At 60.0% G+C, this 69161-nt stretch overlaps 1 protein-coding gene across 2 annotated transcripts; it reads left to right on the top strand.

The window, feature by feature from the left end:
* Positions 1-11321: 11321 nt before the first annotated feature.
* On the top strand, positions 11322-51277 carry FOXO6 (forkhead box O6). 2 transcript variants are annotated; one of them, XM_074850937.1, is made up of 3 exons: positions 11322-11525; positions 11719-12797; positions 46341-51277. In XM_074850937.1, exons 2-3 carry the CDS (start codon positions 12360-12362, stop codon positions 47751-47753), a joined length of 1851 nt encoding a protein of 616 aa, XP_074707038.1. In that variant the 5' UTR covers positions 11322-11525; positions 11719-12359; the 3' UTR covers positions 47754-51277. The 2 variants fall into 2 exon arrangements, with proteins under 2 accessions (XP_074707038.1, XP_074707039.1); XM_074850938.1 differs by lacking the exon at positions 11322-11525 and having other exon boundaries at positions 11561-12797.
* Positions 51278-69161: the final 17884 nt, after the last annotated feature.

Raw genomic sequence — 69161 nt, 5'->3', positions numbered from 1 at the left:
ATAATTCATCCAGATTTTCTGACAAGAACAGACTTTGACACAGACTCCCAAGCTCGTTGCCAAAGCCAGCCGAGCCCCTGATAGGCAAAAGGAGCGTTTTTAGGGAAATGCAGCCTTTGCACTGAGCCTTGGTGAGAGGCAAAGCCCCAGGAACACAGTGTGTAAAGCCCAGCTGTTGAGGATTTCTGTGTTTGCACCATTGATTGGGGAAAAACAGACACAAAATTACACCCTCTAAATTCACTCACCACCCAGGAGAAGTAGTGGAGCTTCTCTGACCCACAACACATCTCCAAAGCGCTAGACCCCAGGCAGGCGTCCACAGTTGGCTGTGGGAGAAATGTGCTCCTGGATCCTAATTTACCTCCTTCACTCTGTCAAATGCCCACGGCAAGTGGAAGAAGCTTCTGTGCTTCCAGTCTGGCCAGAGCTGATGGCAGATGTCCTGGTTCACCACGGTCTGTGCTAAGCACCTCATGATCACCTAACCAGGGAAGTTACTCCACCACTGCCAGGAAGGGTTTCCCCATAGCTGCACCTCCAGCAGAGCCCCAGACCAGGCAGGACATGGTGCCCATGTCACCCACTATTCCTGGTCTTTAGCTGAGGCCCATAACCCCAGAAGTAACCAGCTATCAGTCCTCTGTGTGGGGGAAGGATGGGTGGAGAGCAGAACATGGGCTCAAATCCAACATGAAGGATGCCCATCTGAGGCTGGCTGGAGATGGCACTTCCCAAATGTTGTGTCAGGAATCCTGGACCATCCTGACCCTTCACAGGGCTGTGAGATGCTCGACCCCCCGACACGGCACCTCTCCCAGGCTGCTGCTGTGGTACATCTCCATGTGCCAGGCTGCCCCAGGCATGCTGAGTTTTGCAGGGGGACTGTGTGGGTCAGAGTTATCAAGTTGCTGGTGCATGTGTGGAGAGTGCCTGGTCTGAGGGTGAGGTCTCAGAGGTTCCTTTCTGCCCTTGTCCAGGAGCTTGCCTGTCACCTCTCTGTGCGGCAGCAATGCCCATCTGATGCACAGCACATCTCATGGAAGCTACGCCAGGGTTAGGGGAGACTGAAGCAGGCAGGAAAGGAGGGGGCTGGGGAAGGCAGAAGGTCTGCACTGCTGCAGGCTGGAAGCAAAAATCAAGTGGCACGAATTGACCTGGCTGTCCCCAAGGCAATCAGGGAGCAGGTGACCGCATCCATCGGGCTCCTCTACGTAGGGTGGGATCTCCCGCGCTGGGACCCGAGGGCTAAGGCCGTGCTGTTTATTTGCAAAGCTGCTGGAGAGGAGCTGGCGGGTGAGCACAGCCCCGGGTTTTGGGCCACGTGTCAGCTGGGGCGGGGGGGCCAGGCTTGTTGCTGGACGGGTTTGCCTTTTGGGATGTCTTGGGACGGGTGCCTTGTGTGCGGCTGAGCAACTGAAGCAGGAGACGCGCCTTGCTTTGGGGCGTGCAGGGAGCTGAGCTCTCCTCCATCGCTCTTGGAAAGCCTGGTGTTTCTTCCTCCCCGCGGGCAGCAGCCGGGAACTGCACGTCCTCTCCCGGCTGACCTCTCCTGCCGGGTCAGCAGGTCCCCGCTGGCCCGAGCCACAGGAATGCTGGAGCACAGGCCGTTCGGATGCCGTGCTGGTCAACTTCAGTCCGAGAGCTGCACTCATTTAAAAATATCCTCTGACAAATACCTGCACAAACAGGGGAAAAAAAACCCCACCTAACCCTTTAACAAAAAGTCATCTGTAATTTTCCACAGGATGGAGGCATATTATTTGGCCTCCCTGGCCTGGGGCTGCTCCGAGTCCCTTGCCCAGCGCTGGGGGGGTTGCAACCAGTGGGGGCCCCTCTGCCAGTGCCTGTGCAAGTGGGGCTGAACTGGGAGGCTGGCGTGGGAGGGAGCGTTGCCTACCCAGCGTGGCCCCGCGGGGTGAGGCTCGCAGAGATGCGAGCACCCGCCTAAGGCTTCCCGGCAAGCCTCTGGCAAGGTCCTGCGTTGACCCGCTCGGCCGCACCCTCCTCCCCGCCTTGCACCGGCTGTTTTCTGCTCGGAGTTGCTTCCCGTGCTCCAGCCGGGATGGCAATGCCTGTGCCAGCGCTCGGCATCTCGCCTTGCTCCCACCCAGGTGCCGGTACCGCTCGGCTGGCAGCCGTGCTTCCATGGGAAAGGGCTTCGATGGGGTCCTGGCAGGAGGGGGGTGCCTGACCCCGGTTGGGGCTTTGTCAGGTGAGGGATGTCCCCAGGCACGAGCCTCAAGTCCAGCTGCGTGGCTTGGAGGTGAGAAATGCCTCTCAGCAGCACTAAAGCTCTGACAGGGTTTTGTGGCACTGGGGGCTATGGGTGAGAAACTCCCAAAGCATGAACAGGCTGCTCATCCGACTGGGGAAAGGAGGGGAAGCAAGCGGCTCAGCACAAGGGGAAAGTGTAGCCTCGGGAAAAAGCCCAGCAGGGACCAGGCACAGGGTGCAGGTGCACTGGGATGGGACTGGGGTGCTCAGGCTCTGGGTGCAGGACTCAGCCCTGTTTGGTGAGCTGGAGGCAGCCCTGGGGAAAACCCCGCTTTGTGGACATCCAGCAGGCAGCCAGGGGAAGAGCCGCAGGGAGGGGACCAGGCTGTGCGTGTTCCTACCTTGGAGTGCAGCCCTCCACCTCACCCAGGCACGGCGGAGGGTCCTGAGGCACTGGGAGACATCCAGCCCTCCAGCATCTGGCCCTCCTGTGCCTCCCCAGCTCAAACCCATCTCCTCTGCAGGATCGCCCGGGGCTGTGGCATCACCAGCTGCATCTTTGCCTCTAAATGGGCTCTTCTATGCATGCCCTCTCCTGCTGGGACCTCCCCGCTCTCCCTGCACTCGAAGCAGGGAGGCAGGATCCTCAGCACTGGCTGGAGGTGCTGTGGGAGCGGGCATGGACATAAGCCCAGAGCACGGTCAGGAGTGCAGGGCCTTGGCAAATCTCCCATCTGGCTTCCCAAGATCAGTGCAGTGCTGGTACAGTGATGTTCTCAGCTCCCTGTGACCTGGGGGACGGAGGGCTCTCCTGGGTCTGGTGCTGTGAAGGGGCGCGACTCCAATGGTCACTGTAAGAACCAGTTCGTGCCTTTGGTGGAAGTAACCTCCCTCTCGCAGCGCAGCACTGGCAGCAAAGTCTGACAAAGTGTCGGCTGGCCGTACCACGAAATGCTCCAAGCAGGCCAGACACGGACCCATGTTCATCCCCACACACCTCGTGGCACGTGCTGATGAGAAACATGTTCCCCCACTGTGGTAACCATCAGCGCTGACTCCTCTACCCCCCAGTCGCTGCCTCCCTGGCCCACACGCACAAAGGATGCTTCATCCCTGGCTGGTGACCGAGCCGCCTGCCTGGGCAAAGGGAGATGGTTGGGCTGAGCAGCTGGCATGGTGCGGGCATGAGAACAGCACTGAGGGGCAGTGGGAGCCCAGAGCTCTTCTCTGGGGCTCTCCAGGAAAGCAGCAGAAAGCTTTGGTCCTGTCAGAATGGCACAGGTCTGGCTGTCCCCATGCAGTGCTCAGCATGGCTGGGAGAAGGTCCTGAGCATTGCAGAGGGGTGCTGGGTGCTGGATCCCGGTCTGTGCAATGCAGGACATGGCTGGGTGGCTGTGGAAGGGCATGGGAAGGCATGGAGCAAGGGGTCTTCAAGGGTCTTGGAGGTCCTGGGTCATTCCTGTCCTCCTCCTGGCTCCTGTGAGGACACAAGGGACAATCTGGAGCCCAAGGACACATGGGCTCTGCTTCAAAACCGGGCACAGCTCTGCTGCCAGCGCAGGGTGCCCGGGGCAGCCAGAGCAACCTGGCTTGGGGATGGAGCCTGTCCCAGCTGGAAGATCCCGGGCCTCTGAGCAGGTGCGTGTGTGCGTCCACATGGTGCGTGTGCATGCATGTGTGTGTGTGCATGGACACGTACACGGGTGTGGGCACATGTGTATGAGTGCGTGTACGGATGTGTGCATGGGGCAGGCATGTGTGCGCACATGAGATTACACACAGGGAGGTGTCAGCAAGTGTCTGTATGCACATGTGTGTGCATGTGTGTGTGTGCCACGCTCCTACAGCCCTGTTTCTTTGCTCCTGACCACCTCCCCTTCCAACAGTACATAGCCCCTGAACCCTTCCTCCAGGCACGTGCTCCTGCTCTCTCCCTTGGAAATTCAGGTATTTATATGTGAAAATATGGAAGCGTTTTCAGTCCCTGCTCAGTGACCTTCAAAACCATCCAGCAAATTTGGCTTGGACCACGAGCCCAGCCAGATGGCCCTTCTCAAACATGCTGGCCGTGCAAACTGGGGTTTTACTCTTGATTCCTGCTCCTGCTCCAAGGCAGGCTCATGAAACAGCGTATTCAGTATGTGCTCTGGGAAGGCAGCCATGCAGCCCTGCTCCGAGGAGGAGGCGGTGGGGAGAGCGCCAAGCCGGGCTGGGGAGGGACGATGCAGCCACGAGCCGGTGGCCGAGAGGCTTTGGGGTTTGTAATTGAAATGTGAAGCACAAGGTTAAGTTTGGGGGATCCAAAACTGGAGGGGAGGGGGCTGCATGCGGGTGTCCGGGGCTGCCAGCGCCGTCTCCAGCCAGGGCGGCCACTGGGCCCACGAGCAAGGCGAAGGGTGGTGGGACACATCTCTGATGCCAGTGGAGAGGAGCCCAGCAAGGGCGATGGGACCGGGGGTTGCTGGGCAAGGTCAGCGTGATTCCTGAAGCCCAGGAGAGGAGAGAGCAAACCAAAATAACATCACCTAATGGAAGGGAAGGGTTAAAAGACCTGCCAGAGCTGAGTGTCTCTGGAAACATGGGAGACAGCTGGAAAAGATTTAAATAACTCTTTGCTGTGTGTCTGCAAGCCGTGGGTGCCAGCGAAAGGTAGTCTTATTTCTGATAATATCTGGTCTGACACACTCAATGTGTTTAACAGTTTTCAGTTCACTCAGGCAGATGAGACTAACTAGGAAGCGATCATGCAGGGATTCCTGGATGCTGCATTAGCATGCAACCTTCGAGAGGAATGTTTTCGCCTCTAAATGCAAATAGAGGTTGAAGCTATTGAAGAAGCTGTGACTGATCTCAGTCTGAGGAATCAGTCTTGCAGATTCAGGGGTAACCAAGCCCCCAGTGCAGATGCCATCGTGCAGGGCAAAGCCCAGCAGGGATGTTGGGGACACCCCACTGCGGTGCCTGGAGGGGTGTTGGGGCTGGGGTGCCCTTTTGCTCACCTCCATGCTGGCCACCGACAGCACCCACAAAGAGAGGCACCGGGGGAGGTGGCTGATGCTGGCGATTTCCTCCAGGTTAGCAGGGCAGGGGGAAAAGCAGAGCCTGGGGACATGGGGCACGCTCCCCTGTACGGGCCTGGGAGGCAGAGGGGACTCCCCGAAGGAGCTCAGCTGACAGTAAATGCTCCCTGTTGGGATTGGTGCAGGCCCGCTGTTGACCTTGTGGGTGCTAACGGCATAGTGATGCATCCACACAAAAAATGAGGCTCTGGCAAGGGTTTCACATCCTCACCTGTGGGACACGAGTGCTAGGAGCCAACCACATCCCGCTAAGGTCTCTTGACAAAACAGTCCTCGCTTGGATGATGGGGGACTCTGCCTGCAACCTTTTGGTGTGGAGACAGGGAATAGTGTGATGGGCTGGAGAGATTTTACTGCCTTTGTGCTTGGCCGTGGTAGCTATGCCAGAAGGTGGGATTAGAGGGTTCATGAACTTGTTGCATGACCTACACCATTTTCTATAGAGCAAAGGTATATTTAATCACATGGAATTACTACCAAGAATTAGCACTGGAAACTATTATTAAGCATTACTATAACTAAAGAGCAGATTTTTCCTTAAATGCCATTCTGGAGCAAAATTTAATCCCTATAGTGTACACCAAAGGTTGGTCAGAAATTTTCCACCCCACTCTTAGCGCATAAAAAAATGGACCTATCAGTTACACAAGACCATTTCTAAAGTGTCTGCTTGGTTTTTCAGCAAAACTCCAGCCCTTCAAAACGCAACAATTTTGGTTTTCAACTAAAAACATTCATTCTTGACATTTCCCCAAATAAAAGTATGAAAATTTAGTCCCACTGTGATGCACTTGGTTTAACGTGATGTGAGCATGAACCTGGACCTGGGGGGGACAAACCCTGCTGCTGTGCCCCTTTCGCAGGCTGAGGACTCAGCATCAGCCCTTATGAGACACTGGAGAATCCAACTCCAAGGTGTGCAGGGGAGCTTCCAGCCCTCCCCAGCCCTCCCTTTCCCAGGCAGGATGGAGCAGCTTTCTCTCCCTGCTGCAGCTCTGGGAAATGACTCGGGTGCCTGGCAAGTGAGTGACCCAGGTCTCTCCTGGAAATCTGCTCTCCACACAGGGCTGAAGGAAAACATTGCCTGGAATGGTTTTCCATCAGAAAACAGGGTTTATTGAAATCAAATCTTTCCCTGGGAACTTGTCGATTTTGCTGCCATTTTCTCCAGGAAGAAGTCTAGCAGCATCACTTTGACTTTCTTGTTTCAGCAGTGTCAAAATGTTTATTCCGATCATGTCAAAACACCAAGCTCATTTCAGGGAAGTAAAAATATTTCATTTTGACTTTATCATTTCATTTGCTTAACTTCCACTTTATGTTCCGTGAAAGTACTTTTTAATACGCGCCGCTTGAGATCCTTTTGCGCCACGATATCCAGGCGCTCTGCGAGGAGATGACGCTGGATCGTCACACGCGGTGTTTCAAAGGCCCAAATTAGCATTCGGGTGAATTTTCATTTCATAGGACGTGCTGCATGTGTGGCTTTGCCTCTCAATGCAGAACAGACACTTTGCACGCTGCTGGCATGTTCTTGGTACTTCCACCCCCAGCTCTCTGCAGACACCCATGGGAAAACTTGTTTGATGGTTCCTGTTGGGATCAGGGGGCTGGTGGGGTGGCCTGAGTGGAGGGTGATGGGCTGCAGGTGAAATGGGCACCCGGGATGTGCTTCCCTCTCCCTGGCTGCTGCTAGATCTCCTCTCACCCGGTCAGACTGCAGTGCCAGGGGAGTGCCCTTGCAGCTGGGTACTCTGAGTTGCAATGTCAAAAGCTGGATTTTGCCTTGGTGGCAAGTCAAATCTGTCACAAATGCAGTCCCTGGAGCCTGCTGGTGGTTTTTTGTGTGGGCAGATATCCCCATCTGCCTTCCAGTGGGGCACTGCCCAGTGTGGTCCCTCCTCAGCTCCCGCGCTGGCTCCTGCAGCTCCATCACCACCCACAGGGCTCTGCTCTGGACCCTGGAGCTGCTGAGCACCCCCAGCAGGGATGGTGAAGGAGGTGGGGGCTTCAAAACGGTCTTCAGGTGTAAATCTGGGGGAAAGAGGGCAGAAGGAGTCTGCATGGGATGTTGCGGGAATTATTCAGCTGGAAGGAAGATGGAGACCCTGCTGGCCTGGTAGGACAGGAGGTGACGCCAGCACCAGGCAAGGGCACCAAGTCTTGGCTCCGCCCGGCGCTGCCGGGGAGATGGTGGAGCAGCACCTCAGGCTGCACCGCCCTGGATGGGATCCAGTCCATGAGGAGATAACTGGAGCAGCAGCTCTCCTCCTCCTTCTCCTCTCGCTCCTCCTCCTTATCCCACTACTGGCCCCTCTCTCTTCGTGCCTCTAGTTGGTGGGTACGGCCCCCCAAGCTCTGCCCAAACCCTGATGTCCCAATTCCCTCTTCACAAGGGGAGTTTGCCCTGGGGAGCAGATGCTGTGGGGCTCAGCATGGTGCACGCTGGAGGTCCTCCTGTTCAGATAATTCTGAGACCATTCAGACCAGTTTTGCAGGTGACTTGCAGCAGCTGAGGCACTAGAGCATCCATCCACAGATCTGGGGCTTTCTGCAGGGCAGTGCTGGGACAAGGCAGGTACAGCCGCCCTCACTGCCACCTTCACTTGCAAGGAGCGGCTCACACGTGCATGGCAGGATGTATCAGAGCTGGTGCTGCTCGCTCCATCCCCATTGAGCTCCCATTTTCCCTTTCAGCCTCATTCTTCCCACCTTGGAGTTGCTGGGCACCTTACTGAAGGTGGACACATCCATGTAAGGCACCTCTTCCCTCCCTCTCCTGAAGTGTGACCTTCACATGATAAACCAAAGTGTTGAGTGGCGTCATCATCATCAAGAGCAAACTGGCTTCTGTCCTAGATCCCTGGGGGACAGACGGGCCCTGTTTCCCGCGGGCCCCAGGGACGCTTTGGCCACAGACACTGCTGGAAAAGCAGGGAGTTGCATCGGGCAAGGGCTGTGCTGGCCGTGGGAAGGATGTTGGAGACAGTTGTGTGCCCAGACCCTGAAGCCCCAACCACCCCCATCACGCCCTTCCCTGCTGCTGCTGCCACACAGCTCTGCCTTGCTCTTCCCCCCTAGACCCGCTGCTCCGGGGCTCGCCCCAGCCCCTGGAAAAACAGGGCTGGAGGAGCAGGTGAGAGATGTGGAAGGGTTTTGACTAATAAAAAACTCTGAAATCCCAGTGCTTACCCCGCAGACCCCCCCCATTTCCCTAGGCAGGGCCACGCAGCGTGGCAGGCACTTGGCATGTGGGGTCGGGCAGCCGGGACCAGGGGGCACCCTGGGGTGTGGGGGAGAGACACAGCAGCTCGGTGCCCCCCAGCTCTGCTCCTGAGACTGATTCTTACCATAAAGCGATGGATGAGCAGCAAGGCCTGCTGCTTAACGGGGATGGTGGCAGCATGCAGCTGGCTTAATAGAGATGCTCCTGCCTGGTGCCAGGCGGTTAAGTGATAATTAACCAGGTGCTTGGGAAGGTGATGCTGGAAACCAGCCCCGCGCTGCTGCTGCGGGGCAGAGGGCTGAACACCCCCCTCCCTGCACCCCAGACCTGCAAGTGCCTTGGCTGGGGCCACGTGCCCCCAGAAACATGCTGCTCCTCAGCCTCGGGGCTCAGCGAAGAGGCCAGGGATGAGACCCTGGGCAAGCCAGGGATGGGATTACCAGGCAGCTTCAGTTGCTTTTAGGTGCAAGGAACCACAAAGCCATCCAACACCTGCCTGTCACCTCACTACCAGCGGCCATCCTTGTCTGCAAGGGTAAATATTGCTTTACAGGTGGGGAAACTGAGGCAGCAGGTGAGCAAGGCCATCATGTTTCTGCAGCACTAGGTATTGGTAGAGCACAGGGGTGACCTGGCAGCACGGGCAGGGTGGTCTGAGCGCCGTCACCCGAGGGGATGAGGCGGCTCAGGGTGATCGCATACCCACTGCAGCGGAGAAGGAGACACGCTGCTGGAGAAACCGAGTGGCACCGGGCAGGGAGAGGCACCCACTGGAGCAGCACGGGAGGGGTTGTGCAGGCTGGGACCCTCCTGCTCAGCTCGGCATGGGGAGCTGAGCCTGGGCTGGAAAAAACAAGGCTGAAAGAGCGGGTGAGAAATGTGAGAGGGTTTTGACTAATAAAGGCAAGACTGAGGAAAGAAGCGCTGCTGGGCTCCAAGTGGACAAAAGGCTGCGGAGAGAAGGGAACAATCCTGCCCGCCGGCCCTCGGGTAGGGGAAGGAGACCGTGGGTGTAAAGAATAGCAAGAGAAATTTGGGACAGATCCCAGGAGAAGTGCTCTGGGGAGGAGGGAGGCACAGGGTGATGACTCTACCCTGGGGTCTGTAGGGTCAGGGGGGATTTTGGGGTCAGCTCTGGCCAAGGCTGCTCCAGCACCGCACACCCCGTGCAGCCGTAGCCGGGCAGGCCAAGGCACAGCCCACCTGGACCAGCTGGACCAGTAGATGTGGGGCTTGGCCAGCAGGTCCCCGTCTGCGTGGCAGAGGGTTGGGGAACGCAACACCTCAGTCCCCAGCTAGCTGGGATGTGGCTCCAGGGACGGCCGGGGCATCTGCAGCCACCGCTACCGCTTGCAGGTTATGTGAAACAGAGCACTTGTCGAGTCCCTCCTGCACATTGTATTATTTATATTATATTGTATTAATTATATTATATTATACTTTATTATATTATTAGAGCTGTCAGGCCAAGCACTTCAAGGCTGGAACCTTCAGCTTGGTAGTTGCTTGGGTAACCTTAATCCATCCCCTTGGACACGGAACGGGACTGCAGGAAAAGCATCGCCTGTGCCTGTGGCGTTCAAGACACTCTTACAGGCACAGCTGGTGGCAGCAAGGGTGACAAAGCCCCGCAGCCATCCAGGGTGCTGGGTGACGGTGTCCCCAGGGCCAGCGAGGGGTGGCGGGTGGGGAGGGCTGGGTCTGCAGTGAGGATGGTCACAGCGCGGGGCAGGCGGGGGGGATGCAGGGGGGTCGGCCAGCCTGTGTGGTGGGTAGGGGGGCTAGGGTGGGGGACACACGGCTGCTGCGGACACCCCTGTCCCCAGTGGGTGCAGGGTGAGAGATGCACGGGTGGAGCCGTGGGTGCGAGGGGAGGGGGGCGCGTTGCCCCAGGTGCGGGGGGGTGCGTGCAGACGGGCAGGGCAGCATCCTCAGCGCGGCTGGGACAGGCTGCGGGGCCCGGAGCTGCCCTCCGGCCTCGGCTCCAGCACGGAGCAGGCGGGGCTGCGGGCATCCGCCCCACGGGGGGGCTCCGGGGGTCTGACCTCGCTGCCACCGCGAACCGCTGCGGGGACATCGGCGGGATGGGCCGGGGCGCTGCGGGCGGGCGGGGCAGCGCCGGCCCCACGGTCACGGTCACGGTCACGGCCCCCCCCCCGACCCGGGCGCAGCCACCGCGGGCGGGGGCGGGGCTTGCGCGAAGGGGGCGTGTCCGCGGAGAGGGGCGGGGCTGCGAGCTTGTGGGCGGGGCCGCCCGCGGGGTGTCCCCCCGTCCGCGCCGAGGGGGCGTGTCCCGGCGGGCGGGGGGCGGGACCCGTAGTAAAGGGGCGTGTCCTTCCGCCCGGCCGCGGCGGCGGCGTTGCCCGGGGTGACGCGCGGATGCAGCCGGCACCTCTGACGTCACCCGCGGGGAGGGGCCGCTCCCCCCCCCCCCCCCCCCCCATCCCCCCACTCCGCGGAGCGTCCCGCCGGCGCCGCGCCAATGGGCGGGCGGGGGGGGCGGGTCCGCCGGGCTCCACCCGCCAATGAGGCGGCGGCGGCGGCTCGGAGCGACAATGGGGGGCGCCCGGGGCGCACGTGGGGCCGCCGCCGCTGCCGGGGGTCGGCGGCCCGGGGCGGGGGGTGCGAAGCGGGGGGGGGGGTGGGGGAGCGCGGTCGTCCCGCTCCGCTCCGTCCCGCCCCGCCGCTGCCCCGCGCGGCGCTGGGGCACTCCCCTCCCCCGCCCTCCTCCCGCCCCTCCGGGCCCTCCCCCTGTGTCACGGCGGCGCCCGCAGTCGGGGACGGGCACGGCGGAGGGAGGGAAGGAGCGAGCGAGCGAGCGAACGAACGGCGGCCGCCCCAGCATGTGGCCCGCCCGCGCCGTGGCGGCAGCGCGGCGGCGGCGGCGGCGGCGGGCAGGTGCGCGGCCGCTGAAACGGAGCGGGGGGGCGTAGGGGCGGGGAGCCGCCCGCCCGCCGCCCGCCCGCCCGCCGCCGCCGCCGCCCTCGCCCGGCGCTGTCAGGTGCGTGCCGCCCGCCAGCATGGCTCCGCCGCGCCGCCGGACTTAGCGCCGGGCCGCCCGCCGCGGCCCCGAGCCGCCCCGGGGGGGGAGGCTGCGCGCCCGCCGTGCCAAAAGCTTCCCCCCACCCCCCACCCCCTTCCTCCTCCTCCTCCTCCTCCTCCCCGCCACCTCCATCCCGCTTCTCCCCGCCCAGGTGCCCCCCGCCGCCCGGCTCCGGAGTACGCCGGTCCCCGGCCGAGGATGCCGCCCGCCGCCGGTCGCTCCGGTTCATCTGTTGCTGCCTGACCGCGCCGCCAGCCCGGTGCAGCCTCCGCCGATGGATGCGGCAGCCCCCGCGCCCAGCCCGCCCGCAGCCGCCCCGCTGGCCGTCGTGCCGGGAACGACTCCGGAGCTCCGCGGCTGGTAAAAAAAAAAAAAAAAACAACAAAAAAACCAACAAAAACCAAAACAAAACCAAAACCAAACCAAAAACCAACCCCCGCGTCTCGCCCGGGGCTGGAGAGGCGACCGATGAATATGCAGCGTCCCCCCCGGCTCGTCTCTCCCGTTAGCGCGGAGCCGGGCAGAGCCGCCTCCTAGAGCTCCGCCGGACTTCGGGCTGCGCCCCGCCAGGACCCGGGCGCACGGAGCGGCTCCTCCTCCCCTTCTCCCCTTCCATCCGAGCTTGGAGCCCTTCTTCGCACTCCTCTCCCTCTCGTGTTTTTGGGGTTTTTTGTGGTTGTTTTTTTTTTTTTGTCTGTGGTTCTTTTTTTTTTTTTGGTGGAAACCGACCGTAACTCCGGGGAGGGGGTTGTTGGCGGGGGGTGGGGGGGTGGGAGCAGCGGGGAGGGGACCATGGAAGAAAAGCTCCAGGCGCATCAGGTGGAGATCGACCCGGATTTCGAGCCGCAGAGCCGGCCCCGGTCCTGCACTTGGCCTCTCCCCCACCCCGACTTCGCGGCGGAGGAGGAGGATGGGGGCGCGGCGGGAGGACCCCCGGCGCTGGCGGCCGGCGGCGGGGAGGGAGCCGAGAACGCGGCGGCCCCGGCGGAGCGCAGAGCCGCCGCCGCCGCCTCCCTGCCGCCCCCCGGCGCGGACGTCGGGCAGCTCCGCAAGGCCAAGACCTCCCGGAGGAACGCCTGGGGCAACCTCTCCTACGCCGACCTCATCACCAAAGCCATCGAGAGCTCGCCGGAGAAGCGCCTCACCCTCTCCCAGATCTACGACTGGATGGTGCGATACGTCCCCTACTTTAAGGATAAAGGAGACAGCAACAGCTCCGCCGGCTGGAAGGTACCTGACCCCCCCCCGACCCAAACCCCACCGCAACTTTCCCCCCTGCTCCCGAAGGCTCCTCAAGGGTGCTTCCCCCGGGCAGCCAGAGCTTGCCCCTGGCTCGGTTGGGGTTTGGGGGATCCCCGCTTTCCTCACGGTTGGGGGGGATAAGGGCTTAGTCAAGTTTTGGGGAGAGTCGGTGCCTCGTGGTGTCGCTCGTTGGAGCCGGGCTGAGCTTGTCCCCGGTTCACCCGCTGGCCTGGGGCTGAGTGGCACGGCAGAGCCGGGGCGCCGTGCCGCCATCGTGCCCGGGGGACGGCACGGAGAGGGGATGGTGGCGGGCAGGGTGGCCACGGCCGGCTCTCCCGCTGGCACGCAAGTGGCGGGGTATGGTGAATGACAGTCCCGCCGCCACGGCTCTGCCTGTCCCTGCCTGTGGGCCCTGAGTGCCAGCGGCGTGCCCAGGAGGACAGCCGGAGGGAGGGCTGTCCCCAAACAGGTGTCTCTGGGCTGGCTTTCACCCAGTGTGTCTCCCCTGTCTCAGCCCCCTCCTTCCCCAGGGCCGCGTCCCCCTCCTGGGGGGCCACGCAGGCAGCACACGGCCCCCACGGCTCCACACTGGCTTTCCCCAGCTCTGCTCCCGCCTGGCACCGGGGGCTTGTTAGAAATCCCTGGCGTGGGCAGTAATCCCCCTCACGCTCGGTGCAAGCTGGGGACGCATCGCACCAACCATCCCAGCACCGGGCGAGGGCTCGGTGGGTGCCAGGTCCCGAGGGGGGGTCACACTGGCCCCTGCCCCTCCGGCTGTCGCTTGCCTGGCTCCGCGCTGGGAAGGGGTAAGAGATCAGATCGCCTGTGTCCAGATGGTGTCAGTAAAAAGGAGACGGTTTCTCTTAAGCCCTCCCCTAAGCCCTGTCACCTCCAGTGTGATTAGTGTGTAACGAGGCTTCGGGGGCTCTAATACCAGCCTGCCGTCCTGGCACTGCATGCCCTGGCTCCGTCGGAGGTGGCCGGACCCGGCCCGCCTTGGGGGTTCCTTCTTGGTTGCAAACGGGGCTCTTTTGGGGCAGGGAGGCCAGACTCTGTCTGTCTGCGGCACCCGTGGCCAGGCCGTGGGAGCTGGTGTTGCGTGGAGGCTGGGCATCCTCTCTGCCTTGCCCCACTCGTGACGGGTGGGCAGGAGGCAGCTGGTGCCCCCCCAGTGCAGAGATTCACCAGGGAGGATGTCGGGGGCTGTGGAGGTGGCAGGAAGCGGCGGTTGCGTGGAGGCCTCTCAAACCTCCACCTGGGGCGAGACCTGCGTGGCCCTGGGCACGCACTGAGGGAGAAGGGTCTCCCCAAGGCTTGCACGCGTGGGGGACAGTGGAGGGTGCACACTGATGGGGTCTGGGGACATGTTGAGAAGGTTTGTCGGGGCTATGGCCCAGTGGCTGGGAGGACTGGAATGAGGAGCGAAGGGATTCCCAGGCAGCTGTGTGTGTCACTGGGGTGTGGGACGCTTGGGGACCCCCCCAGCTGGGTGTCCCTGAAGGGCAGCCTGGGGGAGTGAGGGTGAGGGGACGGAACCGTGAACAAGTCTGTGTGCCCAGCCGTGGCCAGGCAGGAGCGGGGAAGGGGGATGCTCGTGTCTCCTGGCGCTGGCACTCGAGCCAAAGCCGTGGAGAAAAACCCTCCTGGAGTGGGAAGGACTCCGGCCAGGGACGGTGGGGCCAGCAGCCACCCTTGTCACAGGCAGTTGCTGGGTTTTGATCCACCCATGGCTTGCACAGGACGGAGGAGTGACTCGTGTCCTCTCTGGGCGTGCCGGGGCTTGCACAGGGGACAGTGGCAACGCGCGGGTGTGTCTGTGCGGGTGTGCAAGGTGGCACAGGCTTCCCGTCCCGCCTACACTGGCACTGGCTTTTGGCCCCTGGGCAAGGACAGGCTGTGACGGCAGCGTTGCCTGCTCGCATCAGTCCTGGCAGAGGCGACCCTTGAGGGCATCTTTCCGGGAAAGCAGGAGTGGCCTTTCCACGTGTCAGCTGTCACCCTGGGGGTCCCCAGGGCCACGGGAGGGCCAACACCTTCTCCTGGCACAGCCTCCACCAGGGAGCGTGTGGGAGCAACGTGGGTTGTTCAGCCCTGTCCCTTGCCCCCCACGCCCTTCTTGGTGTCCCTTGTGCCCTGGGGTAGGAGCGGTGCCTGGCCTGTGTCCCCATACCAGCACTGCCCGGGGTGCTACCAACAGAGCGCCGTCACCCAGCGTGGGGTTTGGTGGCTTTCTCGAGGGGGCTGCGTCCCTGGAGACTTTGTGCTGTGTGATGTGCGAGAGGGGAGAAAAGGCTCGGGGTCCAGCAGCTGTTGGGCACGAAGGGGCATTTTCAGGGGCCGCTTGCTCAGGTGGTGTCGCCTGGGTGCACCCTGGCATGGGGTGCTCTCCACCTTCCTGGCCCATCTCCGGGTCAGAGTGGCTCCGCCGTGGCTCTGCCTATTTTCTGCTGGGCTGCGGGCAGGCGGCTCTGCTGCCCGGGCTGCACCGCTGCTGCCTGCTCCCTCCTGGCAGCCCCCCATGCGTTGGCACTGTGGCTTAAACCTCCCAGCCTGGCCCAGAGCTCGGGCTGGTCACAGGGCAGACGGGCAGGCCTAGGGCTGCCCAGCGAAACGCCCTGCCTGACCTGCCTACACAGCAGGCAGGGCAGGGCAGGGTACCTTGGGGCAGTCCTGATGCTGCAGGTGCCCGATCCCCAGCTGGGGCTGGTGGTGCAAGGGCTGGCAAGAGCCCAGGGTGAGAAGCAGCGTGCACAGACCCCCTTTGCTTGGCGGTCTTCTTGGACACCAGTGTGTCAGGGATTAAGCACCTTCCCCATGTCCCTCCTGGCTGTCCCCTGCCCCGGACCCCCTGGGTGCCCCTGCTCATCCCTCCCCGGGCTGGCTGGCAGCTGGTGGTGCCGGGGGAGCACCCAGAGTGCTGGGCAGTCAATTTTGTGGTAACGAGCTGCTGGCGGCTTATTAAAGAGCCCCTGGAGATGCCACGTCCCTCCTGCCCCAGGCCTGGGAGAAGCATGGTGGATTTAAAGCGTTTCATTACCCAGCACAGCGGTGTCGGAGGGGGGTCTCGGGTAATGGGCTGCTCCTTTAATTAGCTCCTTCGCAGCCTCCCCACGCTGGGAAGAGCGGACAGTGGAGGTCTGGGAGCCCGGCCGAGGGCACAGCAATCCCCACGGGGTGCTGGCTGTGCTGCTGGTGGTCTGGCAGGACTTCCCCAACACCCCCCCGCCCTGCTCTGGCACTGGGGGACTTTCCCAGCAGGACACTTTCCCGCATCCAGCCCGCTGTGGGGATGCTGCGCCCGCGCCTGGCGGTGGTGTCCGATGTGTCTGTCGGGGATGTGTTCCCTGGGCTGATCTCTCGGAGGGGAAGGATGCCAGCATGGGGTGCGTTTTGGGGTCAGGCCTCTCCTTCCCTGCCAAGCTGCTCATTGCATTACTTGGTTTTATGGTGAGGTAAACTGAGGCACAGTATCTAAACACCTCGGCCGTGCTCAGCATCGGGACCAGGACCCAGCCCTGTCTAATGGGGAGGGGGGGGATGCTCTGGCCGCTGCCCCCTCAGAATGCGCGTCCCCCCGTGCTGCAGCGGGCTGGGCTGGCACGTTGGGCTCCTGCACTGGGAGCTGCTGCTGCTGCTTCCCGATGCAGGGCAGCAGGCGCCCGTTGACTGACAGTTCTGCTTAATTAGGGAGTTGTTATTTTATCAATTCCAAAGCGCTTGAAGTTTTCTGCTCCAGCTCACGCTTTCCACTTGTTAATGGGAAACCAACACCCTCCGTCAAAAAGGCAGCGGCACTGATGCATTTTAAAGGTTTCTGCTTGCTCCGGTTTGACATCCAAAATATAACAATCAAGCAATCAGCTGGTGGATGCCTGTTTGATGCAGCTCTGACAGCGCTGAAAACCTTAATTTCCCAGCCCTCCCCTACACCTCCTCCTCCTTTATATTGCTGGGTCGGTAGTGTGGCGACTGCTCCCGGCGTGGGGGACCAGGTCCTGCTGGCCCACGGGAGCCGGGAGCACCATGAAGAGACACCCCCCCGCCAAATGCCACCTTCCCCTTGTGGGGCAGGACAGAAATGAATTGGGGAGAAAAAGGGGTGGAAAGGGTGTTTGGGTGGGAGCGTGGTCTGAGTGCCTCTTGCTGCCCAAGGGTTTGGGGTGTACCGGGGTGCTTCACGTCCCCGCTGGGCATGGAGACCCCGGAGCTACTGCTAGGGGGGCAGAGCCGTGGCCCTGTCCCGGAGCACAACCCCGCTGGGCACGGCAGGAGCATCCTTTAGAGGGGCTGCTCCTGGTGCTGCGTGCTCTGTCGCTGATGCCACCCCCTGCCCCAGCCCCTGCCCTTCCCCTCTTTCATGGGGGCTAGTGCATCTGCCTGGGATGTTGCCCAGTGCGGCTGGAGAGGCTGGAAACCAGCACCTGGGACTAATGGGGGCGACTTTCCCCTCGCAGAGGACAGCCTGGGTGCTAGTGAGGGAGCGGGTGGTACCATGGGGCAGTGGCACAGCGGGTTATGGGGTCGATGGGGTGACACGGCTGTGGGGGTGACAAGTTTCTGGGGGCGCACAGTGGGCTCACTCCCATTTGCACTGGGATTAGCACTGTGCATGCCACCTGGCCCCGGGGGGCTCGACAGAGGGCACGGCCTCGGGGCACAGGGCTGAGCGTGGGGGCTGCCGGGTCAGGGTTCCCGTTGGGGCGGCTCAGCTCAGCTCGGCTCAGCTCGGCTCAGCTCGGCTCATGGCTCCCCATCCTCTCCATATATGGAGATTTTTCCAGCAGCGTGGAGAGCCCGATGCTCTCCGGAGAGCTGCCCAGGAGAGCCCGGCTGTCCTGGGGGACAAACAGGGCCGGGAGGAGCCACCGGCTCCTTCGCCTCAGGGAAACCCCTCTGCATCATCCCCCAACAGCCCCTGGATAAGCCGCCCCAGCTTTCCAGTCCCCACAGGTGTAACGCCTCTGGGGTTCCCCCCAATCCTTTCCCACAGCACAGGTGGGGTCCCCTGGGATGCTGGGCTGGGGTACCCGACCCTTCATCATCCCGGGGCTGGAGCAGGGGACTCCTCGCCTGTCCCCAACTTCACGCAGGGATGGGGGAGCCGCTTGCTTCCCGCCGAGCTGCCGTGATGTGCTCCGGTGCTGCTGGCGGCGTGGCTGTGAGGAATCCCTCAGGCTCCTTTCCTCCTTCCCGCCTCATTTTTCTCTCTCCTTTTGGAGGTTTTTCATCTTCCTTCTAATTTTTTTTTTTCCCCCCCTTCTTCTGGAATCGCTTTTCATGCAGCGCTAACTGCTGAAGTAACACAAACCTGCTAAATGGTCCAGCTTTATGATAGCATAAAAATGATACTACAGCAGTGAGTGGGGCTTTATTAAACCCAAGGGAAAGGCTCCAAATGAACAGCTTGCTCTGCTCTTAGCTTTTCCCCCCACTCCCCCCCTTTATTTTTAATAACCGCTGGAATATAAACTACAGTTAAGATCCTGCGGACTAGAAGAGCGCTCACAGCCCGGCGTTATCTCCGTCCATCCCCACGTGCAGGTCCCTGTGCGCATCCCTCCCTCCCGTTTGCCCAGTGCTGTGATGGGAGGACCAGCATCCTTGGCTGAGAAATGAATTTTGTGGTGTTTGACTTCGTACCTAAAAAGCCTCATAAATATTTTGCAGGGAGGCTGTGTCCCTGTTGGGTTGGGCCGGGTGTGATGTGGGAGCGAGCTGGAGCTCCTTGGCCTGGCTTCCCATTCTGGTGGGATCCTCGCCGGGATGCTGCTGGCAGTGGGAGATCCCCTGGGCTTAGGGAGCGGGGGTTGGACACCTCTCACTACCGTGTCCTCGCAGAGGCAGCACGCAGGAAGGGGATGAATCCCCACTCCCCACCACTGCAGCGGGGTCTGGGCACGGTTGGACCCCCAGCCCCAGGCTGCCCCCGTCATCCCCAGGGTCCACCCCAAGCCCCGCTGTTGCCGTGCCCTTTGGTCTCTCATGGGGATGCTCCGGAGCTGGCTATGGAGTCTCCCCCTTGCCCTGCCACCCCACTGCACCCCACCCCTGCCTGAGAGGAGGTAGCTGCCTCCCCCCCCTGCCTTCCCACACCCACCGGTGGTGGGCTCGCCACTCCCTGATCGCATTACTTTTAATTAGCCCGACACTTCCCGTCGGCTCCTGTCTCCTGCTGAAGGTGCCTGATTAGAGCTGAGGTGAAAGGCACTTTGGGTTACGGAAGGACACGCGGAGAGGCTCGCCTGTCTGCCGCTGAAGCTCATTTTGGACAGCATCTGTTCATTATTATGTGGTGCCTTGGCCGGGCGCCAGCCAGAACTGAAAGCCCCGGCACAAAGCTTGCTTTCACCCGCCGCGGGGAGGAGGAGGCAGCCGGCGCTGGGAGGGGGTGCGGGGACCCCCAAAGCAGGCTGGTCCTTTCCCTCCCAGAGGGGATGCTCCAGCATCCCAGAGCATCCTGAGCTGTCGCCTGCTATGGGTCTGGCTGTGGGGTGTCCAGCCCCTCAGGACTGCTGCTATCCTGTGGGGTGGGGGGCAGCAGCAGGGAGCTGCCCCAGGGAGGTTAGCAGCAGGACGGGGTGATGTTGGGGTCTGCATGGCTGGTGCCTACTGTTTTAAGGAGGGGGCTCATCCTTCCCCTCCCCAGCACCCCCCTGCCACGCTGTGCTGTGCCCGTCGGGGCTGTGTGCTGTGCCAGGGCTGGGCAGTGGGGACGCTTCTGGGCTGTGCTGCCTCCTGGCCCTCCAGGCACGGGTGCTGGGCTTGATGGCACTTTGTACCCACCAAGGCAGGGGTGCAGCAGCGATGCAGCCCGGCTCGCTGCTCCCCTGGGGCTTGGGGGGCAGAGGAGGATTCCCAAACTGGCAATGCTGGCACGCGGGGGGGGATGGCTCTGCCACCTGGATACCCTGGTGCAGGCAAACCCTTGCCTGCGCCTGCCCGTGGGGCTGGGCAGAGCACGGGGAGCTGCAGGCAGCGATGCCGCAGGGCACCCACCGCCTGTGCGCGCACGTCTGAATTTGCACGTGTTCCCTCGCACGCCTGTGCGGGTGCGTTTGGGACGCGGCGCGTGCACACACGACGCACGTGCGCCGGGCTGGCCATGTGCGCTCCCACGTGCGCTCGCGCCCACACGTTGCAGTCAGATGCGCGTTGGGTGCGCAAGGGCAGCGCGGGGAAGGACCCTCGAACACGCCTTGGGCTGGCTTGCGCCGCTGCACGGCCCTCCTGGGAGCAGGGGCTGGGGGCAACGTCCCCCCTGTTCTTGGGGAGCAGGGGGACACCACATGGCCTTGCTGTGGGGCGGTGGGTACCGCGGGGGCCGGGTGCTTTTGAAGACGTGGCTGTGACTGGGTGGGTGGGGGGGGGAGCCTGAGCCAAGGCGCCGAGCAGCCACCTTTGATTTGCTGGGAAGGGGGAAAAAAAAACCAAAAACAACCAAAAAACCAAAGAAAAAAAGCCAACCCCAAGAAAGAGAAGAAAGGCGAGGGTTGTTCGGAGCCGCCTGCCACCTGGCGCGGTGCCAGCCCGGGGACGCTCTGGAGCAGACATGCCAAGCTGTAATTGCAGACAGGCTCATTTCAAGAGACGAGACGGTTATTTTTAACTCGCGTTAAGGTAATGCACTGATCTCCTGCCTGCTGGTTCAAAAGTTCAAACCACCCCCTCCTCAAACCCCCCTTTGCTCGCCCACCCCATGCTGGCACCCTGGGCTCTGGGTGCCCCCCTGGAAGGCCATCCCCTTCCCCGCGGCCCAGCGGCGGGGCAGCCTGGCGCTGCCAGACACCCTCGCCCTCCCCGGGGCAGCCTTTGTGTCTCCCGGGGTGTCTGGCTCCTCTCCTGCGGGATTGGGAGGAGGCTGCAGCCGGGGCCAGCCCCGGGGTACAGAGGAGACGGGCATTCGCGGGGCTGTGCCAGCTCCGTGCTCGGCCTTGGCGCTGCCGAGGTCCCTGAGGGATGGTGCCGGGGATGGGCGCTGCGTGCCAGGGAGCCAGATGCTGCTCGGAGCGCGGTGGGAAAGCCTCGCGGTGCTCTGCGTGGTGACGCTGCTCATTCTCCGAGGTCCCCAAGCCCCTTCCAGTCACGGCTCCGTGTGCTGGTGGCTGTGCCACCCCAGGGACCGCTGGCATCTCCTCCAGCAGCCAGGCTGGCTGGGACAGCAGGGCAGTGTGGGGATGGTGGGATGTGCTCCCAGTGCTGCTTTTCGGTCCAAAAACCAGGTGGAGGGTTATACCACCTCTTTTTTTTTTTTTTTTCCTTAAAACATGTTGCAGATTGCCAGGAGGACTTGGGTGCTTTCTACTCCTCGGGGAGCAGATTTGCTGCCCTGAGACAGGATGTCACTGGCTGTGTGAGACCCAAGCAGTGCCAAGCTGGGGAGCATGGGGACGAGCCTGGCAGCAGCTCCCCAACCCTCTGCCCAAACCATCCGAAGCGAAAGTGGAGCAGAAATGCTCCACAGGTTTGGACCTGTAATAGCTGTAATTAATCCTTTGCCCCCTCATCAGCCCCCCCCAGGAGCAGAGCCGCTGGGAGCCAGCGAATGAAACCTCGGGGCGCTCCCAAGCAAGAGCGGTGTGTCCGTCCCCCTGTCCCCAAATGCCCTCTCGCCCTGGTTCGTGGCGTCAGCAGTTTGCCAGACGGCTGGGAACTCCCCGCGTGGCTGAGATGTCTTTTGTCCTCGGCCGTCGCATGGCCGGGACCGCCAGCTGCAGGTGCTTTGCTGCTCCTCCTTCCTGATGCCGTGGTTTGGCATTTCCCTCCCCTTGGATGTAGCTGCTTTCTGCAGGAGTGCGAAGATTTGGGGTTTGGGGGGACCCGGGGAGAGCTGAGATGCTCTGGCCACATTTTATGGCATTTTGCTGCTCGTCTGGGCTCATCGCTGGCTCCTGTGGCAGCGCATCATCTGCTGGAGCCGATAAATCAGGGGGAATAGCCCAGCTGCATCGGCGGTGAATTGCGGGACCGTTATCTGTAACGAGTTCAACAGGGATGGCACGACCGTGGGGGGAGCCTTACTGGCATTATTCCTGGACTGTGACCCTGGCAAAGTGGAGGACATCTCCTCGCCCAATGGGGTGGCCGGCTCTGCGGGGGGGTTAGGGGGCCTCATGCTTTGCTGCTCTGCCTGTGCAGACCCGTAGGATGGGGAGCGGAGGGGGACCGGGGGGCCACGTGGGTACCATTGGCTGGTGTCTTGCTGCTGGCGGGAGTGGGGAGCACATCAGTGTGTGCTGAGGTTTTGAGCATCCCTAGAGCCTGCCCAGGCTCTCGGATGTGTTTGGTAGTGTGGGATTGGAAACACACAACCTCTAAGGATGGGGGAGGTGGGGAGGCCACGATTGGGACTGTGCTTGGGACCGTGCTTGGGACCTCCTTTAGCAGCGGGTCTGCTGGCTCCATCCTGGCGACCAGCCTGTCCTTCTGCAGAGCCAGCCGGAGCTGCTGGGAGCCGACGGCTGCCGGGAGCAGGTTTAAACGGGATGAAGAAGGGCAAGTCCCCAGCTCCGCAACGCCGGCGGGTTCAGGCAGGCAGGGTGCCTGCTGTCACCTCCTGCCTGCAACTTGCCCGGCTGGCAGCTGGCCCTTGCACCCTCCCTGCCCCAGGTGGAGGGCTCATGCGAGGATGCAGGGAAGGAATTAACAAGCTTATGGAGCGACAGGCTCATAAATTTCAGCTTTTTTTTTTGAGACTGTCAAACCTATGCCTGTCCCAGGGATGTAAGACAGCATTTTATTGCTGCCTGCTTGATGGTTGTTCCCTTCTCCTCTGCGGCTGTGATTTATCTCTGCACTTTGCGCTGATTGGATTAGAAGTTTAAATGCTAAGGGTGCATAACAATATATTTTTCTTATTAATATTAAAAAATCATTATTGGATTTTTTATAGTTCTGTTTTGAATTGAATCCCCTTGCTTGATTTATTCTCTCTCCCAGAGTAGAATTTAATGCTAATAGGAACAATCATTGCTTTGTTTTGAATCTTTGACTGTTTGGAAAACTTTCCCTGCAAAGGGAAATTACAGCATTGTTAAGAGTCCATTAAAAGAGGGTTTGCCCATTCCTGGCTATTACCTGTGAGCTGGAGAGAAAACAAAAAAGCAAAGACAAAGAGTCTCTTTTGCAGGGCTTTCTGCTTATACCCTTCCCTAGGTGTAACGCAATTATCGTGCCAATTATAATCAGCTCTATTCTATCGCAGGTATTAATTGCAGGTCCTGTTGGTTCGATTTCTTGCGGGACGCCGGGTGGTGAATGTGTGTGTGTGGCAGCGGAGCGCGACTCATCTGCGCTCATCTACGCACGGGCGAAAGGCAGGGGCTTGGCTGCCTGCGACGGGGGGCAATGGGGTCTGGGGGGCTGCTCTGCTTCCCGCTGGATTTCATATTTTTAAGGCAAATACGAGAAGCACGACAGCAGCCCCTGGCTGATGCCTTCCGCAGCGTGTCCCCAGGGCTGTGGGTACCAAGTGGTGGGATGGAGGATGCTGGATTTCCTCCCTGCGATGCCCTTTGCCCCGGTGCAGAGGCTGAGTGGTGCCTCTGCCCGCGCGTGGGGACCAGCCATTGCCCACCCTGCGCCATGCCAGCCCCGGGACCCACCACATCCTTGCAGTTGTGCCCGGCATGCCTCGCTTCCAGGCAGCTGCCTGCAGCCCGCAGGGCTCCAACAGGCAACAGGGCTGGGCACACGCCCCACGGGCAGCCCTGGAAGGCGGAGGCAGGCAGGCAGGTGGGAATGGGGCAGGGGCTGGGGTGAGGGCACGATGCCAGGCAGCTGGAGACGTGCCTGGGCTCCACGCAGGGTGCTGGGACGGGTGCAGCGGCGATGGGGAGCTGTGCCAGGCTTGGCCTGCAGCCGGCAGGGTTGGCAGGGGGAGCGCAGCCTGCCCGGGCACGGCTGGGGCAGGCCTGGTCAGCCTTGGCCCCGAGGAGCGCCGAGGCGGAGCGGGAAGGCCGGGGTGTGGGGTGGCTGCTGGGTGTAGGTGGGAGCGGCAGGAATGTCAGCCCGAGGCACGCAGGGTCCCGTGTCGGCATGAACCTCCCTGAAGTGCTGCACCGTGCCAGGCCACCACCCTGCGCTCTGCACCCCGAAACCTGCACCTGCCACCCCCTCTCTGCTCCCCAAAGCCTGTACCCTGCACCCCACACTCTGCACCCCAGAACCTCTACCCTCCACCCTGCACTGTGCGCCCTAAACTCTGCTCCCTGCATCCTGCACCCCAAACTCTGCACCCTGCACCCCACCTGCCCAGACTCCCACCCAGACAGTGCTTTTTGCAAACCTGTACCCCCTCCCGCTGTGCACCCCGTACCTTGAATTCCCCCGTGCACCCCATACCCTGAACCTGCACACCCAGAAACCCACCTCTGCTTGCTGGACACCCCATACCCACACCCCACCTCCCTCCTATCCCCACCCAGCCCACCCCATACCTATTGTGCCCCCCCTGCTAACCTGGGGCTGCTGGGGCTGGGAGAAGGAGCAGGCAGGAGGGTGCCCTCACACACTGCACCATGGGCTTGGCTTTTCCCGGGGCTGCTGGCCCCCTGCCCCACGCATCTTGTCCTTGGTAAGGTCCGCACCTTGGAGTCACGGCTTGGGCACTGCCACCTGCCCTTCAGTGGGACTCCCAGTTGGCCCAGTGCACCCTGAGCACTGGGAAGCTCCATCTTGCCAGGCCGCTGTGCCTGGGTGACAATGCCCATGAGCCCCGGTGTGCTTGGCGCTGCCTCCACGACCCCTCCGTGCTCTGTGGGTTATGGGATGTCACTGCAAAGTGCATCAACTGGGGGGGAACCCCTGTCCCCCCTCGCTCCATGGCATGCCAGCATGAGCAGTTGGGATGTGCACCCCCTTGGGTCTGGGGGTGCAGTGCTGTCCCTTGGGGACCACCCTCTGCTGTGGCAGGGTGGGGGTTCCCAGCACACCCCTGTGTCCTGGCCCACACTGGTGTGATGGATGTTTGGAGAGCACTCCTGCTCACCCTGCTTTCCCACCGTGTGCTGCCAAGCCTGCAAAATAGTTTTTTTCCACCGCTGACAACGCTGTGGCAAACACACGCAGCGAAACAGCAGCCCTCAGTGTAATGAGAAAATGCCAGACGGGTGCGTCAGATGCCGGGCTGAGGGGAGCTAACACAGCCACGCCGTGGGGTCTGGCTCACCCCGGGGACGCGGCGAGGAGGTGCCGCCTCAGACCCCTCTGGAGCTGCGGGATGGGCCCCTCCTCGCATGTCGTGCCAGTGAGATGCCTGCTCAGAGGTGGTCCAGCCACCTCCCCGCTGCTGCCGGGACAGCACCACAGGGCACACGCGTGCCCCCCACCCCGTGCTGGTGGGTGGCACCGGGCATGGCCCCCCTGGTACCCGCACAGCATCCCCTGGCTTCCAAGCAGCGTGTCCTTAGGTGTCCTCCCATGCACTGGGACTGTCTGGCTGAGGTTTCCCGTGCCCCATTCACGGCCAGGCAGTGCTGGGATCCCGGTGGTGGGATACGCTCACCCTCCATGCGTATTTTTTGGCTGACCCCCTCTTGTTTTCCTTCCATCCTGGAGCCTGAGCGCGCCAGCCAAGGAGCGGCTGTACGGGGAAGCTGCCAGGCCCCCGAGCCGGCTGCGAGGCCGTAGGGTTTGTGGCAGCAGCAGCCCCGTGCTGGGCTTGCGGTGGTGGCTGCGGGCTTTGAGGTGGGGACCTGGCATGGGGGGTACCCCCAGAATGTGCAGCAGGGGCCTGGCAGGTACTTCTGTGCCTGTCCTGCTGCCCATCCCCAGGAGACAGGGACATGCCTCGATGCCTGTGCAGGGCTCGGAGGGGTCACCCCACAGCTGGGGTTTGGGAAACGAGATGGGGAGATGTGGGGTACAGGGCTGTGGGAAGACTGGGATGCAGTGGTGGGAGTTTTGGGGTGTGGGACTATGGAATGTGGGCTGCAGAGCTGGGAAGTGTGGGGTGCTGCAGCCACCACAGGAGACATGGAGCGGCGAGGGGAGACACGGGGTGGGCAGTGCTTGCAGTAGGGCCAGCCTGGCTCCCCAAAGCTCCCAGTTTAACCAGCAAGGCCCCAGCAAGGTACCCAGGTGCAGGGGTCCGGGGCAGGGCCCCATGCCCGCCCACCCCAGCCAAGACCCACAGGTGGCTCCTCAGCAGGGAGGAGGCTGCTCAGGGTCCCCTCCTGCCTCACTGGGGCACCCCATGATGGCAAAGCCCCAGGGAGACGGGGCCAGTGATGGCCTTGGTCCCCGAGTCCCCTCTCCCTGCCCCCAGCCCTATCCATGGCACAAATCCTGCTCCTGCCTGCGGAGATGGAGCAGAACCAGGGGGCTCCTATAATTATCCTCGCGCTCTGAATAATTCATAGCAGCATTACTCCAACAAAGCCTCTCCCTGCCCCGGCTCCCGGCCACGCTGCCTGGCAAGCACCGGCTGGCTTTGGGGGTGCCATAAAGGGAGCAGGCTGGCCGGGGTGGCGGGGTGGGACAGTGGGGTGTCTGTCACTGGCCACCTGCTCCAGGGGTTTGGGGGGCGGCGCAGGCAGGGGATGGAGGAGTGGGTTGGTGTGTGTGCCCCTGGGAGCGTTGCCATCCCCCCCACTGCCCCCCAGGCCGTGTGCCTCAGCTTCCTCCTCGTCATCCTCCAGGGATGCTGGGGTGAGCAGGACCGGCAAGGGGGTCGTTTCGCTGCCTAGCTCAGGACACTGTGTCTTTTCAAGCACACGGCACCCCGATCCCTCCAGCCATTCCTGCAGGGCTGGGTTTGACCCAGGGAGGTCGAGACTCCATCCATCCAGGATCCGGCTGTGGGGCCGGGAGCTCCTGGCCCCGAGCGCCTGCAAGGCCGGGAGCAGCGAGGGGTTAAACGCAATAAAGCCGGTGTGAAACTTTTGGCTGGGGAGCTGCAGGCAGAAAGTGCATTTGTAGCCGCAAGTGGCCGCCTTGAAGACGATCCAGATCTGTCTGGGAGCCGTCTGCTGCTAAAACCCTTTGATCCACTTACTTCTCCCCGGGGAGCTCCCTGCAGCTCTGGTGCTAATGCCCCCGTGGCGACAGGGGCTTAGCTGTCAGACGGATGCAGGAAAGATCCCCCCCTCCCGCTGCCAGGGAGGAAAGCAGCCACAAAAAAACGGGGGCAAAAAAACAGGGGCTTTGGGACAGGGGAGCGATGCCACCAGGCTTAATCCGTGGGGTACTGGGGGTGCCTGGGGGTGGGAGCAGGTTTGGCTGTTCCCAGGCAATGGGCAGGGATGTGAGGGATGGAGGGAGCGTCCCTGGGTGATTGCCGTGGTGCCAGGGCGTGGGGGGGATGGTGGTGCTGTCATGGGGGGGTTGCGTCATTGATGGCTCCCCAGGACTGCGGATCTGGGGGGGTCCCAGCCCTGCGGCCGACTGCCCTCGTGCAGGTCCACGTGCAGGGCTCAGCCAGAGCTGCTGGTGATTTTGAGGGTGATGAGGGTCCGGAGCAGCCCTGCTTGGGCGAACAAGTCCCTTCTGCCCCCCTGCCAAGCCCTGGGAGCAGGACGCACCCTCCCGGGGCTGGGAAGGCAGCGGTGGCACGCGTGGCTGTAGGGATGCTCTTGGGGACGCGGTTCCTATTCAACCTCACCCTGTATGGCCCCACAGCTTGCGTTTGTGGGGCAGGAGGTCTGGCCTCGTGCCCAGCTGCGCCTGAGCGTTTGGGGTTTACCCCGATGAATCTTTGTACCTGTTCCCAGCGTGTGTGGCACTGGGATCCCTGTGTCAGCCGTGCTGTGCCAAGCCATGGGGCATGGGGATAGCTCCTGGGATCAGTGAAGGTTTGGGGCGTAGGGAGTTTGGTTTTGAGTCAGTTGGGCAATGTTTGCTGGTGCGGAGGTTTTTTCCACAAAGAAAAAAGCAAGTTTGGGTCAACCAGCCCAGATGATAGCAGAGTGGCTGAAAGGGGAAGGCAGGAAAACCGGCAGCGCTGGGCAGCCAGCAGCCAGCTCCCGCGGGGTTAAATGACATATCAACAGTTTTGGTTTGTAGCGATTACTTTGCTTTTACTATAGGAAATGTTTAAAGATGGGGAAGCTGAAATAAGCAGCTGTACTGGACCTCAAATACGCATTTTCCAGTGGGTGTCAGGACTTCAAGGATGCGCTGGTCTGTGCCCTTGTCCTCCCTGCATCCCCGTGGCGGATGGGTTTCACCCCTTCACCTCGGGGGTCCCAGAGGGAAGCAGGGCTGTACAGCACGGGGAGGGATGGGGCCGGCGTGGTGCTGAGCCCTGCAAGGGGAGACTTCCGCGTGGGCTGTGTCCTGCGCCCCGGAGAACACACACGGGTGAGTTATGGATGGAGCCATTAACCGCAGGCTGTGCACAGAGCAGGATGAGGCCGTGGGCAGGAGAAGGGACACAATGTCCTTCTCCCTCCTGGGGGATGGTGTTTGGGAGCTGGTGCTTTGGCCGGTACCCGATGCTGCCTGTGGTTTTGGTGACGCTGGGCTGCCCTGCCAGCAGGACGGCGTTGCCTCCGCCGCTGCCAGCAGCCCTGGCCACACTCGCCGGGAAGGAAAAAGCCATCGAGGGGGTGGCGGAGCCGCGGGAGAGGCCAGGGGACAGTCACGGCCAGGGATGGTCACGGCTGGGTCCGGAGGGCTCACGGAGGGGCTGAAGGGGTGGGATGGAGGTGTGAAGGGAGGCCAGCGCGGAGCGAACAAAAGCTGCATTGAGTGACAGCGCCCGGCCGCCCCACCGCCAGCGGAGCAGGAGCCTGGCCAGGAAAAACAGGGCCTGGAGCGGGGAGCACATCGTGTCCCTGGCTGGGGCCGCCGGGGCCCTCGGTACATTCTGTAGCGGAGGAAGCTGGCGCGGGGACGGGCTGGCTCACCGGCTGCTGCAGCGCAGCTGACCCCGGCGGGGAGAGGCGCGGGGGGCTCCCCCCTGGCTGCTGCACCCTCCGATTGCTCACCGGGGCTAATTGCGTAACGAGCCCTGCTGAGAACGGCCGGACCCCCCTCCCCACCCGCTGGCTCAAGGGGGGGTCAGAGGCTCCTCGGTTCTAGGTCAGCGCTGGGGGAGGAGGCGATGGGGTTTGTGTGGGGGGGGGGATCGGGGACCGGCTTGCAGACAGCGAGTGGGCGCCGTGCCCAGGAATTCGAGGATGGTTTGCAGGCTGCGCTGCCCAGGCAGCAGCGTCTAATTCAATTAAAGCTCAGTGTCACGAAGCCGGGAGGCCGGCAGCGCGTGGGAGCCGGGTGGGGGCCCCCGCGGGGAAGGCGGCCGTCTGAAGGGCTGCCAGGTCCCCTGGGAAACAGTCCCGGCGTCAGTGAGCTGGGGGTGTCCCGACCCCCCAACCTCTGCTGGAAGAGCTGGCATGCGGGGCATGAGGATGTACCCAGATGCCCACAGCCCAGGGACCCCATGGAGCTGCTGGAGGTGTCACCCCCCAGTTCGGAGGTATTGGGGTGACCCCGGGTGCTCAGACCCTCGGGATGGGCTTCCAGGTGACAGGAGTCGGGAGCAGCTGCCTTGTGCAGTGACGCGTGGCTTCCCATTGCTTCCACACCTCCCTCTGCCCCCGGCATCCTCTGTCCCCCTCCATGGCACTCCACCCCAGCCCTGCTGCAGTTCCCATCCCCTCACCTCCCCAGGAAAAACCCAAAATTAACAACCGGGGGGCTGTGGATGGGGTTCAAACCCCTGCGGTTTGGGCTCAGGGCATCGTCTCCCTGCAGTCCAGAGCTGATTTGTTCCTGGTGGTCTGGGCACCAGTTCCTCCTGCCCCTTTTTGGATATTTTGTGACCACCACCACCACCACCCCCCCTCCCTGGACACCTATTTTTTGGCGGCTTTGTTTCCAAGTGTCTGATTCCTCCAACAGAAAGACAAGACCCTGCTGGCAGCGTGAGCCCAAGGAGGGTCCTGCAGCAGCGAGCGGCTGAGCCCGGCAGCCCCTGGCATTGCTGCCAGTTCGCAGGCAGGGCAGGTTTTCAGGGTCTCTTGCTCCAGAGGGAGTCAGCACAAAAAAACAGCCCTGAGGATGCTGCATGGCCTGACCTGGAGCATCTCCACCTGCCTTCCAGTCCAGCTGACAGGAGGGGGGCTGGCCCCTTTGCAGCACCCATCGCTCAGGGTCAGAGTGGCCCCACGGGGCTGTGGCGGTGCTGGGGTGGATCTGGCTCCTCCCTTGAGCGGCACCGGGACTGTCAGCTCTGGCTGATGTAATTTTTGCCATTATAGGTAAAACTGCTCTGCCTCGGGTGGCGAACTCCTCTGAGACGGGTAGAAGGGGATTGTTGTGATCCTGTTGCCTTGCAGCATCCTACAGGGAACTGCTGCCTCCCCAGGTGTGCTGCCTCCTGCTCGGGCTGCGGGTGGTTGCAGATTCATTTTCAGAGCTGTGCTGGGGGCCAGAGGCTGCATTTCCCTACCCTGGCAGCCCCCACTGTAGCTCTGGTTACTTGTTACCCCTGGTCCTGCTGGTTTTATACCTGGTCTGGAAGGACCCCTGCAGCCTCCCTGTTGCCTCGGTGTGTGTGCAAGCGCAGCCCAGAGACCACCATGGTGGGCTGCGGCTGTGGCTTTCCTGCCACCCTGTGTGATCAAATAGGGCTTGGAGAGGGGGGACACCCTGCCTGGGGTAATGGTTCATCCCTGGTGGGGGGCAAACAGCTGAGATTTACAGCTGGGAAAGTTTGGGGCAGCGCAAGAAATCTTGGGGCGTCCCCAGTGTTTGTGAGCCCTTGGAGGGAAGAGCAGAGACTGTGATTAATCCAAAGGCAACCTGGGAGTGCCCTGGGGTGGGATCGCTGCCAGCCCCCCGGCAGAGCACTGAAGGATGGGCTGATGGTGGGGAGCTGCAGGCAGGGGAGCGTGTCCCTGGGCATCGCTGTGGGGAGACAAAGTGAGCAGGCAGCGGCGCGGTGGGTAGCAGGCACCAAAGCACTTGGCTGGGGCTGGGGTGCAGTGGCTCCTCTCTCCCTGCTGCCACCAGCCCAGCAGAGCAGCCCCAGGCGGGGTGGCAATGTCCCCAAGAGGAAAGCCCCCACCAGTGCCTCAGAGGGATGGCAAGGTGGGGCTGACCCTATCGGGACCCCCAGGGCATGTGCCTGTCTGGTGCAGGGCAGGGACCCCCTTGCAGGAGGAGAAGGCAGATGAAGCCGGGGTGCATCGCTGGGCCCCCCCCCCCGCTCCGCTTCGCCACCCTCCCTTACCTGCGGGATGTCTCCTGCCGTTTCCCTGGCAACGGCGATGGCATCCCGAACACCTCGGGCAGAGTTTCCCTGCCTCCCCTGCGATGTCATCCGCCGTTTCCCGGGTAACCCAGCATCCGGAGCCGGCTCTGGCAGGCAGGTAGAGGAGGACCTCAGCCCACCCACTGCCTTCTGCTGTGCCCAGCCGTTCGCCACCCGAAAGCAGAGCACTGGTGGAAGGGCTGTGTGGTGGCCCATGATGGCCTTGGGTGGCTGTAGCCGAGCTGTGGGGCAGGCCCAGGGCTGCTCTTTCTAGACCCAGGGATGGGCAGACAAGGCAAATGGCCTGGCAGCCTTGGGGGAGCAGGCAGCCCTGCCTGTCACACACAGAGCCTGGTCCATGCTCTGCTCCCTGAGGGTGCCTTGTGGGTCTGCCTGGCATTGGGGACCCCAGTGAATGGGCACCTTGTGGGGTGGAAGGAGAATGACACCCACCCTGTGTCCCACCCCATCCCTGCACAAAGGGCTGGGGACTGTGGCTGGACTTGTGGGGAGTCGGTGTTCCCAAGGGGAGAATAGCCAAGGGAGGTTGGAAAGTGTCCGGGACAACCAGTAATTCCCTTTCCTGGTCACCTTTGAGCAACTGATCTTGGCAGGAGGTGTTGACTTCCAGGAGGGCACTGGTGAGCCATGCTGAACATCCCACTCGGTGCTGGTCCTGGGGCTGTTTTCCTTCAGGCAATTCACTTAATGCCCTGAGCCTGTCCTGGGATGAACGCACTGAGCAGAAAGTGTGCTGGCAGCTGGCATTGCCCCCCTTGCTCTATAAACAGCTTTGCTCCATCCCAAGCCCAAGTGTCAAGTCCTCCTGCTCCCAGTGCAAGTCTGCAAGAGACCAGAAACCCCACTAAATCCCACTGCAGCAGAGTTTAGCGCTGGGTCCTGGGACAGGGACAGGACAGTGGCAGCCCCAGGTGCTTTCTCCACCAGGAGCCTGGGAGGTCCCTTGATGCAGCAGGGGTGGCTGCGGGGGCCCCAGCCCAGGCGCCGAGGGGGCCGGGGGAATTGTATTTGGATGAAATCGGAGCCTGTGGCGCGGCAGTAGCCAGGATTTCCCTGTGGATCCTGCGCTCTGCCCCACGCGCTGGGGCCAGGGAGGTGAGCGCAGGCAGGGGCTGTCAGCTGGGGTTTTTTGGGGGGAGCCACGGCTCTGCTGGCAGCCAACCGCTCTCCTGTGTGTCCCCCGCTTGGGTGCATCACTTTGGGCAGGGGCTGGCTCGCTGTGCCCTTGCCTGTACTGCCTGGACCAAGGGGGTCTGCCAGCCCTATCCTGCTGAGCCCCCAAGGCAGGGGGCTGCCCCAGGGAGAGCCCCCTCCCTTTCTGAGCCCACCAGTGGGGCTGTGCTCACACCCCCAGCCTTGCAGGATGCAAACACATCGGTGCAACCCTGCGTGCGCGAGCCAGCGTGTCACCGTGGGGTGACACCAGGAGTCCGCGGGCTGCCCCGTGCCTTGCTTGGCCGCGGTGGCAGCAGTCACGGGCAGGGCTGTGCAGGAAGCCCAGTGACCCAAAAAGGGCTCAGTGGGTGCCTGGAGGCTGCAGGGTGCCGGAGGTGCCATAGATGGGAAGCGTTGGGGTGCGGGAGCCTCCTGCCCCGGGGGGTGTTACCCTGCCCTGCAGTGAATGGCACAAGCCCCAGTGCTTGCCGGGGCACGGGGAGGGGGGGGCTTGCAATCCCCACCAGCTGGGTGGCTGATGTGTGTGGGGGAGGCCTCCCCTCCTCCCGGCTCCCTGCGCTGTGAGTAAGCACAGGCTGGCGAGACCCCGGCGTGAGGAGCTGTGGGGGTGGCGGAGGGGGGGGGGGCCGTAATTAGCAGGTGCAGAGCAAGCTGCTGCTGGTCGGGTCAGCTGAGTCACCGCGCAGGCGGCGTGTGTGCCGCGACACACGCCTCTGCACGCAGGCGTGGGTGACGGGGGCACAGGGGGTGGGTGCTGGGGACAGGGCGCTGCAGGGTGGGGTGCGGGGGGGGGAGGTATGGGCTCTAGCTGGGGCTGCACGTGTGGGGTGGGTGCATGCTGTGCCCCTGCGTGTGTGACCAGGGGAGGTGTGTGACACCCCGCTGCAGGCTGGTGACATCCTGGGGCAGGGCTCTGTGACTCTTCCAGCCCTGTGCCCGTGGCGGCTCTTTCAACCCCGCTGGGAAAATGGAGCTTTTTCCAACTCCCCCACCCTGAGACTCATTTGCTTTTGGCTCCTGTCCAGCATCCAGTGGGGGCTGGGAGCCTCTGGGGAGCTCACTGGCTGCCCCCATGGGGAACTGCTATGGGTGCTCCTCAGGGCTAAGTGAGGCAGAGCAAGGATGGACCCCGCATCTCTCTTCTCCTCCAGGACCCTCTCCTGCTCACGAGCCACCCCCTTGCCCCACATGCCTTGCCAGTGACCCCTGAGAGCACCCCTGTTGGGGAGGCCCACAGGATGCCCCGGGGTGCTGTCACCCCCCTTTGCCATCTCCATGGGTCCTGCAAGCTGTGAGCAGGGTCAGGACATGGTGTCTGGGGAGGGCTGGGCTGGCCCTGGGGCACAGGCTGGGGCTCCGGGACGTGGCAGAGGGCCGGGCAGAGCTGACTCCTGGAGCAGTGACCGTGGAGCAGCTCTGCCAGCGACTCCCTCTGCCACAGCCCTCTCAGTGCCTCAGTTTCCCTTGACGGCAGAGAGCCCCAGGCTCTGTGGGTGGGGGCAGCATCCCTCCTTCCCGCAGCTGACGGGGCTGAAGCTGCAGAAACATCCCCAGGGCCCTGCGGTGACCTTGCTCTGCTTGCGTGACTGTGGCTCGCCGAGCATGTGCTGGGGGGGCTTCAAGATACGATGAGCATGTCAAGCAGGATGCTCAGGGCAATGGGGCTCCGGTTGGCCCCCCCAGTGTCTCGCCGTCTCTTCCAAGAGGGTCTGAGTGTGGCTGGGGACCATGCGGTGCAGCCCTGGGCACAGGCTGAGACTTTTCAGCTGCCTGAGCAACATGAAAGGCACGGCGGGCTCAGCCCTGCTGGGAGCTCCCGTCCCGACGCGTCTCGCCCCGGGGTCCACGTGTGCGTGCGTGAGTGTGAGCACACAGCACGGGCAGGCAGCTGAGCCTCCCTGCCTGCGTGGGATGAGCAGGCAGCAATTCGCCTGCTGTTTTCACCAGCGCCTGCCTGCTCCATGTGACCTGGGGGACAGGGCTGCTTTCCAGGGGCTGTTTCGGAGGTGCTTGATGTCCCTCAGGTCCCCGCAGCAGAGGGTACCGCCCTCGGTGGCATCTCAGCTGTGCTGGCATCTCTGGGTTGCCTTTCCCTTGGGCAGGGACGTGGTGCATGGATCAGGACCTGGTGCCTTTGGGCTTGCCTGGGCCAGGAGGGACATCAGCGTGAGGCCATTTCCCGCTGTGTTTCTGGCCGTGCAGGGTGCACGGTGACAGCTGTGACAGCAGCTCATGCCACTGCCTCCCTGTCCTCATTCTCGCAGGGTGCCAGCTCCAGGCGTGGTGCATTTGCCCCTGCCAGGTAGGCAAGCATGGGGGTCTCCTCTTCCTGCAGTGGCCAGTTCCTGCCTGGCCCAGGTGGGGTGCACCAGTGACACGGGGCTTTGAGCCCTCCATCTCCCATGCACACACGATAAAAAGGAAGTTGGAAGTGGAAAAAAGGATGTTGCGTGGGTTTTCGGGGGTTTCTGTGCCGCAACATGTGCTGGCGTGGGGTGCTCTGGCTGGAAGGGCTGGTGTGGGGCCAGCTGGCACTGGTGGAGGTGACAGAGCTGGACCCAGCGCCCAGCCAGCCCGGATGGTGCTGGGGGATGCGCCATCTCACAAGGCTGAATGAGGAGGGGTGGCTGGATGTGGCCCACGGTGGGCATTGCTGTGGGCTGGGGTGTAGAGCAGTGTCCTGCGAGAGGGACAGCAGTGTGGGGACAGCGGGGAGAGCGCGGGAGCCTGCCAGGACGGGCAGGGGTGCCATGGACTTGAGCAGAGCAGGTGGACCCGACACTGCTGTTGGCTGGAAACTGCTTATTATTTTCACAGACGTTTTTTAAATAGTGCTTCTTGCAACATTTCTGTGTAGTATAGCAAGTCCCCATGACGAATATTCTCCTGTCACTAAACCCTCCTCTGCCCCACCTTTGGGGTCTAAAACCTGCAAACTAGTAGAAATATTTGTTTTATTGAACAACTGAGACTTTTTTATTGGAATAAAACTGTTCCATGAAACATCTTTCAGCCAAGAGCATTTGATGTCAGGGATGCCCCCAGTGTACTGTCAACCCGTCTGGTCCGCATCCACCTCGGGGCTGAGAGCCCCAGTGCTCCCACGCCTTTGCCTTCTGTGCTTGCTGGTGGCAGGATGAAATCTCTTGCAGGATGAAATCTTCTTTCAGAAGCAAAAGGTTCCTTTCCGTGTACGGCCAAACTAGCACCTCATCTCCAAGGGCTGCCCTGAGATGCATCTCCATGCATCTGCCCAGGGTCTGCTGCCTTTGCCAGGGAGTTTGCAGAGCACAGGGAGCCTGTCCCTGCTCTAGCAGCCAGCACAAACCTGCTGGGGTCCTGTGTGGGACACGGAATATCAGAAAGGGTTTGGCTTTGCTCCGTGGGCCCCTTGAAACACCCATGGCTGGAGCTGTTGGACACAGCGCAGAGGGACTCACTGCTCCTCTGAGCATCCCCATGGGGCTCGTCCCCAAGGGTGCCGTGGGGCCACGGGGCAGGGGGGGGGAATACCTGGAGCAGAGTGAGCCCCAGCGCATGGCTCCGTGCCGAGCTTTCTGTGCTTTTTTGGGTACGGTCCAGCTCTCAGGGTGAAAAGCAGGGCAGCCTTGACCAAGCAGACATGAGGAGGATGGGGCTGGATGCAGAACCCTCCAGGGTTTGGGGTTGCTGCTGCTCAGATCAGCACGGTGCTGCGTACAGTCGGGGCATTCGGACAGGTCAGTGGTACGTGTAGCCGGGACCTGCGTCTCTCCCAGGTGGCCAAATGACCCAGAGGTGGGGTTCCACAGCACCCCACAGAGCGGTCATCTCCCACGGCTGTCCGAGCATCACTGTGTAAAGCAGGATGGTGCAGGCTGAGCCCCGCTGCTTCCCTCGTCTTCCCCCTGCGGGCTGCAGGCAATGAAGAGGAGGCGGATGGTTTCTCTCCCGGGAGCTGCCAGCTCCTCTGCCCGGTGGGGTTTCGACCCCCCGCGGGGACTCAGCATCCTTCTTGAGGTGCCTTGTACATCCCTCATGGGTGCTGGGACTCCCCAGGGTCTCTCAGTGTGGTTTGATCTGCCTCGCCTTCGGAACCGGAGCAGTTCTTGTTCGCTCTGGGTGTACTCAGCGTGGGTACAGGCAGGGCTGCCTATGGGTGCTGGGGCACACGTCGTCCCCAGCCAGCCACAGCCCCAGCACCGGGCAGTGGCGGGGCAGCCAGCAGGGAGTTAAAACAGTACACGAGGAAAAGGGAGTGCAGCTGCTTTAATTATTTGGCTGCGGTGAGAACTTGGTGTGGAGGAAATTGAACCCAGGGGAAAAAATACTGTAATTTCATGCAAAAATTACATGGCAGGTCTGAGTGATTTACTGCAGCTATTTTGGTGGCCAACTCTGGGGTGTAATTAGAGTATTACTGGATAAGTGGCTGATGGTGGAGAGGGTCTTTCTAAGGCATCTCACCTGGTCTCGTGTGTTGGAGAGGAGTCCAGGCAGGCTGGGACTGGGATGCTGGGAAGGGGCGTGTTTTGTCCCCAAAGGTGAAGGAGCTTGATGTCTCTCAGCTGGATGTAGGCACCTTGCAGAGCATCCCCAGCTATGCTGGCACCCTGTGGTTTGCCAGTACCCTTGGGACCCTCGAGGGAGGCTATAGGTCTTATCCAGCTCGGGGGTGGTTGTGCGGGGTGGACGGCATGGCCACGCTGTGTGGGTCTCTCAGGGAAGGGGGTGAGTGGGCTCAGCCCCGCCCCGGGGAGCTGTGCAGGGGGGATTTCTCAGCACGTGGCCTGGTGCCACAGCATTTTCTGAGAAGCTGATTTACCAGCTGTGAGTGTCGGGGTGCTGTGAACTGGGAGGCTGGGCGCTGTGCTGGACTGGGAGGGCAGGTGCTGCAAAGGGGACAGAGTCTGGCCACATGCTCGCCCTGTGCGCAGCAATCCCCTGCTGCTGCCAGCCCCCCAGCCCCTCCTCAGCATCGCTGCGGGGCTCGGGATGAACAGGGCAAGCAGCAGGGTCTGGCACAAGTCCCCCAGGCAGTCCCGTGCCCAGCAGCACCGTGAGGTCCCCTTGCCATCTGGCCAGGGCAGGTGGCCCCACAGCCTCTGGCTCTGCCACATCCGGAGGGCGAGTGGGTGGCCGTGCCAGGGCCAGTCAGCTCGGAGATGGATGACACACGGGCACAGCTTGTCTGGTCCATAACCCCCCTTCCCTCTTTTGGCATCGGGTTACAGGGCAGGGATACGGGACATGTGTGGGGCTGGAGGCAGGCAGGGCAGGCAGGAGGTGGGCAGAGACTCCCGGCTGTCTCCTGCCTCCCGCCAGCCCTGCCCTGGCACCGGTGTGCAGCCTGCAGGCAGGGACCGCATAGCCAGGGAGTGTGTGGAGCCAGCCCATCACCTTGGCATTGGGGCACGCTGCAGCACCAGCCCGGCTCTGCCAGGGCCACGTCTCTGGGTGGCACCCGGTGCCGAGGTGAGCCTGCAGCCGGGCTGCATGCACCCACCACTCTGGGACTGCACCTGTGCAACTCCTGCCTGCTTGCAGGGTGCTGGGAAAGGCCGGGCTCCCCCGAAACGTTCCTTGCTGGGCTCAGCCCTGAGCTCTGCACCCCAAAAGTGTAGCGTGTGCCTTTAGCAAGGGAGACTGCGGGGACAGTGACACCACATCAGGTCCAGGCGCCCATAGGAGGGTCCCTGAGCCCCCCAGCCCTGCCTGCTCTCTGCCTACTTCCCTGGGAGGTGAGCATGCCTGCTCGTTATCTGCAGCTGCCCTGGTGTGATCTAATGAGCCCTTTGGGGAGCGTGTAGGGCGGGACAGGTGGTGCTGGGGGGATTCATGGAGATGACGGTTCTGCAGGGGATACAGAGGGATTACTGCGTTACACATCATCCCCAGAACTCCGCCTCTGCCCCTGCGGCCCCACTGGTCCCCCTGGCAAAGCCCGGTAGCACCGAGGATGGATGGTGCTGGCTGGGAAGGCAGTATGGTCCCCTCGGGGTGATGGTTGGAGCTGCCTGGCAGGACAGGGCTTGGGACAGACACCGTGGGGTGAAGGGAGCTCTCCCCCTCCAGTCACACTGGAACTGGCTCTTCTGGACCCTCCTGTCCTGAACCAGCTCCATGGCTGGAGGAGGAGGTGTCATGCAGAACCCCAGCAAAGTCACGGCAGGTTTGGGGGCTGTGCTGGCCCCTTCAGGAGAAGCCCAAGGCTTTGGCCAAGGGAGGAGCAAACCAGAGAGGGGAGTGTCTTTGAGCAGGCTGTGGGAGCTGAATTTACCATCCAGACGTCCCTCCAGCACTGAAATCACCTGAGCCCAGTCCTGATGCTGTCCCCATACATCTATCTCCTTCCCCCAGGGCTGGGGGGACCTGCCCCCTGAGCCAATTCACTGGGACCCAGTGGCCGAGCTGATGTGAGCCCCGCTGGCCAGAGTGGGCCATGGGGAAGATGCTGGTGCTGTGTTTGTCCCCTCTGGACAGTGGGGAAAGGCAGTCCCACAGGGCATGGGCACTGTGGGTGCTCTCAGGGCTCTCAGTGAGGTGTCCGGGGATGGGGACAAGGTAGGACCCACTGGGGCAGGGAGGATGCTCCTGGTTTTGAACGGGACTTGGAGTGATGGCAGCTGGCTAAAATAAACCGGCTGCCATGGCAACGGTAACACTCCCATTGCAGAACTTGGTAGCAACCAGCTGTTTGGCAGCAGCGGTAACCAGGGCCAGGAGAGGATGCTCTGTGCTTGCCATGTCTGCTTTGGTGGCACCCCCGCCACCACTGGGACGGTTCCAGCCTGGGCATAGGAGTCTCCTGATGTGGCCGATCTGCCCTCTGCCAGTTCCATCCTGGCCGGGAGGTGTGCAGGGGCTCCCCCCTCTCTGTGCAGCCCCGGCGTGCAGAAGAGGCTGAGCCAAGCACCCACCCGGGGCTCTCCGTGCTGAGCCAGGGTGCGTGGGGGCTGCAGAGTGGGGATGCCCCAGTGGGCATCCGCGGCCAAGGGCTGTGGAGCAAGTGCTGGGCAGGGGGGGCTGCCCGGGGGGGCATGGGGAGCGGTGTGTGGTTTGGTCTGTGTCAGTCACTTCTCTGGTGGGTTTGGGAATCACTTGCAGAGCTCGTGGTCAGGAGGGGAAGGAAGGCACTGAGCCAACTGTGAAACACAAACTCAGCTGCCAAGTGCTCAGGGGCAGTGAGGGGGAGTGCTGTGCCAGGGCGTGCAGCCCGGGCTGCTCCTGGGGGGGCTGCGCTGGGGGTCACACCCACTGCAGACCACGGGGTGTATGGCAGAGGTGGGCCAGGACCTGCACGGGGCCAGGGGATGGGCTTTGACTTGGGGACCCGTCCAGCCGCCACAGCACTCGTCTCTGTCCTGAAACCTGGCCTGAAGCCCAGGCAGCCACAGCCAGGCTTGGGATGGGGCTGGTGAGTCCTGGCAGTGGGTTGGGGTCACAGTGGTGGTTTCCACCCAGACCTTCTCCTTCAGGAGAGGCTAGTCTGGGGCACGCCATCACCCAGCCCCAGGGAACGGCAGAGGGGCATGGGCAGGGGGCTGGGCAAGCATCTGGCACAGCCTGGCCCCATGGTGCGAGTTCCCAGCTCCACTCCTACACCCCAGAGTGTGGGGCTTGCCTGGAGCCATCCTTTGCCCCACGGCATCACGGCATCACGGCTCTGTGGGGCAGGGCAAGGCTGGACCACCCTGCCCAACCCCTGCCAGGCTGCAGGCCCAGTAAGCCCCAGCTGCCCCTCTCCCCCCACCCTCGAGCACGCCCAGGGGGTGATTAGCAGCTCCTAATGAGATGCCGTCTGGGCTTCGAGCTGGCCATGATGTGTGAGGAGGCGGGAGATGCTCTGGCCCGGCCATGCTGAACAGCCTTCAGGCTCCTTGCATGTCAGCCACCTGCGACGGCGGGCCTGGGATGGACACGGCCTGTCACGCCTCTAATGGGCATTTGGTTCAATTAGCAGCACGTCAGATCGGCTCTGCTCAGGCGATGCACTGACCCGAATACACTCGCCTCCGCTCGGCAGCCGCCGGCGAGACCCCCGCGGCGGGGAGGCGGGTGCCCTCCCCCTGCCCCCTCCGTGCCCTTTCGGGCAGCCCGGCCGTCCCCGCTGCCCAGCTCCAGCAGCGATACCCCAGGGAAGGATGTGCTGAGGAGGGGGGGATGACACAACCCCGGCTCCCCACGGGCAGGGCACCAGCTGGGGGGCAGCGAGCTGGCTGCAGGTGCTTGAGACAGTGTGAGGGGCTGGGGGGGGGTTTAAGGGGCATTGCAGGGGGGCTGGCTGTAAGATGCTATAGGGCAGAGAGCTGATGGAGCAGGTCTGCTGTAAGATGCTGCAGAGATACATCCGTGGGATGCTGTGGGGCGCAGCATGGGGTGCTGTGGGGCACTGCAGAGAGCTGGTTTTGGGGCCCTGCGTGGGGCGGTGCAGAGGGCTGGCTGTGGGGCAGCTGCGTGGCTGCAGGGCACTGCAGAGGGCTGCCTGGGGTAGGAGCGGGCAGCGCAGGGGGGTGGCAGAAGGTGCTATAGGGCAGTGCAGAGCACAGGCTGTGGTTTTGGAGCAGAGGAGATCCCCTGCACGTGGCAGCTGCGCAAAACTGCCGAGCCCTGCGCCAGGGGCTGCTCCTTCCTGGCAAGCCGGTGCGTGCTGCCTCAGCCCGGGCGCAGCGGGGAGGTGGGGAGATCACTGGGGCTGCTCACAGCAGAGAGGCTGCCGGGGATTCACAGCCCTCCTGAGCCCGACGTGCTTGGGGAGCCCAGTGCAAAGCTGGAGGGATCTGGTGGAGTTGGGAACTGTTAATGTTGGGTTGATGGTTGGACTGGATGATCTTCAAGGTCTTTTCCAACCTAGACAGTTCTGTGATTCTGTGATTCTGATTCTGTCACAGGTTCGGCTAGATTTACAGCCCCCTGGCTGCCCTCACCGTGGCTTTCTCCTCTGTGCTGCTTTCCCCCACCTGGAGCCTGTGCTGGGTTGACCAGGGGGCTGCCGTGGCGCGGGATGACGTGCCAGCAGCCACGGGAGGTGATGGGGGTCTCATCAGGCGCGGGGATCTGGCTGCTGCCAGCATGGGGTGTCCATCCCAGTCGCGAGCATCTGGGCTGCTTGGCATCGCTCTGGCGTGTGGGGCGTGCTGCCGTGGCGTGCCAGCTGCCATCTGCTCGCCAGGCAGGCCCGGGCCCTGCTCAGGATGCGGCTCTTCGGTGCCAGGGCTGGTGGGCTGCGCAGAGCCACCAGCAGCTTTGGGCAGGGCCAGTAGCAGGGGGTAGGGCTGCCCAGCCCCAGGGGATGGTGCTCAGGGGCCACAGCGATGGCCGTCGTGCACTTAGCTGCTGGTGCTCGTGGGCAGTGCTGTTTCTTGGGTTAATACGTCTTCGGGCGTGTCATCGGTGACTGTCCCATGCCACTGCCACCCCTGCATGGCATCCCCGGGGATAAGACACCATCGGGGCTGTCGGCAGCCTCTGCCCCCTGCAATATTTCCTCCAACACTGGCAATTTTTATGTGCGAGAAGTAAATAAGCATCAATTAACCCCTGGAGCCATCCTCGTGCTGCTGGAGAGCAGCCAGCAGAGCACTCGTTAGTGGCCCTGTCGCTGCTTCCTCCTGTTAACCAGCGTGTGAATCTCCGCCAGGTAACGGGCTCATTAGCTGGATGGACCAGCAGCCCGGACAGACGTACAGACCCCGACGCAGCCCGGCCGTGGGGCTGGGGCTCGCTGGGAGCACACGGGGTCTCTGCGGGCACGGCTGGGCTGTGCTGCCGTTGGGAGGGGTAGGATGTGCGGGGAGGAGGCTGGGGTTTGGTGGTTTTGCTCAGAAAAAAAACAGGTGACATGGGGACAGCAGGGAGGGGTGACAGCCCAGGGACAGTGATGGGGACAGCAGAGGAGTGCAGGGGATGTGGCAGGGACAGGGGCAGGTCAGGGGGGCTCCCTCAGTTACTCTCCCCAGCTCTGGCCAGGACCAGGGCTTGTGCAATGCGGCTCTCGCTTGAATTGCACTTGTTTCCCCACCCTGCGCTCTCCTCGGGGCACGCAGGGGGATGTCCAGCACCCCGAGACCCATGGGCACCCCAAGGCTGGAAGAGTGACCCCTGGGACATGCTGCTAGGGTGCTGGCAGCGGGGATCGGCACGGGGATCGGTATCCTGCCAAGGGCACCTTTGTGCCTGGCATCAAGGCCTGTCCTGGGGTCCTGCAGCGCCGGGCACTCTGGTCAAAAGGACACCGTGGGGGGGGGGGGGGGGGAAGGGGGGGCAAAACTCCCAGAGCAGCAGCAGCAGCATCGCTGCCAGCTGCAAATTGATAGTCAAGTCACTCATCCAAACAATAGGGTCCGGCTAATCCTTTTACAATGGGACTAATTGCTAATCAGACCGATTTCACACTGGCTGTTCCCCTGACAATGAGGCTCGGTGGAGAAGGGCTCTTGGGGGGGTGAGAAGGCTCCATGGTTGCCCACAGCTCCCACCAGCCCCCCATCCCTGTGCCAGGCTCTGCAGCAGGGACTGTCTGGGCCAGGCCCCGACAGATGGGCACCGGGATGGCACCGGCGTCTTCCAGGTTGGCGAAGCCTCCAGCAGCTGGTGGCCAGGGGCTGGCATGGGCTCCAGCCTCATCCTCCCTTGGGTCCACCTGCAACATCTGGCAGCCTTGGTGCCACCTCCAGCCCTCACCTCCGCTACCCAGAGCATCCCTGCCCCTTTGCAGAGCTACAGGGGTGAGGACTGGTGCCTGAAATGGTGGATGTCATCCCCTGGCACGGTCTGGATGTGTGCTGGGGACTGATGCTCCTTGCTCTGCACCGTTTGGGTACCGCAGGGCTGTGGTGCTGTGTGGGGACAGGATGCTGGGAGGGTTTCTCTGCTTTGAGGAGGGACCTGAGCCATTGGAGTTGTGTGGACAAGGAGCGGGTGCCATGGGGTCAGACGGGGATGAGGAGGGAGACACAGCAAGGGTGCAGGGCATGGCCAGCTTCAGGTTGCTGCGAGAAGTGGTGCAGGGCTTTGGGTTGCAGGGCAGAGAGGGGCAGAGCAGTGTTGGAGGCATCGTGGGGACCCTGGGGCTGGCACCAGCCTTTGCCTGCTCCCCCTGCACCCTGCCAAAATCTGCCAGACCCTGGTGCACACCCCTGCCAAAGCAGCTGCTGTCAGGGAGGTTTTGCCAGCCCTGATGTCCCTGGCCCATCACCGCACTGCCAGGGGCTGGCCAGGAGCTGAGCCCCACATTTCGGGCCATGCGATCACGCGCTGGTCCCTGCCAGCCCGGGGCTGGGTGCTGTGGGATGCTGGGTGCTGGGGGGGGCTGCCTGGGAGCTGCTGGGGGGGCGTGGTGGTGGGTGAAGCAGGTCCCTGCCTGCCTGGCGTTAATAAGCTCCTGGCCCACCCCCCGTGCAGCCCGCTTGCCCTGCGCCGTGCACCCCGAGCCACGGCCAGCCGAGCACGTCGGGGTGCTAATGAGGAGAGAGCTGGGCTCGAGGCGCCTTACACTTAATTGCCGCTGTCTTTTGGCTCTTAATGAAGCAACACTGCAGAAGAGGCAACAGCCTCCCCTCCCCTCCTCTCCCTCAGGCAGCCTGACCCCGCCAGCCTCCCCCCACCAGCCCTGTCCCCTGCCCGACACCAGCCTGGCCCTGGGTCCGTGGGCAATGCTGGGTGCCTGGGTGCCCTGCACTGGAGCTGCAAAGTGGGAGGGAGGCAGTAGCAGAGGAGGAGGTTAGCACTGTGCTGAATGTCACCCCGTCCAGCTGTGGCTTTCCCAAACCGCCCCCCAAACACCGGCTTCTCTCTCTGTGCTCTGCATGACAGCTCTGTCCCAGCTGCAGAGGGCTGCAGCATCTCCTGCCTCCTGGGCTGAGCAGACCCGGGGAGCGCTGGCAGTGAGGGAGCAGGGCTATATAGGGGGTCCCCAGTCCTCCGAGGGGGCTCAGCAGCAGCTGGGCATCACCCCAGCGAGACCTGTTTGGGTGTCCCCAGCCACCCGGGTGATGTGTGTGGGTGCAAGGTGGCACCATGGGGCTGAGCTGGCTGGTGGCTCTGGCTCTGCAAACATGATGGCCACGTGCTCTGTCCCCTGCCTCTTGCACTGTGGCTCAAGTCACACAGAGGGGAGCTTGGGTCATCTTGTGGCTCAGGGGAGAGGTGTTTAGGGGGGTGGGGGAGAGTTCTCCCTGTCAGGCAGGCTGGCCCAGGGCTTGGCTTGCTCCAGCTGAAGGTGATGAGCAGCGGCATGGGCAGCCACCACCACATGTCCCAGCCTGTTCCCTGATCCGTGCCAGCCATGGCCTGCCCCCTCCCCAGCTGTGCATGGGGCCATGCAGGAAGGGGTTAACGGCTAGCCCATACCTGCAGTTGCATTTTAAAGATGTGAAATTAAAGCCCGTAATTTATTCTCCCCACACACGAAGGAGCAATTAGTTCTAAACACGGCTTAATCAGTCAGCGCGAGATTGATTTCTGTAGACTTGGATTTGGTGGCTGCTGGCGAGGAGCCAGCCTGGGAGCAATCTCCAAATAAATGAAGTGCAGAGAAGTAAGCCATTACATAATATGATAGATGAGGCTGGAGCTCACTCGCCTCTTCATTAGTATTCCACTGTACACCGGCAACGGCACCAAACTTTCTCCCCGGCACCTTGGTTTCTTCCCCCTCCTCATCCCGCTGCGCCTCCTGAAGCTCGGCAGGGGCAGGAGGAGCTGCCTGCCAAGCCCCGGGCCCACAGGCCATGCTGGAACAAGGGTGTCTACACCGTGGACTGATGTTCTTCCCTGGGCTCTGAGTCTTGGCTTTCCCCTCTGGACCCTGGGGAAACCGGGGCGCAGGGAGCTGGAGCAGCATCCCATGAGCTGCAGATGTTCAGCAGCAAGAGCAGATGTTCTCACCCCCTCTTCCCCTGGCTGGAGCTTTGAAAGCATCTCCCCAGGGTCACCCCAGCCTGTCACCCCACAGGGCAATGGCAGCTGGGGATGCTTGCGTTGGGACGTGGCCCCTGGTGCAGGCTCCCTGACTCCTCCAGCTTTCTGCAAGGGCATCCCTGCTCCAGCCAGTGGCAGGAGAAAGCCAAGATCGGAGTGTTGCTCTCTCAGTAGGAAATTCCCTTGAGATGCTGGATGGGGATGCAGGGAGCCAGAAGTGTCTGGGGAGAAAGCAGTCCCCAAGCAGCCCTTGTCTGGGCAGTGGGGGTTGTAGCTGAGTTTGCAAACCCCGCCGTGCTGTGGTGCCCGAGCCTCTCGGTGCCTCCTGTCCCTGCCACCAGACCCAGCCTGCAGACAGGCGGAGAACCAGGCCCTCTCCGCCTGTGGCCCCTGTCCCTGCTCACAGGGGGTGACAGGCATTTTGGGGACAAGATCTTGCTTACCTGGTGCTGACATGTTGCTTTGGACTGCGGTGGTGCCGATTCACACTGCGCAATGCCTGCTTCTCCCTTCCTGGTGATGAGGGAGGAGGGGAGCGCATCGCAAAGGGGTGCCAGGCAGGGAAGGTGGTTTGGAGCCAGTTCCAGAGGGTTGGTGCCCAGTAGTGTGTGGGCAATGGGGGTTCCTCTGCCCATGAGGCTGGTTGGGTGCCTGGCAGTGGGGAGAGTGGGCTGGGACCTTTGCAGAGGTGCACATGGGCAAGGCTTGTGCTGGAAGCATCCCGGTGCGCTCTGCTTGGAGTGTGGGTGGCCAGGGTTGGGAGGGGATGGAGAAGACCTGGACCTCTGCACGGACATTGTGAAGAGCCTGACTCTGCCCCTGCTTTTGTTGCCTCCTCACTTTGTCCCTCCCCAGGCTCCTGCCAGGGAAGAAGAGTCCCCTGAGACCTGTCCCTGCGGGCACAGGGCTGGCACAGGTCCTGGGACATGTGATAAAGACCCCCGCCACACTCCTGTCATGACAATAATTGCACTAACGGTAGAGAGCCGATTGATGCAGCAAAGGGCCACCACCTGTGAGCTCCTGGGGGTGAAATGACCATCAGTGCTGTGGGATGGACCCACCAGCTGAGCCCTCTGAGCCCTGACTACTCTGGCTCAGACAGCCATGGTGTCCCAGGGGATGGAGCCTAGGTCCCCCATGGTGCCCCGTGTACCCCCTCAGCCCTGCAGGCATCCCCCTCCTGCCTGGGATGCTGGAGCCGCTGCTGACCATCCCCTCTGTCCTTGCTGTCTCCACAGAACTCCATCCGGCACAACCTCTCCCTGCACACGCGCTTCATCCGCGTGCAGAACGAGGGCACCGGCAAGAGCTCCTGGTGGATGCTGAACCCTGAGGGCGGCAAGACGGGGAAGACGCCCCGCCGGCGGGCGGTCTCGATGGACAACAACAGCAAGTTCCTGCGCATCAAGGGGAAGGCCAGCAAGAAGAAGCAGCTGCAGGTGACGCAGGAGCGCGGGGAGGACAGCCCTTCCTCCCAGCAAGCCAAGTGGTCGGAGAGCCCCGCGTCCCACGCTAGCGACGAGTATGACGCTTGGGCGGACTTCAGGACGCGGGCCAACTCCACGGCCAGCACGTTGAGCGGGCGCCTCTCGCCCATCATGTCCAACCATGAGCCAGACGAGCTGGAGGAGGACGATGGTACCCCCTCCTCTCCACTGATGTACCCCAGCCCCTCCAGCACCATGTCTCCTTCCCTCAACGCCCGCTGCTCCGTGGAACTGCCCCGGCTGACTGACCTGACTGGCACCATCAGCCTGAACGAGAGCCTCGGGGAGAGCATGCTGGAGGACCTGCAGGACGGTTACACCATGAGCCCTTCGCAGCAGCTCCCCCCAGCCGCCCTGCGGCAGCGGAGCTCCAGTTTCACCTTCAACTCCAAGTGCTCCACCATGGGGGCTGCCACCAACACCTACTGCGGGACTATCTACAGCCAGCCAGCCATGAGCCTCATGCGCCGCCTGCCCATGCAGACCATCCAGGAGAACAAGCAAGCCACCTTCTCGCCCGTCAGCTCCTACAGGAACGCCTCGCTGCAGGACCTGCTCTCCTCCATCTCCTACGCGCACAAGGAGAGCATGGTCCCGGGGGACCTGCCCCTGCCGCAGGCCAGCCCCATGGTGCCGGCCCGTGGCCACAGACACAACCCGCTGCTCTGCGGAAGCGGGGAGCAGGGTTTGTCCTCTTACCCGTCCCACTCGGGCTCTCTCATGAAGAGCAACGCTTTGTACCACCCGTCACCAGCCGGTCACCACCCTGCGGTCAACACCAGTGCCTTAGCTAATCCTGTCAGCCTTATGAGCTTGCCCAGTGACACGTGCAGCATGACAGCCATGCCGCACCACGGGCATCTGCATTCCTACGCTAATAACCAAGGGGCACACATGAGCTTGCTGGATTCGCTGCAGGGCCCCTACCCGGGGGCTGTCCACCCCCCCGTGTTGGGCCAAGACAGGTTCCCAGCAGACCTGGACCTGGACATGTTCAACGGGAGCCTGGAGTGCGACGTGGAGTCGATCATCCTGAATGACTTTATGGACAGCGACGAGATGGACTTCAACTTCGACTCGGCTCTCCCGCCGCAGAACGGGCTCAACGTGCCCGCGCTGCCCGGGGGTCCACAGCCCACGAACCAGAGCTGGGTGCCCGGGTGACGCCCACCCAGGGCGGGGGGGCTCACCACCGAGAAGCCACGAGGGGAACATTGAGACTAACTTTTTTTTTTCCTTTCTCTTCTGCCTTTGTTTGTTAAGATGGGCTAGAGCCATCGGTCTGAGCTTGAGGTTGAACATGAAACACAAACCATAGGGTCAAATACTGAGATGGGGTAAGGCCCCCAGTCCCCAGCCCACACGTGTGCCCAATCTGCTGGGTCCTTCCGTGAGCATCCTCCAGAGGACGCAGGGCAGGAGGGTGAGAGAGGCAACCGGAGCCAGGCAGGTCGGGGGTGGGGGGAACAGGAAGGGAAAGCCTTTCCAGATGGTCCCAGTGCCCCACTGTGACGGTGACAGTTTGATTTGTCCTTGGGCTGGGTGACGGAGCAGTGATGGCTGGTGGCATGGGACACCCTGTGTGGGCATCCCTCTCTGGAAAGGTTCCCTTTTCTCTGAGCCACCTCAGGAAACGAGTCCTCTGAGTAGAAGTGTCAAGAGCGGGGACCCTGCCCCAGGGCAAGGGGGGCCTCGTCACCCTAAATCCTGATGGAGATATGAGCTCTGCCAAGCCTGCATGCCCAGGTCACCTCCACTGCGGGTCTCCTTGCATGGCTCCCGGCAGGCTTTCTTGCCAAGCAGAGAGAAGGCGGGGTTGGTGATGGAGGGAAGGCTGCGCAATCTGCAGCCCTGGGAACAGCATCTCAGCAGCCCACGCACCCACCAGTGGATGGGAGTGCCACAGTCATGCCTGCTCGTGGGAAAGCTGCGGGACCCTGCCTGGAGCAGGCGTGGGCACGCTCCTGCACGTGGTGCACAGCCCTGCACGGGGTGGTCCTGCTGGGAGTGACATGCTGCTGGCCTGGGTCTCCCGTGCCAGAGGCTCAGGGGGAGCTCACAGAGTGGGGAATGGGGGTGTATTTATTTGATTTCATGCACTCTTTTGCCATTGAGTTTTTGCATTGGAAGGAAAAAAAGGGTTGATCTTAGGGAGAGGAGGAGAGAGGCCATAGGCAACACTGATGGCTGTGCCCCATCACACGTCTCAGCTTGGCTTGGCCATGGCTTTGGGTGTTGGGTGATGGGGTGGAAGCTGAGGGGCTGTGATGTGGATCGTCCTTGAGAAGGGGGGGGTGTGCATGTGAGGAGGGGAGGGATGTGATGGCCAGGCCTCTGGAGGCAGCGTGGGGTCCACCCTGCCCCAAGTCTGGGTGACCCATGCTGCTTCCCCTGTGTGCAGAGCTCAGGGAGGTGCCACAGGTCTCACAGCCGGGGCTGGAGGGCTCCTGGGGAGTTGCTTCTGGTTTCAGGAGTGACCCCAGCCAGCAGCATGCCTGTCCCGGCGGGCTCGCTCCCCATCCCCAGGATGCCAGAAGACCCGGTCTGGGGGGCTGTCAGCAAGAGGGGTCAGCCCTGGTGCACCCATCTACCGAGGGCCAGCGCTCCATGGGGTTGGAGACCACGACTCACACGTGGTCCTGCTGTGTGTCAGGAGCCCAAACCAGCCCCACTGCTTTGCGGGGCAGGAGTGGGCCAGGGTCCCACTGCCATCCTGCACAGCTGGGGTGAGGGCTCCCCGCTGCTGGGTTTTTGAGCAGGGGCAGCCAGGCAGGTGGGCAGCTGGAGCGGCTGGTCCAGAGGAGATGGGGGGCTGGGAGGAGAGGCAGTGGGAGCTGCTGCTCCATCCCACGGGGTCTCTGCACAGCCCGTCTTCCTCCTGGGCACCACAGGCTCTCTCTAAACCCCCTACCCCTGGGTTACAGCAAGGATTAGTCCAGGGAACCAGCACATTTTCCCAGCCCAGCTCTTCCCTTCTGGCTCCAGCACCACCTCCTCTACCACGGTGCAGGCGCTGGGTCCCACCGAGCCATGGGGGAAGCATGACTGCTCAAAGCCGGGGCAGCATGGGACCCGTGGGTGGGCACCCCCTGCTCCTCTCCTGACCCATGTGTCTGTGGCAAAGTGTGACAGAGGAGCCCCATGTGCCACTGTTCACCTTTGCCTTGGGCACACAGCGGACATAGTCTTTAAAGACATTCTTACAAGTTAATTAATTATGTTTACATTATTTGATCATGTACAGAATTTAATATATTCTATTATATATAATCTTTCTTGAATGCTTTTTTAAAAAGGATTATTCTTTGGTCAGGATCATTACCGCATTTGTTTTATACACCACCTCTCGTTTCAGGCATATTTAAAATCATTGGAAACCGATTGCAAATGTCTATTTAAACCCGGCACCCCAGCTCTGCACAGGGGTGTGAAGGACTGCTAGCGAGGAGAGGCAGGGAGGGCAGCTGGGGCTGCCGTGGGAGAAAAGGAGGGCTCTGCCCTCCAAGCATGGGAGAAAGGGAAGGGATCCTGGCTCTTCCAGGCCTCTGATCTCCAAGCACACATCCAGCAGCACACCAGCACGGCAGATGGGATGCTCAGGTGCAGGGACCCCCAAAAAGCCCTTTGGTGTCACAGATACGGGCTGACCATCATCGCGGAGGCGAAGCCGCAGCCGCACCAGCAGTAGGAGAAACCCCCCTCCTTGTCCCACGCCTGCCCCGCTCTCCCCGGCTCACCTCCCCCTGCCCCGATGAGTGGTGCCCCCGGGCATCCGCCCCTGGGGAACGTCCCATTGCGAAGCTGTCTTTGTGGTTCGTGACCGTGGGGTTGTCGTGTGTGCGGTGGAGTCGTGTTGGTAAGCGTCGTGTGTACAGTCGTCGTGCGGTGCGAGGGACGGTGGGCAGCGGGAGGCAGGCACAGAGAACCCCCCAAGTGGCTGGGACCCCGGGGAAGGGGTGGGGGGGGGTGGAGGGGGAGGTGAGACGGGCTGGCCCCACTGCGGTGGAGGGGAGCGGAGCTGAGGGACCCGGGGGTGCCCAGGTGGGGTGGTGGTGATGGCACGGGGGTGTCGGGGCCGTGCTTTGAGCCCGTGGCGCAGGCAGGTCCTGGGGGTGGCTGGTGCGGCCGTGCCCCCTGTGGCTCCCACTGCCCCACTGCTGGTGCTGCTGTGAGTGCAGGGAAGGGGAAACCACGGCTTTATCTCACTGTCCGGTGGTGGCCAAGGCTCCGGGTTCCCTCTCTGGAAACAGCTCCCTGAGCACAGGTCACCTCATGTCCCACCTCGCTCGGCTTCAGTCTCCCTGCTCCATCACACCCTCTCCCTCCTGGCCCCCCCCGCCCCACAGGACAGACTTTGGGGACAAGGAGCATCCTCTGCTCCCAGCCCTGCTCCTGCCCAGACCCAGCCTGGCCCGGAGCGAGGAGCCAGCGTCGAGGGGATGCCAAAGGGGCCCCACCGATTTGCTTCATACGGCGGTTTTCAGTCCGTCCTTTCCCTCATATTTATAACTGTACAGACTGGGGGGGAGGGTCTCTGACAGGCGTCATCTCTCACCACGCATCTATTGTAGGCAATGGTAACTTTCTTGATCGTGCTATTAGAGTTTGTGTATGTGGCAATGTAAAGAACTGTGTATAGTGCATTGTACAGCATATTTTCATGAATAAAATTGTTTTAAATATTACAAGGCAGGACTGCTGCCTTCAATGCTTATGTATGTCTCGGCTGGGACAGGAGGGACAGTGCCAGACCAGTGAAGCTGTGGGGACCTGGGGAGAGCCACCAAGGAGAAGATGTGATGTTTGGTGAATCTGAGCTTGCACCCAGCATGGGGATGGTTGGGCTGTGGAGGTGTCTGTGCCATCCCACCTGGACACAGACCTCTGGACATCATCCTGGGCAGTCTATAAATATATATATTTACTGACTTTTACCAATATTTCCTGAGACTGACAGCCTGCCTCAGTGTCACTGCTGCCCGGTGCAGTGGTGGGTGACATTGTCCAGCTCATGGAGGTGCTCATGCCCTGCACCCACTGCCCAAATCCCCTTTGCTCCCAGTGAGGCTCCCTGGGTGCAGCTCCCAGCCACTGGCCTGGAAAGCCCCTTTTTCAGCAGGTGTTGGAGCTGTTTGGACTGAAACTTCCTCTTCTTGTGGGTTAATTTATTTCCTACCCTGGAAAAAATTGCTGAAATGACTGGAGGCCATGGCTCCTATTTTGGGTGATGATTTAGGGTCTTGGAGCAGAGTGGGTTGGGAAAACACCTCTGTGGTTCAGAGCTCAGGTTCAGGGATTGTGTCTGCTCTAAGACCCCTCAGTCAGCCCTGAAAAGTGGACTTGGCCACCCAAGGGGCTCCCCAGCATTCATCAAAGCAGGCTGGAGAAGCTGAAACCCCTCTGAGGGGCTCTCAGACACAGAAAACTGAATATTGCCCTGCTGTCAAGGACCGAAGGGTTTGAGGGGACAGGTCCCCTCCGAAACCCCTTTGCTCACGCCAGCGATGCAGCCAGCCGATCTCTTCTCATCCTGCCTCTCCTCTGGGAGATTTTTGGATGGCTTCTCTTCGGGCTCTGCAGGGAGGGCAGGACTCATCCCAGGCCACTTGGGGAGGACTTGAATTCAACTTCTCCCTCGATAAACAGCTAAAACAGTGGTGGGGAAACTAAGGCAGCCTCCAAAACCTATTTCAGAATATCCCCACCATCTCTCCATGGTGCCCATGTGGTGCCCGGGGAAAGGGGCTGCTGGTGGCTGTTCGCAGGAGTCTGTGCACACCATGCGCAGTGTCTGAACAATACACCTCTGTCATATTGCACTTGTGGCCATGCACCCCAGTGTCACCAGTTCAGCCACCTCTACTTGCTGGTGTTGCAGGTGGAGCATCTTTCCACTCTTGTGGATCGAGCATTGTCTCCATGAGACACCCAGTTCTAGCCCACAGATGGTCTGGTGGTAACTTGGAGAAAAAGTCATTAGTGAGGCAGGGCAGAGGTGTCTCGGAGGTACTCCTAAAGGCCTGGCACATCCCTGTAAGCTGGTCCCTGTATGTCAGTCCTGGACAAAACGATGAAGGGGAGGAGGGATTTCAACTACTAAAGACTCTTCTGTCAGAGAATTCCATTAGTGCAGAATTTAAATGCTGTGGCTCAGCAGAAGGGGGGGTTTCAGTCCCTGACCCAGCAGTGAGCCTGCCTGGGTGTGGGAGGTCACTGTTTTTTGCCCTGTGCTGGCACGGGGCACTCGGGGACCTGGCACAGCTCTGCTGTGGTGTGTGTCGTGCGTCAGGAGCTACTTCAGAGCCAACGAACTCACAGCGAGTGCGGAGCGTGGGGTCTGTCTCTGTAGGGCTGGAGGAGGGGTGCTGCAGAGGATGCCTCTGCCTGACCGGAGGGAGGCAGAGGGGCCCCTCTTTGGTGGCTGAGCTCCCTGGGACAAGAGGGTGTCTGGGATGGGGTGTAGCATTTGTGTCCTGAATGGGCAAGAGGTGGGAGCAGCCTGAATGTGCCGCCGGTGAGCTGCAACGGGCTGTCACCCCAGTCATCACATGGGGCTCAAAGGCCAGGGGCAGAGGGGCACAACCAAGGTATCATCTGGGGGAAACTACTGGAATCCAGGTGTTTCCTATGGGTTTCCACAGTGATTTGCACTTGACATGAAGCCACTCACACCTCTCTGTAGGGAAACCTGCCATGTAACACAGGATCCCCTCTGGCAGCATCTGCAGCATCTGCAGAGGTTACAGCACTGGCAAAGCCATGGTGACCACAGCAAGCCATGGGGTGCAGGTCTCATCTCTGGAGCAGGTTTAACTCAGCATTTCGAGGCAGAACTGAGTCTGATGCGATCACAGCTGGAGCAAAAGAGACACCAGGAAGCGTTTGGAGGCTTGAATACTACTGCATGAATTACCACTGTGAGACAGCACCTGCAAACAGGGCCCGGAGGAACAGGGACCCCCTTAGCACACAGCACAGAGATGGACGGATCATACAGGTTTCCCAGATAGTGGGGCCAGGAGGCAAACGGGCCCACACAGTCTCTTGCTCCTCCGTGTTGTCTGTGCCGTGTAGGCTCCTGTCTCACCAGAGGCATGAAGCCAGGATGTGATTTTACCAAGAGAAGGGACCTCACTCTGTGCTGTGTCCTCCAGGGTCCCTGCCCAGATTTTGCACCATCCAGCACAAGACATGGACCCTGGAGAAGCAACTCCAGAGAGCACCGAAAGAGGAAACATAACTTTTATTCATATTAACCCTTTACATTGGTGTTATTAGTCCTCTCCATGACAGTCTGGTGCCCAGCTCTCCCCATTCTGAAAATCATCCCCAGTGTCCCCTCCCAGCTCCATCACAGACTTCCCAGCAGGACCTCCCTCCTCACAATGAGCGCTGCTGGGATGCAGACAGCCCAGCGTATCCTCCTCATCGGTGGCAGGATCGGCTGGGGAATCCCCTGCAGAGCCCTGCCATGGCAGTTTGTGCTCAATGCTTGGCCAGCCAAGCTCATGACCTCCCAAATGTCATCTTAAACCACCTCACATGGTAGTTTGGGTTTTCCTGTTTTTGTGAGAAAACATCACACAGCGCCCAGGTAATCTGTTGTTGTTCTCCGTGTCCTCAGCAAACCCCAATACCTCGCCAGAGAAACTTGTAATCCTGGTTTTAAAGAAAAAAGAAAAAAACAACAGGAAGAAAGACGTCAGGTTGGTTTGACAGGATCTATTTTCCATAAATCCCTGTTGATTGGCATTAATTATATCACCCTTTCTGATTCTTTATTCATTGCATTCCATATCAGCCGTTCCATTATTTTGCCTGGGATCAATGTCAGACTGACAGACTTGTAATTACCCACGTCGTCCTGTTTCCCCTTTTAAAATATTAGGCCAACCTCCACTTTTCTCCCAGGGCCCCAGAAATTCCCCTGTGTTTTGCACCAAACCAAAACTCAATGGCAGCGGCCCAGGACGTGCTTCAGCCAAGTCTGCTGGCCGGTGGTTTTCCTCCCTGGAAGACTGCAAACCCCCAATGCCGGGCATCTCCTGTCAGCTCCTGAGCAGAGCCTGTTTTTTGCTCCCCATGGTTGTCCTCCTTTCAGACGCTCAGTAGATCTGCATGCTGACAGCTTCTGCCTGATCTGCACGCACTGACCTTCTCCCACTACCATCTCCGAATGCCACCACCGTCACCAGGAGCCCAGCAGGCTCAGCCTTCGCACAGCTCTTGGTGCACTGACAGCCCTTATGCAAGCATGACTTGCAGCCTGTTGCAAGAGTGAGAGTTGATGTTGTGCCAAGAGGTCAAACAGGATGGGTCGGTGGCCATTCTGGTCGGAAATGTGGTGCGAACACGGCCTGGCTGGCTTCCCACCCAGCCTTGCTCCTGCTCCGGTGACAGCAGCGTCCTTCCCAAGGAGTGGGCTCCTCTCCTGCAGTCATTTCAGCCCAAACATCACCTCTCTCAGCTTCCCTTGAGCCTGTGCTCAGCCCTGCTCTGGTCCTCAACTCCATCTGCTCCCTGAGATCTCAGTCTCCCAGGTCTGCCCAGAGCTGGCCTCCACCTCCAGCTCTCTGCACCCTGTCAGCTCTCATGTCCTGCTCTTCCCTGCAGAAGTCCTCCCTTCTGCTACTTTCTTGGTCTCATTGCAGCAGATGGGAAGATGAGCATCACCACATCAGGGTAAAGAACTAGATCCCACCAGTACTTTGTTCCTGGTACATGGATACCCTGGATGCAACCAGCCCATGCAGATTTAGGAGGCCAGGGTGCTGGTGATGCCCTGGCATCCTGGTCTGTGGGTGTGCCGGGCGAGCCATGAGCTCAAAGCCACCCTGCAAATGAACAAGCCATGAACCGGACGCACTCCCCAGTGTGACTCTCAGGCTATGGATTATTTCCATCTGACTGTAAAGACGGACTGCTCTGTACATATCCCACTCTCTGTCCTGCTCTGGGGAGTGGGAGAAAATGGTGGAGCAGGACCACGCAGTGGCTGCGCCATCCTGAGCCAGGAACAGCTGCACGCAAAGTGCTGGCAGGACCCACAGCCATTGCAAGAAATGTTGCGCTCACAGTGCTGGTGACTGCTGCTCTGTCAGCTCTCCACGTGTCCCAGTCTGCAAGGATCCACTGTGGGGGTCCTCAGCTAGGATGGACATCAGCTGGAGGTAAAGGGGATACCAGATGGCAGTGGGCTGGGCAGAGGCCTGGGCTCAAATTCAGCTCAGATCTCAAAGAGGAAAGCTCTGGGGATGCAGAACAAGGCTGAGAGATCAAGAGCTGATTTGTCCAGTTCACACAGGACTGCCCTGACTGACCAAGGAACCTTTGGAGAAGTTGCACTAAGCCCATGGTCCATGAGAGCCTTTCCTTCCCATCCCACCCATCAAAGCGAGCTGAATGAAGTCAGCAGGGCTGAGGAAGGCGGCTGGCTTGGCCTGTGCCTGTGCAGTCTGGAAGACATTAATATCGCTAGGAAGGGGACGCTCTTTAGAGAGTATTGCCCAAGACCTGTCCTCCAAAGGGTGCCCAAAACATCCCAGCGAGGAGACCTTCCAAAAGAGCATCAGATACATGTAGACCCCCTGAGCATCCATGGAGAGCTGAGGGGAGGGAGGGATGTGGGAAGGTGGGCAGTGCTGGGGAGGAGCAGGATGGGGAATGGGCTGAATAGGGGCAGATGGGTTTGGTAGAGTCCCTGGTGACCTCCTCAGGAGATAAATGATCTGACATGGGGAGCTCTGGGATGTGAGGAGGCAGGGTGTCCAGGGCAGCCCAGGCAAGGAGGTCCTGGTTCCCGTTGACCCCAAAGCCTTGATCCTGCTCATAAAAGCCTTTGCTGGGGCTGCAGTAGGTACTCGTGGTGAAGGGCAGGGAACACCATACACATCCCATCTTTTTCTTCAAAGAAAAAGATTTGTCTTCATTTGCAGGTTTTGGTGGGGAGAGCGGGAGGATCTCCAGCAGCTGGGGCTGTGTCTCTGACCCTTCCCACCCCATCCCACACTGGCAGAGATGGGGTTGGTTTCATTTGGCTGGTGTTGGCTGCAGGCTTGTCCTGAGAGGATACTTTGACATATTTTACTATTATATGAGATAACTGGCACTAGAGAGGCTTAATTGGAGAGCTGCAAAAGTGCGCTGCTTTCTACTGCTTTGAAGCCAGCAGTCCCTGTGTGGCCATGAATACTGTCTCTGCTGCACCAGTGGCCTCCCCATTGCCCCGTGTTTTGTTAACTCCATTCCTCAAAGCTCCTGGATGAGCTGGAGGGATCCAGCTCACAGGCACATTGCTACTTTATCCCTGGAGCTGAAGGTCAGGTCCTGGGGAGGGGATGGGGGCTCCCGTGGGTGCCGGTGGGACGGGAGCCAAGCTCAGGCGCAGCATCCCCCTCCCCGTGATCCCACGGGCAGATGTATCCACAGACGCCCTTGGAGCATGCGGAAGAGGATGAGGACAGAAGGCTATAGACAAATAAGGAGGAAAGCCTTCAGGAGCATGTGTCTGTCATAAGATATTCCCTTGCAGAAATCTTGGAAACCTTAGAAAGAGTTTTTGCTCAATGTTATTAATTAAGGCAAAAGAATCCCCATATGGAAAGAGAAACAGTCAAGTTATATTTTTGCTAAATACGCAGCACCATATGGTAACATACAGAAAATTGGCCACATAGGCAGCCTAGAATATATGTTACCATATGTTCATATGTACTTTATAATTTCTTTGTTTTTGAAAGAGGGCATTGTCTTATGGGGCAAAAATGAGCAGCCCACCCCAGGGAGAAGGAGAAACATCACAAGCTGCTTTTGCTGAATTAAGCCCAAGGAAGCAACCCAACCACCTGGCCTGGGGGCTGCCTGCGCAGGCAGGACAGATAAGACAGCATGAGGGCAGTGTGAGCTTCCTCCCGCTCCACATCCTCCACCATACCTCCTTGGCATGGCCGCACTGCTCATAACCTGCGTGTGCAGGCTGGGGAGACCCAGAGGAGGAGGAGGAGCAAAGAGCCTCCCTTTTGTGCTGTCCCCAAGAAACCTCGATTTCCCTGTAGCAAAGGAAAAAGGAGGAAGGATACGCTGGGAAAGCAGCGGAGACCTTGGGAAAATGCAAAAAGCCTCTGTCCACAGCCCATGAGTGAAGCAGAGGACCCCGTGTGCGTGTGCAAGGGGCTGGGGTGCTGCCAGGGTGTGGGAGGCGTGTCGCAGGAGCACAGAGCCTGCAACCGCGTGTTTCCTTGGGGAGGCGGCTGCGGGAGGAGGGCTGTACATTTTGCATGGGGTGTGGGTGAGCGTGCACCTACACGTACACATCCCAGACGTTCACATCATCTGCGTTGCATCTCGCAGCCCCCCCGAGGAGTTTTGTTGAGCAGCCAGGCCAGGAGGCAGCTCAGAGTGAATCAAGCTCCAGCTGGAGCCTGTTGGCACCCAGGTGCTGGTGACTGTGTGCCACAGCCACAGTGGTGTGCGCAGGGGCGCCTTGGGGGCTGTGCCCATGTGTGCTGAGCTCTCTCTGAGCTTGTCCCCCAGAATAATTGGACAGAGGATCTCTGAACAGCGTGTGCGTGCACTTGTGTATGTGCAGGCATGTGCGTGCACGGGGAGCTGTCATTTACCCAGCTGGGATGTTGCCACAGTGGGAGACAGCCCATGGCATCCCATAATGTCCCCAGAGACCAGGGGCTCAGGTGTCCCTCTGGGAGTGTGAGGGTGCAGTGCTGCCCCCCCAGTGTCCCTCCAAGGGGACAGGCCAGCCGTGACAGAGGTTTGCTGTGCAAAGGTGCCCCAGCATTTGACCCTACTCAGTAGAGCCCTAATCTTCTAACAGCTTTTTTTAGCTCTGTTTTCCCCTCCACCAACCCTTAATCCTCCTTAAGGACAGGCTGGAGTTTTGCCTTTCCAGGCTGCTGCAGCCAGTGTTGCACAGCGCTGACCTCCAGGCCCCGAGCACAACCCCAGCCCCAGCAGCACCAGGTCGGCTTTGGAGAGCCCGCGCCCTGCAGCTCCTCACGAAGCCATAATTTAATCCACAGCCCCGAGAGCAGGGTTTCAGGGCTTGTGGCTGGCTGATTAATAGTCAGTGAGTCTGCGGGCTCCTGGCCTTCCTGACTGCCCTGCATCGCTACCGCTGCAGAGGTTTTAATGCAGGGCTGCAGAGAGCGCTGCCAGGCTGGGACTGCGGAGAGCAGTGCGGGCGATGCTCTCCGAGCGGTGGCAACGCATCCTTGTTCCCAAACCATCAGCGCTCTGGGCTGGACCCTCAAAAATCATGCCTGGGAGGGGAACTGTGGGGCCACAACCAGGTGGGCAAGGCAGAGGTCTCTGCTAGCAGACACCTTCTCTCCTGTCACCACTGGATGTTTGGTCCCAGGTTTGTTTGCAACTCTTGTGGACCACCCGCGACTCAGCTCTCTGCTGCTACCTGGTAGCTGCTAATCGCTTGCTGTAAATACAGAACCCCTCTCCACATTGGGGTTCCTCTTGCTGGAGGTTGCTTGGCCCTGCCCTGTGCATGGAAAGGACTCGACTGCAAATACGTCCCTTGGTGCCAGGAAAGTGAAGTCTGCAGTGAAACGGTGTGTTCCAACAGGGGATAAGAGCTGCTCCTGTCTGAGTGTGAGCTGAGGGCGTGAAACCCGGAGCCTCCATCACATCCAGCATCCTGGGGGCTGTACCCACTTCCCACTGTGTTGCTTTCCTCTGGCCATGGGGCAGGACCAGTGCTGGAGAGTCCCTCTGTCCAGGAGCATGTCACGAGCTGTACGGTCTCTGGCACCTGGTGCTGCAGATCAGGAGATGTTTGGGAGGTGTGTGAGGCCTGGAGGCTGTCTGCCCAGCCCAAAAGTGCTTCATGGGTTATGGCAGGCTCGGCTCATGCAGGGGAGCATGTTGGTTGTGCGCTGAGACCCTGGACCTTGTCTGCAACCCCTGTTCTGCAGGAGATCCGCGAAGTGTCTGGGGTGGATGTGAATCCCAACCCCTTGCATGATGCAGGGTGAGTAGGGAAAGGGGCTCCTAGCCCTGCACCCACATGGGAAGTGTTTTTAAGCGGATGAACTTTTCCTCACCGGTTTCTCACAAGCAGGGGGGTGGGCTGTGCCTGGAGGAGGGACGCTGTGCCTGGCAGAGCCCAGCACCAGGGGCTGGGATGGGGGTGCAGGGCGCTGTGCATGGGGAGTCTGCCCCCGTGATGCTCAGATGTGTGCCCTGCATGGCAGCCTCCAGATCTGCAGCCGTGCCTTGATGCGACCCCTCTGGGTGGCCAGAGCAGAACATCTCCAGCCGGACCAGGGAGCTGGGAAGGACCATTTGCAAGGAGGACAGCTGGGTGTCCACCTCCCCAGAGAAGGGAGAGCCTTCAGTGTGGGGAAAGCAGGGTGCAGAAGCAGACGGGGCTGAGCACAGGCCCTGTGCCCCCACCGAACCCTCATCTTAGACCGCAGGCAGGGGGAGGCAGACCTCCCCCCTGCCTTCACGCCTGCCTCGAAGGCCAGCAGGACCTCCCTCTCTGCCAGGCAGCCTCTCCCCAGCACGCAGTGCAGCTGTGAGCCCTTTGTGCCGAGGTCTGGGTGGCTACCGCCGCCCAGCCAGCCCTCCCCACCGCCCGCAGCGAGTCGGACTCCACACACGCAAAGGCAGGGCTTGCTTCCAGCCCCACTTCTAAGCCCCCCCTTGGCTTTGGAGGAGCTTCATTAAAAGGAAACACAAACCAGAAGCAGAAGGAAGCACTTTTAAGTTGCTGGCAGCTTTGCCTGTCTATGAGTTATGAGGTCTTGCTTTATTCATGGGGCAGAAAAAAATGCTTATCTCCTCAGAGTCCATTATGTTTCATTTGGAGCCTGGGTGCAATCGGTGCTTTGGCAGAAATATCCCCCTGCCCCGCTCACCCTCCCGAAACTTTATCTCCCTATTTCATTACTGGGAGTTGCGCTTGCCCCGGTTTATCAGCGGTGATGGAGTGGATTGCTGACTTCTCTGCTGTCCTAGCAAAAATGAGGATGGAGACATTCTGCTCCAGGTTCCTGCTATTTTCAGAGACCTTGGCTGCATGATTTATTCATAAAAAAGCCATTATTTATGCCAAAGAAAGAAGACAGAATGGGTTAGCTTTTTAAGTGCTTATAATGCATTATATGGTACCTTAGCCTGCCAGACATCATTTATAATTGTAGAATCCCTTAACCTCCTTTTTCTCTTTTTCCTACCCTTCACATCAGTGCGGAGGGTGATAGCAAACTCGGTAATTAGCAGAAGTTGACAGATGTGGCAAGGAGAGGTAAGGTGAAATATCATCGAAGGAGACGTTTCTCCAGTACCTAAGTGAAGAAAGACCCTCCCTCCTCCCAGCCTTGATCTCCCAGCACAGGCAGCGCAGGGAATTGAGTGCCTCCGCGAAGGTATTAGCTCACGGGGTCTGACGCTGGTATCCATCCAAGCCTCCAGCTCCCAGGCTCTGTCTTCTCCGATGGCCTGCAGGTATCCCAGCTGGTTCCCATCTTGAAAAGGGTCCTGAGAAACCCATGCCATCACTGAGATCCAGCATCTTCAGGTGCTCCAGGTCCCCGCTGGTGCCACAAGCACCCTGGGCACTGGGGTTCCTGTGGAGGTTGGCCCAGCCCTGGGACACCCCAGGAACTCGCTGTGTCACAGACATTTGTGAGGACCTATCAACTGCTCACCCTCATGGCAGTCCCGGGGGGACTTCAGGCCCCAAGCTGCCCTTCCTTAGCTCTTGCACAAGGAAAACAAATGTCAGGACAGCATCAGCCAAAAAAAAAAAACCCGAAAGTGTAAAATGTGATGCAGTTAAAGAGCAGGGATGCTGCAGGCTGAGGCTGGGCAGAGCTCAGGGCTGTTGCAGCAGCAGGAGATCAGCCATCTTCTGCTAACACCATAGCAGCTGCCGGGGCCACAATTTCTCACCAACAAGAGCTCTCAGGGTTTTATATCTGCAGCTGAGAGCACTTTGGACCCCATTGCCTGAGTTTGGTTGGACAGGTCGCTTCCAGCCAAACTGTTCCTCCATCAGCCCCGGCCACGCAGTGAGAAACGCTGTCCTGGGCAGCACCAGCACGATCTTCTGTCTCCAGAGCTGAGTCCTCTCATGCAAAACATGGCACTAAGGAGGATTTTAAACATCCCCATATTTCCTGGGTCTGCTGGTCTCACGTAGTCTGCGTCCCCATATCACTGCTAAGGGTCTCATCTAGGCTGAAAGCTGTGGGAAAGATTATATCCTGGGTCTTGGAGGAGACCACAGCATTCCCAGTATAACCCATGCTGGCATGGGTGCAGAGATGTTTTAGGAAACAGCTTTAATTCACATCTACCATGTGTTTTGGACCAGCCTGAGTAGCCGCCCTGTGCCTGGACCCAGCCTTTACAAGGACAAAAGGAGCAGGGAGGGTTGTCCCAGCAGTGTGGACAGTGCTGGGGAGGGAAGGGGCTGTTTCCCCAGGCTGTGGAGGTAGGGAGGGCTGCCTGGTGTGTTCCCCGTGGGGTGCAATGTGATGGCCAAAGGGATGGAGGTCCTCACCAGGTCACCCCAAATCGGGGTCGGGGGGGGGGGGGCATGCTTTGCACATTCCCACCTGGCACAAGATGCCCATGCTCTGGACTGCAAGACGAAACACAAGAAAAACAATTAGCTACTTGGAGGTGAGAGGCAGCCTTCCCCTCTGGCTTCTCGTCTAAGCTAGCTTCAAGTAGGAGAAAATCCCCATTAAAAGGCAGTGCCATTTCCAAGATCTTTGAGTTCAAAAGCAGAGACAGAAATCTCAGCTCTGATTTTGCTTTTTAAGCCTAAGATAAATAAAAATGTAAGAGACGGGAAATAATGTAATGTAATCATCAAGGAGAAGAGAAACCAAAGGCTCAACTCTCACACACACACGCAAATATAAACACACACGCAGAACACATTTTAAAACCAATTAAAATCCCTTTGCAGAGAAAGCTCTTTCACCCACTCTCCGGGATACAGGCTATCTGCTTCCTTGGCGCGCTGTATATGAATAATTAAAAGCTAAACATATGTTAAAAAATGCAAACAGTACATGATCCTGGAAACTTCCTCTCCTTATTATTATTTCCACAAAAAAGCTGTTAAATGGTTATAAAAATCGTGAAATACGCCAACCTTGGCATCTTGTGCGATTCCCTGCTTTGGCTAGGAAGGAGTTAAAACCATTTGGCAGAGACTAACCCATTAGGCCTAATAATTATGAAATTATAGAGGTACTCAGGTGACTGTTAATTTCACACATACTGTTCAGCTCTGTGGCTAATGAGAGCCTGAAGAACTCAAGTGCCTCATCTTTCTTGTTGAATGGTGACCTGCAATTAATGAGCTTCTGCAAGAAAAGGCAGCATTTTGCACTTGGGGCTAATAAGATGGCTTTTGTGCAGCAGCATTGTGATACCAGGAGCTTTCGAATGAAGATTAAGAACTTTTCCCCTTATTTATTTATGAGCACTACGCAGTCCAAGAGACCACACATGCAGAGAAGCGGCCCTGGTGTGAGTCTTGGAAGAAACTTAAGAGCACAGTTGCTCCAAGGCAATGGCAAAAATCCTCCATCTCCTGTGTTGGGTAGTAGTAAGATGGAGATAGCAGGGAGACAACTGCAGAGCGATCACCCGTGATGGGGAGGAACAGGGCAGCTGTGGTTCCAGGAAAAGAAACAGACCAAGACCCCACTTTACCCCCATCAGTGCACACACACGTGCACACACTCACCCATCCCTGCAACAAAGACCCCAAAATAAGCCCCTCACAGCCAGGAGTGACAAAGCACAACTCCTGCCTTCATGGCGAGCTCCAGTTCAGGACCTGCACCGAGGCCCTGAAATCAATCCCAGAGGTTTCCAGAGACGCCCACGCAATTTCTGCCTGTTTCCAGCCTTGCATAAGTGCTGTCAAAATTGGATGGCTGTGATGTGTGTGCACGAATCCCCAGGACTATAGCTACTGGGCAGCAGCAGCCCAGTTACCAAGCCAGATAGTCCCAGCCTAAACCCATTGGCCGGCTGCAGCTCTCCAAGTACACACATTTGTTAGAAACTGGGATCTCCCTGCCCTTGCTCTGTCAGTGTTTGTATAGTTATTCTTGGTGGCAGCATTATCATAATCATTATTATTAACACCAATTTTATCTTTAAATGCCTGCTTGCATTGACATTTGCTTTATACACACACATATGAAGTAATAAATTCCTACCAGCCAAAGGCAATGAGCCTTTTCAGGGTGTTCACTCAATCACCCATATTTAAGCAGCTCAGAAATAGCTCCTCCAAGAGTCCTGACCATTTCCCCCTCCTTCAGATGACCATCTGAGTCTTGACCTCACTCTGAGCTTGGGTGTTAGCAGAAAGAGAAGCTGGCCCAGGACACAGGAATGGAGCAACAAGCTGGGATCCAGGAGACCAGGTCTGCCTCCCTGGTACTTGTTCATTGGCCATGCATGGGTTGGGAGCCCATCCTGAGGAGGTCCAGTGGTGCCTGGCTCTGGTTTGTGCTCCTGCAGTTCTCTGTCATTAAAACCTGTGGCCTCTCCAACCTTCTGGAGACTCCACTGGATCTCCCAAGAGTTTCCCAGATAAAAGCCTTATAGAAGAGATTGCTGAATACCTTCCTCAGCAAGGTGTGTCCTCTCCTGTTGGGTGGGTACTGGTTCTCCATGGGCATGTTCTTTTCATGTTATTTTTTCAGGATGAAGTGAAAATGGTGGGTCCCAAATGCTTCTCAGTCCTTGACTACGCACAAAAGGCTGTGAAAGCTCTTGGCCCTGGCACTGTTATTTGAGGTGAGTGCTCCTTGCTCGGCAGCTCTCTGAAGACGATGGCTGTTTTCTCTGTGCCTTCAAAGGGTGATTATTGCACCTTGATGACCCTTCAAGATAGTCACCCCCTGCTTGACACTCCCCCACCCCATGCCATGGCTGATGTAGGAACAGACTAAAGAACAGTTTATGGAGAAGCTGCTGACCCTGCTCCAACACATCCAAACTTCTTTAAAACCTGATGTGAATAGTTGCTCCTTCATTTGCCCCAGTTTCTTTGAGGCTGCAAACAGGGCACACAGGTCTTTGCCGGGCAGGTGTCTTGTAGGTGTCTCCTCACAGTAATTGCTCCATCATTATTTCTACAGTCTAATCTGTAAGTGCTGCATACTAGAATGAACCTCTGCCCATGGCACAGAAGACCCCATGGAGCCCCATACTGGCCAGACCTATGGGGTGGTCAGGGATGATCATCTATAAGAATCTGAAGCCAAATCAAGACCTCCTCTCTGCAGACAGCAGGCACAGGTCCTCCGTGTTCCTGCAGAAGCTTCTCCTCACCCAGCAATAATGCCATGTCCTACTCTAGTTGAATACTGGATGCTCATCCTGGCCTGGGTGAGACACCAGGAATTCAGCTGCTCCAAAGCCACCCCACAAGCCCCAGTTGCTCAGCATACTGCAAGGAGAAAGACTGCTTGGGGAGGCCAGGGACGTCCCCAGGACAAAAGCCTGCTGCTGTGTCTAGCATGCCTGCCTGAGTCCTCCAGGTCCACTGGGTGAGGCGACCAGCCAGGCAGAGGCACTTTGCTGTCCAAGGGCCATTGGTATCAGCAGATGTAAGTTCTGAGATGCCCATCAGCTCCTGTTCCTCTGTTCTCTGTGAAAACCATCACACCTGTGCCTCGTGGGGGCTCCTGCGTGCAGGCAGCACGACACCGCACAGATATGCTCTCGTAATGACTATCTGGGTCCTGTGGCTCCCCTGTGGGTTTCTCCTGTCACTGTGAGCGTGACCTTGATCTTACGGGCAACCAGCCATGTAACCACGGCTGTGCCACTGCGGCGCAGGGGCAGAGTTAAGGTCACCCTATAGGTTTGAAGGAAATGATCTTCCTTTCCAGGAGCAGTGGATTTCACTATCGAAACATCCTGACTTCCTACTGCTTCTCTGGCCCCATGCTTCAACCTCCAGCATCATCAAACCTGAAAATGCCTGCAAGATCCCTTCCCAGTGCATTTCCCTCACTGCATTTCTTCCTGGCTGTCTGCAGCGCCTGGGATGCTCGTGCAGGAGATACCCACACTCCCTCATCTCACATCCTTCCTTCTCTCCCCTGTGTGACAGCAGCACGCACTCTCATGTCTCCATTAGAGGTGGCACATCCCCAGCCACCCATCAAATGCTGAAATGCTGGTGCACACCCTTCTCGGGGGCACCCTCCCCTTCGCTGTGGTTTGGAAGCAGCCAGCCTGATCCAGCGAGATGCTCATCTGTGAAGCAGCAACCTGGGGTGGCATAAACTCGTTTGCATCCTGGTCCCCCTCCCCATCGGGGACCTTGGTGAGACAACCTCCGCCAGCTGAGAGAGAAAGAGAAGTGTCATGTCAGGGGGAGCCGTGCCATGCTGATGAGCTGGTAAGAGGATGTGCGTGCTGTCAGGAGCTGGCACATGGCTTTTCATGGGTGGCCTTCAGTTGTTTTGCTTTCTCATATTTAAAGTCAATCATGTGGCTGCGTGCAAGGCACCCTTCACTGGAACAGGGAGGAAGAGAGGCACTGAAACGTATCTGACAAGGTGGGTGATGGCTGCCCTCCCGCAGAGCCTTGGGCAAGGTGGGGGAGGGAAGGAGTAACTTCGGAGGAGGACGTCTGCTCCCTTAGCCCTGTTGGGTGGGGAGGGCTGAGGGAGTCTGCCTGCCTCCTCCCAGCCTTGTTCAGCATCTGCTGCTCTCTTCCCAGGTCCGGCCAGCATCCCCTCCTTCAGCCACAAACAACCTCTGTCATTGCCTGTCCCTTTTCCTGGGCTTGCAGCTGGCAGAGACAGATGTTCCCTGGCTGGTGAGTCTCTCCCTCCTCCAAGAAAACTGTAGTCAAACATTTTGCTCATTGGTGCAATGACAAAGTAAGAGCATGCATTTGAGTCTCTAAAAACATCTTGTTTTCTCTGTAGAAGAGCTGGAAGCCCGACGCTCATAACATTATGGTGTGGTAGGGATATGCTCCTTTCTGCCTCATGCACCCACAGCTTAAAAATGAAGGTGTTAAGGCGGTGAAAAATGCTATTTTAGGAGCGTCTGGAAGTCTGCATGGGAGCATTGCTTTAGCCCAGCAGCCCCTGTATAAGTGCTTTCTCTCCTGCCATTGTACAGGGGTAAATCTGGCCTCTCCCTGGCTGGAGAAGAAATAGCCACCAGCATCCAGCCTCAGGCATCCGCAGGTCTGGTGGGTGATCCTGGGTGCAGAGTGACCAGAGGTGATCCCTAAGTGACTGCTCAAGTGTGCTGTCTCAGGAGGGACAATAAGGCTGGGCTGAGCTCCCCTGGTCTGTCCGCTGCCCACAACATAATCATCTTCCCCTTCTTCTCTGGGCTCAGTCCATTTAGGCCACTGTTTTCCTGACATGTGGCACCCAAAGGTGATGGCTTCCGCAGCAGAGCCTGGGCCTGAGCTGGTGCATCTCGCAGTCTGTGCTCCTGCATGCACACCCCAGGAAATGCTTGGCCACGCTGTCCTGCACAATTGCTTCAGCTCACTTGGGTTTGCCTTCATGTGGCCCCTTCCCTGTCTCATTCCCAGGCTGCTAATGAAGAGAAAATTTTAGCAGAGCCAGGAGGACCCCTCAGTCCCCAGGCAGCCCAGACCTGCTGCCAGGTAACGAGCTAATGCATCTCCTGCCAAGCTTCCCAAACACCTCGTACCACCTGGTGTCTGACTTCTCTCCCATCCATGTTTCCGGAACTTGCCTGGGAGAATATCTTCAGAAACCCTGTCAAAAGCCTTGTGTGTATCTGGATACATGACACCTCCTGCTTCCCCCTCCACCAGGCCTGCTGCTCTGCTGTACGAGGAAATTAGATTGTGCGACACTCTTTGCTCCTGACAAACCCAGGCTGGTTGTTACTCATTTCCTTGTTATCTACTGCAGGCTTGCAATAGCTTGTTTGATTAATTGTTCCAGTGCTTTTCAGGGAATTGGAGTTAAGCTGACTGGTAGGGAAGTCCTGGCTCTCCTTCCCTGAGTCTGCCCTTTCCCAGGAGCTACTTGTCATAGATGGTTGCAGCCCCAGGATGACCCTGTCCCAGCTCTGAGCCCCCCCAGATGTCACTGGGTTAGCTGCTGCTCCTGTGTTAGCCTGAGAGCTTTTCCCAGGGACACCCATCCCGTCTGGACAACGAACAATGGAGATGCTAGAAACATCTTTGCCTTCCTCCAGCCACCCCTGCCCTGCCTTGCAGAGGGAGTCTTTCTGGTGCTGATGTACCTGAGCGTCCCAAGACGTCTGTTAACAGCTGCAGCATGTTGTGGGGGGATATGAATGGCTCCTGTCCCACTGTGCCTTCTCCCATCTTCTGGGCACATTTGGGGAAGGGGAAGAGCAGGTTTCTGCTGAGCCACCATCAAGACAAGCCCCCATACTCCCCTTGGAAAGCCCAAAGGCCCTTGGTCAAGTGTGTGGTACCACTGACACCACACCGTGGACTACAGAGCATCTCTGCAAAGGCAGGTGTCTCCTGCAAACACACAAAGATCTTCATGACACCTGGGAAGGGGAGCAGAAGGCTGGACCTGTCTTGTGTCCACCAGCAAACGTGTCTCTTGTCAGTGATGATGATGCAGCCCATGCAGGGCAGAGAGCAAATGGAGCAGTAGGAGGTAAGCTGATGACGTGCTGGATGATGAGCTGGCAGGGTGGCATCATGGCCCTCGTCATCCTCAGCTGGGGCAGGCAAGCACCAGAGGCCAGGTAGACTTGCAGTGAGTTCAGGGTGAAGCAAAGTCTGCAAGGAGGTAGGTGAGGTGGCTGCACCAAGCAGGGGTAGAGAGGGCTTTGGGAGGCTCAGCAGAGGAGGCAGCAAGGTTGGACCCTGGCTGGGGCTCAGCATCCTGCACTACTCTTGTGGGGAGGCAGGGGAAGAGGAGGGCATGGGGATGGCACTGCCTGGCCAGACCTCCCCAGCAGTCCTGCACCAGACAGAGCACAAGAGGGTGAGCTGGAGACCACGTCTGGGGGGTCCTACAGCCTGATCTGAGGTCCCTTCCCCATGAGAGAGGGGCTGCACCTCCTCAGGGAAACTGTGGGGACAGAGGGCAAACCCAGTGTGTGTATGAATGCTGCACTTCAGGCAGGTCCTTCTCCCCTTCGTTCATTGACCTTGATGGATATTTTTTCTCATCTGGGCATTCAGCCATGCCATTTGGACATGCAATTTGCCCAGTCCTGGGTCATTACCAGAAGGCAGTCGGCCCCAGCAGCACTGCAGTCCTTCTGCACTCAGAGCTGGCGTGATACTCCCTGTCAGGATGTTCTGGGTCTTTGATGCAGGACTCGGGTGGGGTGGCCCCCTCTTCCACCTCGGCAGACTCTGAAAATGTGGTGACAGCAGTTTGGCCTGACTGTGCAAAGGAGCTGGGGCACCAGGGACTCTTCTCAGCTTTGCAATAAACTTACTGGCTACCCTTTGATCTCCCTGTGCCTCAGTTTCCCCATCTGCATGATGTGGGCAATAAAGTGTCCTGAAGGAATGGGGATGGGGGTGGTACCTTTAGCTGTAAAGTCCTTGTA

The sequence above is a fragment of the Strix aluco genome, chromosome 26 (assembly GCF_031877795.1).
Source record: "Strix aluco isolate bStrAlu1 chromosome 26, bStrAlu1.hap1, whole genome shotgun sequence".
Taxonomy (NCBI): domain Eukaryota; kingdom Metazoa; phylum Chordata; class Aves; order Strigiformes; family Strigidae; genus Strix; species Strix aluco.
This window is presented reverse-complemented; position numbering and strand designations above follow the sequence as displayed.

Bases quoted from the DNA above. Each gene is read 5' to 3' on its own strand.
- FOXO6 (XM_074850937.1), top strand. From the start codon at position 12,360: ATGGAAGAAAAGCTCCAGGCGCATCAGGTGGAGATCGACCCGGATTTC. The intron at 12,798-46,340 runs GTACCTGACCCC...CTGTCTCCACAG, and splicing joins ACAGCTCCGCCGGCTGGAAG to AACTCCATCCGGCACAACCT.